Source organism: Carcharodon carcharias, chromosome 2 (assembly GCF_017639515.1).
Source record: "Carcharodon carcharias isolate sCarCar2 chromosome 2, sCarCar2.pri, whole genome shotgun sequence".
In the NCBI taxonomy this organism is placed as follows: Eukaryota; Metazoa; Chordata; class Chondrichthyes; order Lamniformes; family Lamnidae; genus Carcharodon; species Carcharodon carcharias.
In genome coordinates, this window is record NC_054468.1 from 44,539,214 (window position 1) to 44,611,302 (window position 72,089).

Genomic DNA, 72,089 nt, shown 5'->3' on the forward strand with positions numbered 1-72,089 from the left:
TTTTGTTTGAGTTTCTATCACATCAATTTTCTTTCTAGCAGATACAACATACAGAAAATATAAAAATTATCTATGATCCACCCACTTCATATTTTAATAAAGTTATTAAATCAGTAGCATTAATTGTATTGGTTGATCATTGTTAAAATCACTTGCTAATGGAGAAGTCTATTGAAATTCATGCTGGATGATTAATTAGCTACAATAATATTTATTGATTAGCAAGTGACTCTTGCAATCCTAGTGAAAAGGTTCAAAGGAATAGTGAAACAATGTAGCAACTAATCTGGTTTTGGATTCTGAATCTTTACCATTAGGAAGAATGCTAAATGAAAAGGTCTGAGTGTTCGATTCTAAAATGTGTGTGTAAGGTCTCTGGCAGAGAAACTAACTATCATTCACAGTTTTTGATCAGAAAGTTTAAGATGAACAATATGGGATCTATCATTCACTGAACTGTATAACTTGCAGGAATAACCAGGAAACCATAGAAGTGAGTTTGGCCCTTCCTGGAAGTTACTTCAAATAGACATAATAGTCTCAATTACTGATACTTGTCAATGGCATCCATCTTCTTGCAATTTAGATGCAAACTAATGTAATTAATTTCAATTTGTAATAAACTACCATATAATTCTATTCACTGAGGAGAAAATATACTTAACACCAGAATATATTAAAATAGCTTAAAAACTTATATTACCGGCTCTTCATAGCAAGTGCGCCAAGGTGCTTCAAGATCTACCTTAAAATTCACGATTAGGTGAACCTTTTTCTTTTCAGTAAGTGATTCATTATTGCCATAATTTGTTGTGTGGTGTGCAGAACACAAGCTAATCAGTAAAGGAGGTTTAGAGAGAAAAAAGATGAAATCATTCTTTCTTACTTGACAGCAAGACACAAGGTGCAGACATAGTTGTAAGATACACTGCTGTAATGAGTATGAGATATTGAAAGTAAAAATTAATATATGCCACTAAGTATGAAATGGATCTTCAACAGGAAGTAACCAATGGAAAAGGGGGTTGTGATACCAAAAACATTTCAGGGAGAACGGAAGCAGATCCCACTAGATGGTGCTCCATCTAGATGCCTTATTCCCACATTCCTTCCAGTCAATGGAAGGTAAAAAGAAAAAGGGGATCGTTATTGTTAACAACAAGAATAAGTTACATGAAAATTCCCTTATGACATTAAACATGACAGTAAAATTATAATAGTAAAATATATATGTGAAAATTTTGTTGCACACAATATGGATAGAATCATCTGCACACGCTACCAAATAAGATATAAATTGAAGATCTGGTAACTTTCAAATATAACAAAGTAGTCATGGGGAGGTCCTTCATTTTCTGTGGTTTTGACTTCTTGCTAGGAGATCTCAAAGAAAATAATGCAGAACAAAGATGAGAAAGCACAAGAAGAATGTGGACAACATCCTGGAAGCCAATGACATGACTAATAAGGGATTTAATTGTAAGTTTTGGAGGGAACACAACATTGTTTCATATGATGCCAAGCTTCAGACAATAAAGCACCATGGATGGCCATTGCAGGGAAATCTGTCAGTCAGGTTCTTTCATAACATAAACCATATTGCAGGTGGCTGGAAAAATCAGAATCAAGCATTTTTAAAAGCATCAAAATGAGCAGCATTTAATGTCTTTAAAGCTGCAACTTTTTGTTAAGTCTGAAACTTAATAATGCAAAATAGATGAGCAGGCCAATGGAGATGGATTGTGGTGTGAGTAAAATGGCTGTGTGTGTTTATGTAATAAATAGTAAAGCTCACAGGTATTTATGCCAGCCAACCACAGACCATAATATCACAGGACATCAAAACATTTTCCCTCCCTGTTCTCCTAAAAGAGCTGGCTCCATGCAGTAGTTTGGTTCCATGATTGTCTGTCATCTTCTGGCACTTCAGAGAAGTGGCCATTATTTATGTGCAATTCTTGACGGTGACTGCTGACAACATTTTTTTATTATTGGATGATTGACAGCCAAATCCAATCCTGTCCTCACTTTGTATCCACATTTCCGGTGGGGTTACTAGATAATGAACAAAAACCAAGAACCATGACTGAGCTTTCCCCTTCCTAACCCATGGCCACTGATACCAATCTTGATGCTTCAATTGTTGCCCCAGCTGAGATCAGGGGTCAGTTCATTCCTGGTTTGTGCAGTTCTCTTTGAGCTACTGGAGAGCAATTCAATTTATTTAAAAACAAAAGCACCTTCTATTTTAAAAAGCATATGGTGTTCATGGTGCTTTTTAGTTTTCAAACAGTCTAGCCAGTCTGCTCAAAAGCACTAAACTGTCAAGTCCAAAGTCAGGTGGGCGGTAACTGTAACTGATGTGACTTTTGAAATCATTCCAAATTAATGTCTGCCAAGAGAAACAATATAATCTCTTTGGGAATGTGCTGTATCAGGTATTGACATGCATCAGCCTTAATTGGGGGAGAGATTCATTCTTCTCAAGTACGATTCAAGAATGGTCCTCTGGTTTAAGAGGACAACTTGGAGCAGGATAGCTCTAAATAAGACATGAACAATCTGGGAAATTATTGCAAAGACATATGCCAGATCACATCATACAATACAAATCATTGGCCAGTAATGCAAGCCAGAATTTTCATATGCAAACAGTCACTCCTTCAGCATGTTCGCTTTACCCTACGCAATTTGTCTTTCCACCCTGATCTTCTGTCTGATTGGAAATGAGTAAATAGACTGGCTATTCTTCTGAGTTCATTTTCACATAAGAGAAAAAAATGGCCTCACGCCTCTGAGTCAGTCTTTTGTAAATAAACTACACCAAAAGCCGTTTGCAAAATTACCTTTTTCAAATCCAGTTTGTGACATTATATGACTGACATCAATGAATGATTCACTAAAGTTCTGATAAGGTCAATGTTTTAAGTGCAGAAATGGACAAATACTGCATATTAAACTATCAAATATTGCCCTGGTATGGACAAAATTTTTATCTGTATAAATGTGAGGTGTTCACATTTGGAATATAATCATTGCTACTTTCTCACAGGAGCCAATCACTGAGACCCACATTAACTCATTCAAACTGATTAGCTCCTGACTGGTAACTTGCAGAGTGCACTTAATAACATACAAAAAGAGGTGTGGTGACTTATTTGTTATCATACAACTGACTTTTGTCTCATATAGCTTCAGGCAAACTGGGTTGATTAAAGTTGCAAAGTGTTTTTAGTGAAACTAGCAGAGATCCACAAAACATTTGTGGTCAAATTAGTATCTTTATTGCAACAGTAATTCTTTAAATACAGGATTATTGATTATTCTTTAACAAAAAACTTTAACAGAATAAAAACTTCTCACTCAGGAAAAATCTACATAAACCTGCCCATGTGTAAAAACAGGTCGAGAAATACAAATACAAATTCTATCAAGAGTTTGGCCTTGTGACTTGTTTATACTCATTGAATATGTAAGCCTAACTGGGAGCAGTTTTCTCCTGAATTCTAGGAAGTAAGCTGCTGTCATTGGCCTACTCAGTCACCTCTCCCCACTTCTGCTGATTAATTTGCGTGGGTACCTGTCACTCACCTGAATAAAGGATCTCTTTCTTATCCTTCACTTGCCCACATGCTTGAGTGACTTTTGTAAGTTATTTTCCACCCTATTCTTCTAAGAGGAATTGCCAGCAAGGAAACAATGATAGGTCTGTGGGTAACATGGGGAATATGAAGGGTAAGACTCTCTCTAGTAAGGCTGCAATGAGGTCTGTTAATTGCAGCTGTGATAAAATACCATTTACTGCATTATTGTGATCTTTCCCAGACCTGCGAACCATACAGCCTTTCCGAGTGAAACTGTAAATTTATGCTGTAGGCCTGTACCACAAGGGCTGCATTCACCCCATAAGATTTTATGTCGGAACTTGGAGGGTGAAATTTGTCTTGGGTGCTGGGACAGATTGTATAGTAGCAAATTGACGGCCCATATACTTGACCTTGGTTTCTTACCCATTGACAAGTGGCCAATGCGATATTGCCTGGCTTGCATTATCACCCCCTCAATAACTGGCAAAGAATTGGCTGGCTTATTTCATCAGCCTGGACTTGATTAAAAGTCAGAGCTGAGAGACAAGTGCGCTAACCTGCTGTGTTACAGAAGTCCCATATAAATCTTTCTCTCAAGTCAAGTCTTTTGCTAAGGTACGCATCAATTTTTCAGACAAAGTCCATTTGCTGTGCAGAATAATGAATTCACAATCTTCTCACATTTGTCTGGACCTGGCTATTTTGGGCAGTTGTATGTAGGTCTAAAAAATTAATTAAAAAATTGAACTCCACAGCTGTTAATCAAGAAACGCTGTCTCGTTTTTATTCAATTCTTAGGTTCTCATATTGGTTTGAGCTATTGAATTCATGGGTAATGAACAAATATCCCACTGTGCACACTGCAGCTCTGTCTCCATTGTGTTATTGCATTCTGCTGATGGAGCCAAGGAAAAACAGCAATATTTAGAGAGGAAATCAAATGATCACATTCCATCGATCCTAGCAACTAACAATTTTGGGGATATGGAAACAAAGTCAAAGAAACACTTTTTTAGTTTTACTAATTACACTTACTTCACATTACAAGCTACTACTTTTAGAACATTCAATAATTTAGCCAGTTTGACCAAGTGCTATTGGTAAATAATTCTATTCAGAGAAGATGCAAAGACTGAGAAACAAATAAATTCCAAATCTCATTCTAATGTCCTTATTTAGTGCTTACCATAGATTGTGGCGTATAAATTAACCAGGCCGATAAGATGACTCCATTTCTCGGCACCAAAAACCATGCTTTTGCATATACTCAATATACACATCGACCTCCCTTTTCAGCTATGAAATGTTATACTTGCATTAGTAGTCAGCCTCAATTTTTCACCCCAGAAATGTTTATTTTTCTTACCTGTAAGTCAGCACATGGGATCATGCAGCCAATATGGATGGTGTTGCGAATAAGAAGCTGCGTTTAAGACACACCCACTCAGAGCAGACTGCGCAAGGCAAATACTGACAGTGCACTTGTCTCCAGCAAAAGGAATGAAGTACAAAGCTGCTTTCAAGCTAAAAGTTGTAACACTTGCTAACCCGTCAAATAACTGCTGCAGCGAGGGAATTCGGTGTTAGTGAAAAACTGGTGGGAGAAGAGAAGAAGAAGGAATACGCCCGAAAGAAGATGCACAAGACCAAATGCACTATGAGAACAAGAACCAGCCACTGGCCTGATTTTGAGAAGTATATATCAGAATAAATCCTTGAAAATCATCGGAAAGGCTCCGTCGTCACCGGAAATACATTACATTATACGCGCTTAAGTGGGTCAAATCAAACCCTGAGCTCAGCAAAGATTAGAGAGCAACAGCAAGTTGGCCTATTCACTTTATGGACAAAACAGTCCCAGTGTTGCAACAGAAGACCGAGATCACTCAAAGACTACCAAAAGACCTCAATACCAAAATGACCAATTTCCAGCAGTGAGGACCCATCAGTCACATCAGCAAGAATGGATGAAGTGCCCATGAATTTGGATATGCCCAGCAACAAAACTTTTCTTTCAATTCATTTATGGGATGTGGGCGTTGCTGGCTATGACAGCATATATTGCCCATCCCTAATAGCCCTTGAGAAGGCGGTGGTGAGATTCCTTCTTAAACCACTTTCTTGTGGTGCAGGTACACCTACAGTGCATTAGGGAAAGAGTTCCAGGATTTTGACCCAGCGACAGTGAAGGAGCGCGCGATATAGTCTCAAGTCAGGATGGTGAGTGGTTTGGAGGGGAACATGCAAATGGTGATGTTCCCATGTGTCTGCTGCCCTTGTTCTTCTAAATGGTAGTGGCCATGGGTTTGGAAGGTGCTGCCTAAGGAACCTTGGTGAGTTCCTGCAGTGTACCTTGTAGATTTGCTGCCACTGTTCGTCAGCAGTGAGGGAGTGAATGTTTGTGGAAGGGGTGCTAGACAAGCAGGCTGCTTTGTCTTGAATGGTGTCAAGCTTCTTGAGTGTTGTTGGACCTGCACTCATCCAGGCAAGTGGGGAGTATTCCATCACACTCCTGACTTGTGCCTTGTAGATGCTGGACAGGGTTTGGGGAGTCAGGATGTGAGCTATTCGTTGCAGAGTTCCTAGCCTCTGACCTGCTCTTGTAGCCATAGTATTTATATGGCTAGTCCAGTTGAGTTTCTGGTCAATGGTAACCCCCAAGATGTTGATATTGGAGATTCAGAGATGGTAATGCCATTGAATATCAAGGGACGATGATTAGATTGTCTCTTGCTGGATTAGATTGTCATTGCCTGGCACTTGTATGGAATGAATATTACTTGCCACTGGTCAGCCCAAGCCTGGATATTGTCCAGGTCTTGCTGCATTTGGACATGAACTGCTTTAGTATCAGGGGAGTTGTGAATGTTGATGAACATTGTGAAATCATCAGCGAACATACCCACTCCTGACCATATGATGGAAGGAAGGTCATTGATGAAGCAGCTGAAGATGGTCAGGCCTAGGACACTGCCCTGAGGAAAGCCTGCATTCTAAAAACCACAACCATCTTCCTTTCTGCTAGGTATGACTCCAAACAGTGGAGAGTTTTCCCCCTGATTCCCATTTACTCCAGTTTTTCTGGGGCTCCTTGTTGCCACACCCGGTCAAATGCTGCTTTGATGCCAAGGGCAGTCACTCTCACCTCACCTCTGGAGTTCAGCTCTTTTGTCCATGTTTGTCCCAAGGCTGTAATGAGGTCAGGAGCTGAGTCACCCTGGCAGAACCCAAACTGAGCGTCTTTGAGCAGGTTATTGCTAAGCAAGTGCCACTTGATAGCACTGTTGATGACCCTTTCCGTCACTTTACTGATGATCAAGAGCAGACTAATGGGGTGGTGATTGGCCGGGTTGGATTCGTCCTGCTTTTTGTGTATAGGACATACCTGGGCAATTTTCCACATTGCTGGGTAGATACCTGTGTTGTAGCTGTACTGGAACAGCTTGGCTAGGGGCATGGCAAATTCTGGAGTACAAGTCTTCAATACTATTGCCGGAATGGTGTCAGGGCTCATAGTCTTTGCTGTATCCAGTGCCTTCAGCCATTTCTTGAAATCAGGTAGAGTGAATCAAATTAACTGAAGACTGGCACCTGTGATGCTGGGGACCTCCACAGGAGGCAGAGATGGATCATCCACTTGGCACTCCTGGTTGAAGATTGTAGCAAATGCTTCAGCCTTATCTTTTGCACTGATGTGCTGGGCTCCTCCATCACAGGTTATTGAGTGTGAGGTCAAGTATGTTTGTCCCTCTTGTTGGTTCCCGCACCACCTGCCACAGGTCCACTCTAGCAGTTGTATCCTTTAGAACTCAGCCAGCTTGGTCTGTGGTGGTGCTACCGAACCACTCTTGATGATGGACATTGAATTTCCCCACCCAAGTACATTCTGTGCCCTTGCCACCCTCACTACTTTCACCAAGTGGTGCTCAACATGGAGGAGTACTGATTCATCAGCTGAGGGGGCGGACATCGGTATGTGGTAATCAGTATTGAGGGTCCTTGCCCATGTTTGATCTGATTCCATGAGGCTTCATGGGGTCCGGAGTTGATGTTGAGGACTCCCAGGGCAACTCCCTCCCAGCTGTGTACCAATATGCTGCCATCTCTGCTGGGTTTGTCCCATCAATGAGACAGGACATACCCAGGGATGGTGATAGCGGTGTCTGGGAAATTATCTGTAAGATATGATTCCGTGAGTATGACTATGTCAGGCTGTTGCTTGACTAGTCTGTGAGACAGCTCTCCCAATTTTGGCACAAGCCCCCTTATGTTAGCAAGGAGGAATTTGCAGTGCTGGATTCGCTTTCGTCATTTCCTGTGCCAAGGTCAATGCAGGGTGGTCTGTCAGCTTTCATTTCTTTTTCTTGACATTTTAGCAGCTGGATTCAACTGAGTGGCTTGCTAGGCCATTTAAAAAGGCATTTAGGACTCAACCACATTGTTGTGGTCTGGAGTGACATGTAGGCCAGACCAGGTAAGGATGGCAGATTTCAAATGCTGATTTCAGCATGGAGCTGCCTCAGGGAGATTAAGATCAAAATGAAACTTTGAATAAAAGAAGAAATAAAATTATTCAGACGAAAGATTGGGATGGTGCACGGTGACGTCGGGATGCACGCCAAACAGAAAATTCTGGCCCTAATGTTCAACCTCAAGACCTCCTAGTGAAGAAACCCTTAATACAATGCCTGAAAAGGATGAGCACTTGGAAAAAGTGATGAGGAAGTATGCAGAGGTTGAACTGCAAAGTGAAGGACTGCAGGAGGAAAAGGGAAAGATGAATGTTCCTTGTGTACAGGAGCAACAAAAAATAAGAAAACTTGCAGCTCCAATTCAACAGTCAGAATTAGAGTACCCTATCACTTTTGCAGCATACCCATTTGAAAGAGAAGATTTCTGAACAAGCCCTTATAACACTTACCTGGGCCAGGGGTGACTCACAAAAGGGTGGGGATGACCATCCGCTGAGGCCTCAAAAGACCTTGCTGCCCTGGGATCATTCCCAGTATATTTTAGATGATAGTTACATGTGTCAAATGAATATATCGGGCATAATCTTCCACTTCAGCAGGGGTATTATGCAATTGGTAGCAGATTGGCTGCCAGGGGCTATAAACTCCATCTGATTTTTCCTTCTGTTGACTCCAACAGCTGATATTCTCCTGTATATTTTATGGCCCTGCCTCAGCTGAAGGTTCTACCTAAGTGGCAAATGGTAAAATATAGGGAATTAGCAGAATGCAATCTTCGACATTTGGGCTGTAGTCTAGCAGAGTCAATTCCCCACCTTTTATAAAATCCAATGAATCCATTGTGATTTAATTCATTCCATCAGCCTACTTGATGAACAGTGAAGATGAAAATATTCCCCACTATCTAGAAAATGGATTATGTCCAGACATTGGATGTGGATGTAGGCCAGCATTTATTGCCCATCTCTAATTGCCCTTGAGAAGGTGGTGGTGAGCTGCCTTCTTGAACCGCTGCAATCCATGTAGTGTAGTTACGCCCACAATGCTGTTAGGGAGGGAGTTCCAGCATTTTGACCAAGTAACAGTGAAGGAAAGGTGATATATTTCCAAGTCAATATGCTGTGTGGCTTGGAGGGGAACCTCCAGGTGGTGGTGTTCCTGTGCATCTGCTGCCCTTGTCCTTCTAGATGGTAGCAGTCATGGGTTTGGAAGGTGCTGCCTAAAGAGCCTTGGTGAGTTGTTGCAGTGCATTCTTGTACATGGTGCACCCTGTTGCCACTGTGCGTTGGTGGTGGAGGGAGTGTATGTTTGTGGATGTGGTGCCAATTAAGTAGGCTGCTTTGTTCTGGGTGGTGTCAAGCTTCCTGAGTGTTGTTGGAGCTACACTCATCCAGCCAAGTGGAGAGCACTCCGTCACATTCCTGACTAGTGCCTTGTGGGTGGTGGATAGGCTTTGGGAAGTCAGGAGGTGAGTTACTCATTGCAGGATTCCTAGCCTCTGACCTGCTGTTTTAGCCACAGTTCTTATATGGCTAGTCCAGTTCAGTTTCTGGTCAATGGTAACCCCAGGATGTTGATAGAGGATTCAGTGAAGGTAATGCCATTGAAAGTCAAGGGACAACAGTTAGATTCTCTCTTGTTGGGAATTGTCATTGCCTGGTACTTGTGTGGTGCGCATGTTATTTACCACTTGTCAGCCCAAGCCTGGATATTGTTCAGACCTTGCTGCATTTGGACATGGACTTGCTTCAGTATTGGAGGAATTGTGAATGGTGCTGAACATTGTACAATCATCAGCGAACATCCCCATACCTAACCTTATGATGAAAGGAAGGTCATTGATGAAGCAGCTGAAGGTGTTTGGGCAGAGGGCACTACCCTGAGGAACTCCTGCAGTGATGTCTCGGAACTGAGATGATTGACTTCCAACAACCACAACCATCTTCCTTAGTGCTGGGTATGATTCCAACCAGTGGAGAGTTTTCCCCTGATTTCCATTGACTCCAGCTTTGTTAGGTCTCCTTGATCACACTCGGTCAAATGCTGCCTTGATGTCAAAGACAGTCACTTTCGCCTTATATCTGGATTTCAGCTCTTTTGTCCATGTTTGTACCAAGGTTGTAATGAGGTCAGAAGCTGAGTGATCCTGGCAGAACCCAAACTGGATCACCAACTCAGAACTTCTGGCTGATGATTGTTGCAGATGCTTCAGCCTTATCTTTTGCACTGATGTTCTGGGCTCTCTCATCATTGAGAATGGGGATATCTGTGCAGCCTCCTCTTCCAGTGAGTTGTTCAATTGTCCACCACCATTCATGACTGGATTTAGCAGGACTTCAGAGTTTACATCTGATCCATTGGTTGTGGGATCACTTAGCTCTGTCTATCACTTGCTGCTTATACAGTTTGGCACACAAGTAGTCCTGTGTTGCAGCTACACCAGGTTGACACCTCATTTTTAGGTGTGCCTGGTGCTGCTCCTGGCCTGTCATCCTGCACTCTTCATTGAACTAGGGTGATCCCCTGCCTTGTTGGTAATGGTAGAATGTGGGATATGCCAGGCCATGAGGTTACAGATTGTGGTTGAGTACAATTCTGCTGCTGCTGATGGCTTCAGTGCCTCATGGATGCCCAATCTTGAGTTGCTAGATCTGTTCAAAATCTATCCTAGTTAGCACAATGTTATTGCCACACAACATGATGTCTTTTGGAAATCCAGGTATGCTACATTTACTTGTCCTCCTTTATCTACCCTATTAGTTACATCCTTAAAAAACTGTAATAAATTTGTCAATCATGAATTCCCTTTCATAAAACCACGTTGAATTTGATTTTCTAAGTGCATTCTTAAAACTTCCTTAATAATAAACTGTCTCCCTCCTTTCTTGAATAGTGGTGTTACATTTGCTAACTTCCAATCTGCTGGGACCATTCCAGGACATGGGAATTTTGGAAAATCATAGCCAGCACATCCACTCTCCCTGCAGCTACCTCTTTTAGAAATCTAGGGTGTAGGCCACCAGGTCCTGGAGATTTGTCATATTTTAGTCTCTTAAGTTTCTTCAGTATTTTTTTCTGCTGATATTAATTACCTTAATTTCCTCATTCTTGTTAGCCCCTTTGTTTATTTATGTATATAATTCTAGCATGTAACTTGTCTTTTTCTGTGAAGACAGACACAAAATATATGTTCAATGTCTCTGCCATTTCCTCATTCCCTATAATAATTTCTCCTGTATATGTTTCTAAGTGACCAAGGTTTATTTTAGCTACTTGCTTCCTTTTCACTTATAAAAGCTCTTACAATCTGTTTTTATATTGCTGGCTAGTTTTATCTCTTATTCTATATTTTTTACCTTTTTATTACCTTTTTGGTGTCCCTTTGCTGATTTCTAAAACACTCACAATCCTTAGACATGGTACCATTCTTTGCAACATTACAAATCTTTTCTTTTAATTTAACTTTCCGCACCACTCTTTGAACCACATGTTTAATTCTCTAATCTACTTGACCCTATGCCAATTGACACGTGGCTCAGGTAACAATCCAGAGAACAATCCTTTGAAGCTCTGCATTTTAATTTGGACCCTAACTCCTCAAACTCTCAGTAACATCTTTCCTAGTTCTACCTGTTTTGTTGGTTGCTATACGGACCATGACAACTGGATCCTTCCCCTCCCATTCCATGTTCATCTCCAGCTGTGATGAGATGTCCTTAACACTGACACCAGCAGACAGCACAGCCTTTGGAACTCCCAGCTGCAGCTACAGTGAACAGTATCTATCTCCCTGACTATACCGACCCCTATCACTAGCACATTCCTTTTCACTCTCCCACTTGAATGGCACCCTGCACCATGATGCCATAGTCTGTTTACTCATCTACCCTGCAGTCCTTCTCCTCATCCACACAGGTAGCAAGCATCTCATACCCATTGGTTAAAATTAAGGGCTGGGACTCCTCCATCAATACCTATTGTATCCCCACATCTGCCTCATTCACAGTCACAAACTGTTGTCTCCGACCATTGACTAACTCTAAAGTTCTACCTAGCCTGAGGGGTGTGACTGCATCCTGGAACAAATCCAACCCGCTTTGATGATTGGCAATGTCTGCAACTCAAGCTCCAGCTCAGTAATTCCAAGCTGAGGTTTCTCAAGCTGCAGACTCTTACCACAGATACGGTTGTCCAGGACTGGAGACAAAAGATGAACACTCACCAGCTACTGGAGTCTGAAAAAAGGTATAAAAAGGAGCACTTCTTTCACCCTCTGCAACAAATGCCCACCTATACCAAATTCCCAACTTCGCATTCGTTCCTTGTCACGCTCATGCCTCATCTCACTCTGTGCTTCCCTTACTCGATACTCCAAACCTCCCCACTTGAGTTAAGTACCCAGGCCTCAAACATAGGCCAGCAAGTGTCTTTTGCACCATCGTCCACCAAAACCTATTATATTCAGAAACATTTTTAAGCAGACAAAAGTACTCTTAAAAATGAGAAAAAAGATCTATTTTAGGCTTAGTCATTGGAAAACAGTGCTCGAAATGTCATAAATATGCCATAATTTTAAAGGGGTCTTTAAAGAGATTTGGTAATAATATGTATGTACATAATAAAGAGAAAAAAGTCTCTTTAATGAGGATTGTGCCACTTATGTGGTTTAAGGAACTATACGGATCCCACAAAGAGAGTTGGGTATCAAATAATAGACAGGGTTTTCATCTATAATCTTTCTGGAAAGAAATGGGAATTCAGATGGAACATAACAGGGAACACAGCTCAAAATAAGGAATGTAACATTTTAAGTGAATGATAAGGTACAATAGAAACTGAAAGAAGTAGCTTGTCTGCTGCCTGAATGATGTTTTCCACATGACTTCAGCATTTGTTTAGAATGTAGACTCAAGGAGTCAATTAATAAAACTCCTAGGGTGCAAAAGAGGAACTAATAAAGTTCTGTTTAAAGAAATTTGTATGACCTTTCACCTCTTCAAAAAAGGCATTGAACGATGCAAGAAGCATTTAAAGTTTAAATAACACCAACAGCAGGAACAAAATTCACGCCTTACAAATGATAAGCTACTTTTTGAGGACCATAATGTAATTTTATCAATCTTGATTAAAACACTGTAGTATCTTCTTTTTATTTGTCAAAAATGATTTATTCTACAAAGCTGGGTGACATCTTCTATAATCAATGAACTTGTGTTTATTTGGGAGAACACAAAATTTGAGTTGATTATTATCAATGATTACAGATTTGGTTGTGTTATTTCAAATTCCCCATTGTAATCTATAACACAATGAATGGAATGTCTGAGCCTGAACCTGCTAATCTGTACTCATCATGAACAATTCTCTCTTTGTCAACCAAATGAGCCGATTGTCACACGGTTTCGTCTATTTTTTTTTTAAAGTCTCTGGATCACAAAAACTGGGTGCTGCGATGGTTTAGAAACATTCATCTTCCCATCTGACACTAATTGGCAATGCCACTCAAAGTGGATGATTAGCGTGGGAAAAAAAGTTCTTCACCAGTACCTAAGGGGTACTCTTCTGAAATTGGAATTGGGGCAGATTGTAAAGGCAGATTAGGGGGAGTCTTATTCTGCACCTGGCTGAACTGGGAGGACTAGATGCCAACATTGGGTTCTTGAAATGGGAGGTTCCCTTCCTCACCACTAACATTCCTCAGCTTAATGAGCACAAGAATGTAAAAAAAATGTTGGCTCACACACCATGATTTTTATTTAATGGGGGCGATGGGGGTCTCACCTGCCAGGTGGCGAGCCAGCAAGAGACCTGTTTCGTCTCTTTTCGGGAAGGCCTGCCATAATCAGGCACTTAACTGGGGACAGTGGCGGGCCTTCCATGGGATAAAGAACCCAAAGGGACAGACCTCCCGCCTCCTTAGAGCTACCAACTGACCAGAGGCTGCAGCTCTACTTTGCTCAGCAGCACCACTGGGAAGGCGGTGGCAGCTGCCAGTACTATCCATGAACGGCCAAGGATCACCACGGACCCAGGCACAGGTGGGTGATGGCAGGAATGGGGTCACGGGGAGACAGTGGAGGGGTTCAGCAGTTAGGCAGGGTTAGCTCTCGGGGGTCAAACCCCTTTCCAATGCCAGGTCCCTTGATCAGGCACTGAGTGCATGAGAATGAGGGAGCCCTCCCCATGTACCACCACCATCACTGCACCTCCCTTCACAGGGGAGGGTATTAAATTCTGCTCCCTGAGCTAAATTAAACTAATATCATAGAAATAAAATTGTATAAAAGTCAGGAAAGTTTTATTGCTGTCATGCTAATCCTCCAGTAAAAGCCAGAACTGTAATTTTGAAAAATCTATATGATACTTACCTGTATACACCTACTTCTTTGGCTGTCATGGTTTTCACAACCTTTTTTGATGTGACACAATATTAATCTTTAAAAACTTATTCTTAAAAACAGTCTTTCGAACACCAAAAATGAAAAAGAAATTAGTATTGTCACTTTATAAATATGATAATGTTAATCTTAAATGCTGAAAACACCACAAACCTGGAAAGCTTGTCACCAACCAAATAAATTTATCAGTGACCCAATCCCACAAAGGCAAGTTAATTCATCTGTACAAGTGTAAAGATTAAAAGTTCTTAAATGACTTAAGTAACGATAACTTCATATTGACAGTGCTGTCAGTAATACTACTGCTTTCAGTGTGGGCAGATCAACAATAGAGCTGTTGAGCCCATTCACACTACTTTTGGGAATGATGCATTGGATTTTGTGAGTTCTTTGCAGTCATTACTTATACACATATAATACGATATTATCATCAAGCATTGTACTGTGCATTGTGGGATGCAAATCTGCTTCAGAGCCACCTAATGCGGTTTCTGCACGGTGACTGTTAATGCTCCTCATCCAGTACAATGTGAAGAGTTTATCAGCAACAATTTTAAAGATAATCACACCAAACAAAATTAAACTCTCTCAATAAATGTTGCTAGAATCATTTGTGATTGGAAACTATGGAGCTTATTGGTGCAGTCAATTAACTCGGAGGGATTTCAGGAGCTGCCCTGGGATTAGAGATGAAGATAAGTAAGGGAAGCATAGCAATTACAACACAGAAACAGGCCATTTGGCCCAACCCTGCTGGTGTTTATCCTGTACATGAGCAGCAATCCTAATCACATGTGACTGCTCTGTTCCCATAACCTTCAATTCCTGTTTGTTTCATCCATCTGCCATAACTCTTCTAAGCTTAAGTGCCTTTATGTCACTTCTTCAGTTATTTACTTTGATAGTGCATTCCACAGTCTCACATCCCTTTGATTAAAAAAAATCCCCTACACTCTGTTTTAAATCTGTTTTCTTTCATCTCATTTCTCCATTGTCTTGCTCAGCACCCCTCAGTCACTGGAAACTATGGCCAGAATTTTCCAGCCCCTCATACCGGCGGGATCTTCAGTCCCGCAAATGTGAATGGAGATTTCAATGGCCTGCCAGCTCCACTGCGGGGAACCTGCCACTGGGTGGCGGGGGTCGTGGGGGGGGGGGGCTGGAAAATTATTTACTATTTACTTTATCCTACCCCCTTCATAATTTTTAACTCCTCCATCAAATCACCACTTAATCTCTCTATGCTCAAAATAGGGACAATTTTTGAGTTTTAAAATTTAGGGGGACAGTTTTAATCTAACCACCTACAAACTGATGGGATCTGCTGCAACATTGGTTTTATATCCTGCCCATTGTACTCCATCGAAGACAATGACAAATAATATTGGATGATGTGCAAATGTGGCATTCCACCCGATCCCATGGGTTTACTTTCCAGCAAGTCAGGTTAAGTTATGCACAAGGCGATAACCTGTTTTCATCTTTAAATCTAGAAGGTCATGAGTTCAAACCAGCACCTTCTGAGACTTGAGGATATAATCTCAGCTAACACACCAGTGCAGCACTGGGGGAGTGAAGTGAAGTGAAAGTCGCTGTAGTCCCAGAGGACCACAGGCTGCTCTCTCATTAGAGAGAGACGACTGGTGGTGAGTTTAACCTGAGGGTCACCACACCTCAGGCAAGGGGCGAAGTTGAGAAGGCGGGGCCTTCATGGATGACCTCAGCCAATACAGGAATTGAACCGGCACTGTTGCCGTCACCCTGCATCACAAACCAGCTATCCAGCCAACTGAGCTAAAAAGTGGTCTGCTCACAGATGCCTTTCAGCTGAAACATTAAACTGAGCTCCAATCTGTCTTTTTAGGTGGATGTAAAGGATTAAGTGGTACTTCACTTGAAGAAGAGCAAGGGTTGCTCTCTTGGTGTCCTGGCTAATTTTTATCCCTCAACCAACTTTACTAAAAGAGTTTAATTGGTTTTTTTCTCGGATCTGGCCTAAAGTGGCTGCCATTTTTCCCTTCATTAGAACAGTCACTATGCTTCAGATATACTTCAAATATACTATATTACCTGTGAATCTCTTTGAGACATTTTGACGTTGTAAAAGGCACAATATTAATGCAATGTTTTTCTTATATGATTCATACCACTTCATAGATATTCACATTTAACTCAGCTACCTGATATTTTTGTATTCCTAACTATACTTAGCAGTGCCTCTCACCTGTAGACTTATGAACATAGTACTTGAAAAAGGAATCTTTGTCATTTTAGGAATTCCATTCCCTTTTCTCAATTTACACCTTTTCTGTCCTAGTTCATGAGCACCTAATTAAAAACTCCCAGCACAATAATTTGGTTATTCCTACTAATCTGCCTATTCAGCCTACAGACTTCCTTTTCATTTTCCTTCTTACAATTAGGTGGCCTGTAGTACAATGCTATTAATGTAAAAAAAATTATCTTTGATGTTGAAGCATAATCTTTATTTTAAAAAAACATAATACTGTTGGTCTGGTTTCTGATCCCTCAACTTCTTTGTATAGCATTATGATGAAATTAGACTCAATATATTCCAGAGTACATAATAGAGACCAGTTAACAATTCACTGATTTGCAATTCAGTTGCTGACTTGCAGCTAGATGCTGACCAAACTGGCCAGCCAGCCTTGCTTGTTTCAGCAGTGTCCATGTCGGAAGTGAACCGAGGTGGTTATATTGCATTTTTTGGGAGTGGATTTGATCATATTTGAAGCACGCTCAATCTAGTGCAGCTTAGAAGTTTAACTACAGTTGGAGCAGCCATGCTTTCTTAATTTGCATTAATTTTTTAGAATGCATGGAAGTCACTACTGAATCCATTTCAGAGCCCAAGATGTACAAGGCCCTCCCTCAGTGACTCATGCATTTAAATGGACTACTTAGCGTAGTACTGAGCTATACAGAGGGGAAGGATTCCAGGTTCAATCCCAATTACCTTGGCATATCTGAGGAGTAAAGGAGGAACAAAAGCCTTAAAGCTGGGGTGGAGAACCTTTTTCTTATCAAGGGCCACTCACATAAACAAAACCAGTCGCAGGCTGTCAATATCTCGTCAATATGTCAATGATTCGAAGCGGCATAATATAACTGGAGTACTATAAAAATTCAAATTAGATAACACTAAATCACCCAAAAAATCCCAGAGTAGCACAGCTTCTGTGTCTCAATCAAAGTGCTTCTGAAATTCAGCTCAGCTCTTTGTTGCTTTCTTTTCCCATTCTCTTTCTCTCCTTTCCCACTCTGTCTGCCTGTCTCTCCTTTCCCATTTTGTCAGTATCTCTCTCTCTCTCTCTCTTTCTTTCCTTTCCCACTTTGTCCTGGGTGTCCTGCTCTCTTTCTCCCCCACCCTGTGTTACTTACAGTTTGCCACTCGATCAGCAGCTGGCAGCTTCCTGTCCCTACCCTGCACTGCTGCTCCCGCATCTCGGGCGTTGCTTTCTCCCAACAGCCTGGGCCCTGGGTGACTGTTTTTGACAGATTCTGAAATCTACCCACGGGCCAGATGAAAAAGTTCAATGGGATGGATCTGGCCCGTGGGCCGGAGGTTCCCCACCCGTCTTAAATTTTCATTGAGTTTTAACATGTAACTTATTCTGTTCTCATAGCCAACAACTACTTTGTGCAGAATCTCACCTGAATGGCAACCACTTCAGACTGAAGCGGAAAAAAAGCAAAAAACTGCGGATGCTGGAAATCCAAAACAAAAATAAAAATTCCTGGGAAAACTCAGCAGGTCTGGCAGCATTTGCGGAGAGGAACACAGTTAACGTTTCGAGTCCATATAACTCTTCAACAGAACTAAGTAAAAATAGAAAAGAGATGAAATATAAGCTGATTTAAGGGGGTGGGGGGGTGGTGGGTGGTAGAGCTGGGTAGAGGGCCAGTGATAGGTGGAGATAGCCAGATTGAAGTGAGTCTGAGACTGAAAATATAGATGATTTATATGATTGCACTTTTAGCATACTTTTACATTTTGTTTAAAATGTAAATATCAGTCTCTTCCAAGTTATACAATGCTACTGCTCCTTGCATTATCCTTAAACTACTAGAAACCTTCCTGGCCAAATGTGACATTAGTCCAACATGTTTTTTGCTTCTTCAAAAAGCAGAATTATGATGAAACACTAATCTGCTGAAAGCAAATTCTGCAGGTGCAGGTTGGGATGATAATGCAATTACTAACAGTTATAAATGATTCAAGTGGCTCCAGTGGTGGTCAGAATAAATATTGTTGAGGAACTGTGAAATGTTTGTGCAAAAAAAAACCTATAAATGAATAACTATCAACTGTCTGAGCTCAGCCAACATTTCCAAAGAATTAGCCTGTATCACTATATTCTGTTACCTCATTAAGAACATTTCAGGACAAAATAAATCTTCCAAGAAATTAGAATTTGCAATACTTCATTAATATTTAAAATACATATCAATTACTCTTTCATGTGACATTTTACAATCTCTGTATCACCCCTCCTATGGTGCTGGCTGGGAACTCTTATGGACGGATTAGTTAATTTCTCTGTAGGTTACGTTGTAATTTTGTCTCAGTTGATAAATAAACCTAGACATGTAAATGTCATTTCTAAAAGCCAATATTGACAGAAACCCCCTTGTCTATATCCTGTAACTTGGGCCTGTCTGAGAAAAGAGAAGATATTATCTTTGAACAGCAGGAGCCAACTCAGGGGGAGAAGGAACAATAGCAACCAGAGGTAGGTTATACTCCCACTGCTTACTGCAGACACAGCTCTCTCTTAATTCCCATCTCACAGAGTTAAACCAGCTTTGAAGTCATCAAGCTTTGGAATTTGACAACCAAATCACTTTAGCTCCACTAAATGATCACAACAGACTGCAGCCATCAGCACTTTGTTTGATGTTACGGTTTGTCCCAAATATCCAACTGCTTTAACCCCTATGGATTCTGAACCCTGAAGGTATGAAATTATTGAGAAAGGTACAACGAAACCAAAGGTCCTGCCTTCATTAGCATGGCTTTTAAAATTCTCATCTCTTCCATTTAAGCAGCCCAAGCTGTGTTAAATGTAAATGTGATTATATTATAGTGTCACGGTTGCATATTGAAAACCAATGGTGTTTAATGGATATTTAGAGCTGTTACCACTTGTTGTTTGGCTAACTGCAGAACCATTCAAAATGATTAAATATTAAATAATGATTGGTAAGTCAACATTTAAATTGATTTGACCCATTGTAAAAAAAATGGATTAATGCATTACAACAAGGATTATGCTTTGAAAATTTCAACATTAATGGCCGCAATTGCATTCCTGAGTAACTTATAGGAACACTTTAAAACAGGAGATTTCACCGACAGTCTGATTAGCAATTGAATTCAGGTAGATCTGATCCGTTCTGATAAAGGGTCATACAGACTCTAAATGTTAACTGTGTTCCTCTCCGCAAATGCTGTCGGACCTGCTGAGTTTTTCCAGCTATTTTTGTTTATGTTTCAGATTTCCAGCATCCACAGTATTTTGCTTTTATTTTGCTTTTACGCTTTGAAAATAATTCATTTGCTGCAAAGCACTTTGTGACATCCTGAGGTTGAGAAAGGCACTGCATAAATGCAAATTTTTCTTTTCAATTCTCTCAAGAAGGTAAACATTCATTTGACAGTCTTCCTACCTGAATTCAATTGCTAATCAGACTGTAGGTGAAATCTGCTGTTTTAAAGTGTTCCTATAAGTTACTCAGGGATGCGACTGCAGCCATTAATGTTGAAAGCAGCCAGACCAGGTAGAAATGGGCTGAAGGGAGAGGGGACCAATCTATACTGATCTTTTATCAGCAAAGGCCTGTTGAGTTTCATTCTGTGCAGTTCCTTAACACAGGACTCCATGCTCGACAGGCTGTTCTCAGGGATGCAGAGACAGGCAAATATCAGTTGCTGCTGGAGGACCATCAATTCAATGAAAGATGGTCTTTGGTCTGCCCGAAACTTGTTCGTCCCCAGCAGACCGGCACATTCCAGTATTACGTGCTGAGGAATGCAATAAGACTTGGGCAGCTGCCTCAAAGGCTCAATGGGGAAAGGTCATAGTCCAAGACCCTCCCGCCATCTACAACGAGGGGCTGGAACCCATGTAAATCCCCTTGGGCTATGTGCACCAGATATTGTTGAACATGAACTGTCGATTGCGAATCTATCTTGTAATTGTAAACGTACTGAGGTACCTCGGAGTGCCATGTTCTGTACTGAAAGCAATTGAACTGTATTGCACTTTGCATAACAGTTCAAATTTGGCATTGCATAATGTACTTGTCAAAGTTTTATGAATAAAGTATATTTTTGAAAAAGAAAATGCTGACACACTGATCAGGCCCCAAAACTATGAAAAGCTCTGCAACAGCAGATTGTGGCCCTGATCATTGCACTTTTAAAAACTATCTTTTTAACCACGACTTTCTCAAATTTTCTACTCCTCCTCAGTGTTAGGAACATATGAATTAGGAACAGGAGTAGGCCACTCGGCCCCTTGATCATGGCTGATCTGATTGTAACCTCAACCCCACATTTCTGCCTATCCTTTTACCCTCTTGTTAATCAAGAATCTATCTCTCTGCCTTAAAAATATTCAAAGACTCTGCTTCCACTGCCTTTTGAGGAAGAGAGTACCAAAGACTCACTATCCTCTGAGAGAAAAAATTTCTCCTCTTCTCTGTCTTAAATGAGCAACCTCTTATTTTTAAACAGTGATCCATAGTACTCCCACAAGTGGAAACATCCTCTCCACATCCACCCTGTCAAGACTCCTCAGGATCTTAAAGGTTTCAGTCAAGTACAATCTGCTTTATGAAATGCTTTGGCATTTTGTATTACATTAAAAGTAGCATATAAATGCAAGTTAATGTCATTACTGGCGTTGCCTGCCTAGATGTGAGATTGGTAATCTACATTGTTTGTTTATAAACAGACAGAAAAGAATGAACCAATAGTTGTAGTGAGCTCAGTAAGTGATCCAAGCTCCAGAACTCTAGTAGTTGCTTGAATGATATGCAAAGAACACACAGACCAGTTTGACAATGCTCTTATGAAGTGCCTTGAAGTGGTTTACAATATTAAAAGCATATGTTGCTGTTGGTTTCTATTTATGAAATATTCGTTTGTTATGGAGTTTTCATTGCATTTCAATATCCAGTAAATATACTACACAAATTAGAGCTAGGCCAGTCAGGTTTGAAATCAAGAAACATTTTTTCACACAAAGAGTAGTGGAAATGTGAAATTGTTCCCCTGCCTCCCCTCACCCACTCCCACCCTCCTCCCTCTTCCACTACCTCATACCCCAAAAGGTTGTGGATGCTGGATCAATTTTTTAAATTAATTCATGGGATGTGGGCTTTGCTGGCTGAGCCAGCATTTATTGCCCATCCATAATTGCCCTTGAGAAGGTGGTGGTGAGCTGCCTTCTTAAACCGCTGCAGTCCATGTGGTGTAGGTACACACACAGTGCTGTCAGGGAGAGAGTTCCAGGATTTTGACCCAGCGACAATGAAGGAAAGGTGATATATTTCCAAGTCAGGATGTTGAGTGACTTGGAGGGGAACTTCCAGGTGAGAATGTTTCCATTCATCTGCTGCCCTTGTCCTTCTAGATGGTAGTGGTCGTGGGTTTGGGAGGTGCTGTCGAAGGAGCCTTGGTGAATTCCTGCAGTGCATGTTGTAGATGGTACATACTGCTGCTACTGTGCGTCAGTGGTGGAGGGAGTGAATGTGGTGCCAATTCCACATGCCAACTGAAATTTTCAAAACTGTGGTTGACAACTTTTTGTTAGGTAAGTGTATTGAAAGTTAAGGGCCATGAAATTCAGTTCCGCAGCACTCCATCTCCCAATATTTCTCTTGATGTTTTGCCTCCAAAATTGCACAAACAGTGTATGCACACTTGTGGTGCTAGCCACATTGGCCATCATTTTGATGAGGGCATCAGCACCAGGAAGAAACTAGTGGAATTAGGTAAAGTCTGCAGATCCTGAAGTCAATCAGTGTATAAAACTGAGTTGCTATCAGTGCTGCCATATTGGAGCAGTGCTCCAGCTAATCTGTTAACCTTGTGTAGGTGAGCATGTGTTCAACAGCAGAAGGAACCCCTTCAGCACTAATTAAGGGAATCACTAATTATTTTCAGGTTAGTTGCTGACTGATTTCTACTGACTGTTGCTGCAATTGTTAAGTTTTTGGTGATTTCCAAAGTTGTTTAATGTAGCTGAAGGGAATTGTGTGGCACATGCTGTAGGACTTTGTCATAACTTCCAAGTTTTCTGTGCAATCTGCTTGCTCCAAGACATGGTTACAGGAGCATGCATCCACCTTGGAATATAGCATGATGAAGAGAATGAGTACAATGCAGGACTAACTGCTGGGAGAGGGAGGAGGAGGGGGAGAAGGGTTCTCAGCAGGAGGTCAGATCCATCCAGGGTGCTCAGAAAGCAATTCTCCTTGCTCAAACTTAACGAGGAACAGTGTATCAGACTGCTCTGTTTCACTTAATACTTTCTCACTAAAATTTGCCACTTTCTGCAGCCACTACCGCAGCCTCAGAGCAGGGTGAGAACTGCATTGCCAGAAATTATGAAGGTGACTGCAGCAATGAACGTTTATGTGTCTGACTCCTTCCAGGTTGAGGTAACTTCTCCTGGTTTGTCATCCATTGTGGTGTGTTGAAAGGGCAAGCGACAGGGAGATCTGGGTCATGCTTGTGGACAGACCGAAGGCTTCAACACTCCACCCTGCTCTCATGCTCACATGTCCATCCTTGGCCTGCTGCAATGTTCCAGTGAAGCTCAACGCAAACTGGAGGAACAGCACCTCATCTTCCAACTAGGCACTTTACAACCTTCTGGACTGAATATTGAGTTCAACAATTTTAGATCATGAACTCTCTCCTCCATCCCCATCCCCTCTCCAATCCCCCTTTTTTCCAATAATTTATATAGATTTTTCTTTTCCCACCTATTTCAATTATTTTTAAATGTATTTCCATCCATTGTTTTATCTCTACCTTTTAGCCTAGTTCGATCCCTTCCCCCCACCCCTCCCCCACTAGGGCTATCTGTACCTTGCTTGTCCTGCTTTCTACCCTTAATGTCACCTATTAGCACATTCCTTAGATAATATCACCACCTTCAACACCTCTTTGTCCTTTTGTCTATGACATCTTTTGGCAATGTCCGCCTATCACTGGCCCTCTATCCAGCTCTACTTGTCCCCAACCCCCTTAAACCAGCTTATATTTCACCTCTCTTCTATTTTTCCTTAGTTCTGTTGAAGAGTCATTTGGACTCGAAACGTTAACTGTATTCCTCTCCGCAGATGCTGTTAGACCTGCCAGGTATTTTTATTTTTGTTTCAGTATTTTTCTTTGCCATTACTGCCTGTCTGCTCTTCCATTTCTTCCTCCACTATTTGGCTGCATTGCTGTTCTTGGGTTTCTGAAAGATGAAAAGCACAAGCATAGGGTTGTGGTGAGAGAAGGTTGGAAGGAATGCAAGAGGCACCTACTTACACCATAAATCAGAAGGCAGTGTAGGATGATGGGGAGGTGGGATCTGAGAAAGAGGATTAGGTGTGAGGATACTAACCACTGTCAATGCCAATGCTAACCACTATCCACTTCAATGGAGTAAGGACATGCATTTACATCTGTCCCCTGCTGATTTGGTGCTGCTACTTCTGTTTATGTCCCATCTTGTCCTACAAGAAAGAGGGAGAGGTGTCAGTGAATGTGGTGCAATGTGCTTGGATGATATGGCTGTCATGGTTGAATAGCTGACAATATGTGTAGGTTATGAGATGTGGGTCTGAGGCTTGCTGCAGTGCTAAGTTTTTGAGGGCAAGGTGAAACTATGAAAGCTAGTTATGAGTTGTGATCGATAGAGATTGTTGGTAGGTGAGTGTGGAGGCCAAGGTGTTTCGGACAGTGTGTGAGACCAATGTTGGGGAGTTGCTGGATATGGCATTTGAAAATACATGCACTGACCTTGAACACTCGTATGAGGCCATTGAATTTCTTCTGACACTGCATCACCCATGTCCTTGAGCCTAGAGTCTTGGCATTGACTGCCACAGCTATCCTATTCCATTGCTTTCTGAGAGTTTGTCTGTAGAGCTTTCTAGCCCTGTGAAGATAGATGACATTTATCTTCTCAGCCTCCTTTATCAAGGCCACCAGTGCAATGTCAGAAAATCTTGGAAATAATGCTGTGCCATGTTGCGTCTTTCCCAGTTCAGAATCAGTTGTAGAATGGCTTGCAGAACCTGCTCCAGCCACAATGCATCTCGCCTTTAAGAGGTGCAGCCTGGCTTTATGTAGTGCAGGCTAACTTGAGCTCATTTCTCATGATTTTGTAAACCATGGTCAGGTGTACAATCATTCAACAGTGAGCCTACAGCACTGGCTGGATGCTACAATAATTTAAATTAGTAAGCAGCACAAAGTTTACAGATTGTCTGCATCGGAAGCAAGGGGTGCAGGGAAATACTGCATCACACCTGTTTTCAGGCCCAATTTCATGGGCATGGAGTTGAGGTGCAGATCAGGCATGATATAATAGAATGGTGGAGCAGGACTGAATGACCTATTTTTGTTTCTTGATCCAGATCTCAAGGGCAGAACTTTTCTCTCGGTGGGCAGGGGTGCGCCCGACCTGCTCGAGCGTGAAATAAAGTGTGTTGACATCGGCCGAGCGTCCTGACGTCAACGCGCACTCTCGCAATATTTTGCTCATTGGGTGTGCGCAGGAGACAAAGGCGCACTCATCATTAATTAAGAGGCCAGCTAAGGCCCTTGTTGGCAATTTTACTTAGCCCGTGTGATTTTTCGGCCATCACAAGGGCAAAACGTGCAGGTGGGCAGGCCACATTTTGCAAAAGCTTATCTATGGGCTAGATAAGAAGGATCAGAGGCATCGCTACTGTGAGTAATGAGGAGTTTTGAAGATCATGTATTACTGATTGATAATGTCAACTGGACAACTTCATCTTGCTTCAGAGCTTCATTCTGAGCATTTCTAGGCTTCATTCCAGGACTCATTGTTGTCTTCCAGGCTCCTGGAGGATTCAGACTGTGTGGGCCCTTCCAGGTATCAGACAGCCTTCCATAACCCTAGTAATGGGGATTGTGGTCTCCGCTGGGGGGCAGAAGGGAGAGGAGGCCTGGTGTCCCAATGCAGATTCATGGGGAGTGACCTATGGGAGGAGAGGCGTAGGCACAGTGGGGGCAGGGCAAGCAGGAAATCCAAGGTGGAAGGGGCCACAGAAGATGGCACCATCCCGCTGCCAGGGTTTACAGGCAGTGACGCAGCTACCTCAGTGTGTCCAAGGCGAAATGCCAAAGGAGGCTCTGCCTCTCCAGGGAGACCATCAACTCCAATTGTCAGAGGACCAGGTCTGAGATCAGCTCCCACTATGTGGGTGGACACCCCATGCCAGTGGCTCTGAAGGTCACAGCAGCCCTCAACTTCCATGCCTCCAGCTCTTTCTTGGGTTCAGTGGGAAATCTGTGTGGAGTCTCCCAATCAGCTGTTCACAGTTGCATCAAATTGGTGACAGACGCTCTGTTCAGGCAGATATTGGCATTCACTCATTTCCGCATGGACAAGGCCAGCCAAGCTGAGCGAGCCAGGGATTTTGCAGCGATTGCTGGCTTCCCCCACATCCAGGGTGCAATAGACTGCACACATGTGGCCATCAAGGTGTCAGCGGGTGAGCCTGGTGCCTTTGGCAACAGGAAGGGCTTCCACTCTATGAACGTGCAGATAGTGTGTGATCATAGGATGCAGATTCTGCAATCTGTACAAGGTACCCTGGCAGCTCCCATGATGCTTACATTCTCAGACACTCCCAGGTGCTGAGGCTCTTCTGTGCTCCAGCCCGGCTGGAAGAATGGCTGCTGGGGTGACAAGTGCTATCCCCTGAAAAGATGGCTCATGATGCCACTCCGCCATCCAAGAACAGAAGCTGAGCAGCGGCACAACAGGAGCCATGCTTCCACAAGGGCAGTAGTAGAGAGGACCATTGATGTTCTCAAGATGCGCTTCCGATGCCTGGACCGTTCAGGAGGTGCACTGCAATACCCCTCAAAGTGGGTGTCCCTCATAGTGGTGGCATGCTGCACTCTCCACAATCTGGTACTGGCAAGGGGGGACCCACTGGAGGAAGAAGATGTTGACGCAGCTGCACATGCAACATATGATGAGCCCAGTGGTGAATCCAATGGCGAGCACGGTGAGGAGAACACTGAGGGCCTGCAGGCAGACCTGGGTAACCTCCAGGGAGGCAGGGACACCCAGGATGCTTTGATCCAACTGTCCTTCAGCTACCAAATAAGAATCATCACAACATGCCAGGACTGCAGCCTCCCTACTCGATTCCAGAGGGGACCGTTTCCTTGGCCATCAGCATACACTCTGTGCCTGTGCAATAAAGTTTCAGCAGACACACGTCCATCATTACATAATGGCCTACCCTGCATCTACAGAACAAATGAAGCATACAGAGGCCAATAGCACAAAATAACATCTCGTTTAATGTAGCAAGTGACAGATTGCTCAATTAAACATTAACCGGTGTTGTTTGTCACAGCATTAAAAAACCCAAAGCGAAATGGGGGAACAAATAAGCCCATCTTGTGCTTAGGGTGCTTTAAATTTACGTTTGCGACTGCTACACCTAGGTGCTCCCCCCTCGCTGACAGCAGCATTGGAGACAGCTGCCGACTCTGCTGTCTTGTTGGCCCTGATGACCTTGGCAGTCATCCTCTAGCCCGTGGAGCCTGTGCTGGCCCCACCTGGGGGGAAGCGGCCAGTCATCGCAACCTCATCAGATCCCATGGTCACTGGCTAAGGGGCAGAGGAGCTGCTGCTGTCATCCAGAGCGCCCTGAAAGGAGCCCACAGAGATGACAGGCAGCTTGTGCACCAACGTGAGGTTGCTCCGGACCTCCCTGCTCACCATTGATGGACGGGCACCTAGCTGGGATACTAGGTGCCCCATCCATCTCCCACCCGAACACTGACCACCCGAGATCATTGCCTGTGTGTGGGCTTGCAGGTCTGATTGCATCCCCAGGGATGCCTGATTGTGTCCCTGGAGTAGCCTTTCCATGAGAGTTGTCACTCTCTCCATGGATGAGGCAGTGCACTCGGCCATGAGGGTCAATGCAATGGTCATGCTTCAAAATGGAGACCATGGCACACATACCCTCATGTATCCCCTCTGGACTTCCAGCATCTGCTGCCTAATGGATGATTCCAAATGTCCATCATCAGCCATCGACTGAGCGCTGTGCTGGTCTCCAGTAGTCCTCCGACTGCTGGCTCCCTGAACGTTCTCTGCCTCTGCCTGCACCTCAAGTGAATGTGAAATGCACTCACCAATGTGCACCGAGATTCTAGGCAGTGATCTAATGCCCACCAAGGTACTGGTATCTGTGCTGGGTGCCTGCTTGACAGAGTGTGTGTCACGCAGGTGCATGGGGAGCACGGTGATCCTCCAGGGTCAGGGGTGGTCCTTCAAGGTCCTCAGTGCGAGTGTCTGCTGGTGAGCCTAAAAGGGAGAAGAAGAACATGTCATTAGTGAAAGTCATCACACTATCACTCTACATGCCAGGCACCCTGCTGAGACAATGGAGAACTGCATCATTGTGCCCTCATCTTTCAATGATCAATGGGGACTCCAGGTTTGAGTCTTTCATCAATGAAGAGACTACAGTAGAATGGTTGCACTATCCGAAAATCTCACGTCTGTGCACTGCATTCTTACCTTCATCTGACGCCCCAACCTCACCATGGCCGGTTGATCGAGGTGCATGCCACCTCTCGAGCTCCAGGGCCTCCTGTGCATAGCGGGTGAGGATGAGGAGGTGTGGGGGTCCCCCGCCAGTCTGTGACCTCTCAGCATTGTTAAGGGATGCCTTCTGCTGAAAAGTTGGAGGAGCATTGAATGGCCTACTGTCTACCTGCAGTGCCATTGCAGCCTAGCCAACCCCACCTGAGGAGCGCTTCACATGCCACATCTGATTCATGGCCCTCAATCCACAAGGCACTCAGTCTAAGCAGCCAAGGCTCACCCCCTTGGCTAGCTCCAGCGTTATTGACAGGTGCCACTCAGACTCTAACATCCCTGGGGCCCATGGCGAGATGGCCAGCCTTTAACTGCTCTCCACACTGACCCATGCCAACACAGTACTTCCCCTTCCTGAGCGCAGCAGATCATTGAAGCGCTTCCGTCATTGCCCCCATGTGCGCCTCACCATGTCGTGGCTGCTCACCCGGGCTGCCACCTCCTCCCAGGCCTTCTTGGTGAGGTGCAGTGGCCTCCCCCTCTCATCTCTGGGGACAAGGGTGTCACTTCTGGCAGTCACCTCCTCCAGGAGGGCAGCTCGTTGGAGAAACGCGGGGTCGACTGCCCGGCCAACCTCACCTCACGCATGGATTCTCCTTCGCGGATTGCAGCCATGTCATTGCTGCTACTTCACCGCAGGCAGACTCCCTGGGGCTGCCTGCACCACTTTTGAATTGGCCACTGGGTCTCCATTGGACCCAGTGGACAACATGCCCCCACCCCTGCCCGCTCCTTCTGAGCTTCCCCAGCCGCCTCTCATGCTGGGCGGGCTTTAATTGGCCCACCGGCGTGAAATCGCCTTCCAGCCCCGATCGCGGGTGACAGTCAGCTTCCTGACCGCCCGCCCCCGCCGAGCCAGCCTGCCAAGGGCTAAATTCTGCCCCATGACTCCATTGCCCCATCCCAGTTTACTTCCCCGCCCATACACCATTTTCTGTAAAATTGTTGCTAAATGAGAAGCTGCTGAAATTTGGCACCAATCCACAAGACACATGAAAAATTGGGTCCCTGCTGATGCCAGAACAATATAATTTGAGCAATCAATTTCCAAGTGTACCCAATGAAAAAACGAAGTATTTACTCTAATCTGCACCCTGGCATGGCAAAAACATCCAAAACAATTTACATTAAAACTAAGAAAACCAATTTATAGGACTTTTTCAAAACCAGATTTAAGGTACCATTCATCACAATGGCTGGTTACTGCGGGTAAAAAGCATTGGCCAGTGTTATACCGATCTTATTAATAGATGAATAGCACTGAATCAGCTGATCATAGTGATTGAGTTAAATTTGAGCCCAGTGACTCTGGATGGGAAGTGCAGGATAAACCTCTGTTTGCATCTACTATCCTTTGTTTCCATTGGAAATTGCACAATGTGAAAGACATAGGAACATAAGGAAGAGGAGTAGGAGTTAGGCCCCTAGCCTGCTCTACCTTTCAATAAGGTCATGGCTGAACTTTTACATCAATTTTACTTTCCCACATATCTTCACTTCCCTTTATATCCTTTGTGCCAAAAATCAATCAGTCTTAGTCTTGTATATCCTCATTGACTGAGAATCCACAACCCTCTGTTGTGGCAAATTCCAAAGGATCAGAAACCTATGAGTGAAGAAATTTCTCCTCATCTCAGTCCCAAATGTTGAGCAAGAACAGGATTAGGCTTGGTTGGAATGTGCTCTGCTGTGAAATATCCAACAGCCACAACAACAAACAGATTTTAATTAAGTAGTTGAGGAAAGGTAGGCAAAATAAATTTCAACAAGTCTATGCAGTAATCCCAGCTGGAAAAACACACGTGTATGGACATAATGGAATGAGCTCCAATGCATCCCGTCACATATCTGGCAATGATAAAACAGCCAAATCTTCTGAGCTCATACTCTCAGTAGGAATTGCCACTGTTCATTTTAATAGACAAAAGATCCTGGGAATAGCACCTGCATTTTCTTCCTATAGATACAAGGAGAGGAAATGAGGGGAGGAATAAGGTGGTGGTGGGGCTGAGGGGGGTGGTGGTGGTGTGGTGAGTGGTGGTAGCGGGGGTGGGGAAGGAGACTGAAATGAATAAAACTGAATTGAACAAGAATGGGTATGTTGTGATTCTGTTGCTGAATGCCTGAGTTCCACATGGCACTTAAACAGTTTGGATGAGAACTAATGAAAACATTGAAATCCCTCTTAAGACAGGGCAATCCAAATGGCAGACCCTCAAAAACCAGATTCCGGTGGGAGTCAAATGTTGCGTGACCAGTTACAATGTCCAGTTAAAAATTTTTAAAACTCAGTTTTAATACAATTATGCCATATTCACTGTTATTTTATACGCCAGTCAATTTCACACCACTGATTATCTTTAGGATTTCTTAGGAAACCATTTTTCTCTTTAAAAGTAAGTCTGTATTCTGTGCACCATATGCAATGCAAACTGACATGCATTCCAACATCTGTTACTTCTAAATAGGAAACACTTTAGCTGAGAATTTCATGGTAAATTTCTTTCTATAATGCGGTGTGAATGTATGCTAGGAAGAAGATGAAAGCTATTTTATTTGATCTGAATTCTATTTATGTCCACCGAGGAAAATAGGATTTACCCAAAGAAGCTGAGGATGGGGGGGTGGGGGGGTGGGGGGCGGTGGGGGGCTAGGAAGTGGGGGGTTGGGTGGGGGTGGAGGTAGTGGCTGTGTGGGGGGAAGGTGGAGATAGTTCAGACAGGAAGGGAGATGAAAAGCTGAACTCAATTTACTAGTCAGAATCCTTAATGCTAAGTTAATAGATAGACAGGTTAAACAGAGGAAAAGTCCAATCAGGCCACAAGTTTATCACAGCAATTGAAGCCAGCTAGGAAAATGAGAGATAGAAAATCAAAAACACAAGCTGTCATTGCTTTATTTTCAGTCACAATTAAATTTGAAGAATTTTGATAAGTGACTAACTAACCATATTTCTAAGGCGTTAGTCCTCCCATGAAATTCAAATAGATAGATTTTCCTATCAACTTTCTGTCACCCATTTTATCATCGTACCAGCACTGTTTGACAAGTCAATGAAGTAATTACAAACTACCATTAGATACCACATTCAATGCCGATTTATTGAATTTCTGTATTTATTCAAAACATGTTTGTTCAGGACTTCCTGTTACCTTTACATGAATGACTGGGCAAAGGAAATCTTTTATTTTAAGGTTTTCTATAAGATTTTTTGGGGCCTTTGTGTAGTTTCAGTCTCTTTTCCATAGTCAAAATGATCAACTGGTAAAGTTTATGTTGCAACAGGAACTTTGGGAGCAATTTTAATCCTAAGAACAGGTGGATTGAATAAAGCGGGAGACAGACCTTGTTGAAATATCAAATGCAGTGCAGCCTACCTCCTACATGCCCAATTCTGTATTTAATGGAGGCACACTTGGCAGCGTGTAAGTAGCCTGCTTGCTGGAGATGGGTGGATCATTCGGACTGGTGGGTCAATAACTATTGCAGCCATTTACATCGTTAGCACATGGCAATGATGGGATTTTGAATTGATTTAAATGGACATTGGAATTTAATGGCTCAAGTGTGGACTTCCTGGGGAAGGGGGAACTCACCAGTGTAAAGGAGACAAGATTTAACAGCATTTCATGGAGAGTTTAACGTTCAGATTATCCAATAGCAAAGCTTACAGTTGCTTTGTCATTTCCCTTTTGCAAATGTTTTTCAGATTGAGTCCTTGAGAGCATAGAGTTTTTTTTCTGAAGTATGTCAAGTGTCAGGATGTGGGGGCAGGGGGTGGGAGGGTTGCCATGGATAATTTTGAATGGACATCAGATGAGGAGGACACTCACCATTCACAAAAGCAAAGTTGTGTTGTTGTGGTATCTATAGGTGCACAAAAGAGAAGCGCACAACACAGATATGGAGAACAGGTGAGATGAGATTAACAGAGGGCCTGAGGCCATAGAAGGCATTATCCATGTGAAAGGGTCAATTACCATGATTTACCTGAGGCTCAGTGTTTCTAAATCTCAGACTGGCAAGGCAGGTAGTTGGTGACATTTGCAGTCTCTTTCAAGAAGAGCTGTTCTCTGCTGGACCTGTTGCCCATCCCATGCATTGCCAGTCACTGTCAAAGTCAGGGCTGCTCTGCTTTAACTTTGCCTTTGAATAATTCCAGTGTGCCACCTGAGATATTTTGAATGTCTCTCAGTAGGCTGCATGTAAATGCATGTCAGGGATAGGTTACTTGCCAGGACTTATGTCAACTTCCCCTGTGACAATAATAGCCAGAAGGAGCTGGCAATTGCATTCACCTATCTAGCTGGCTTCCCACAGGTACAGGGTACCGTTGAATGCACACATGTGGCAATCTGAGGAGCACCAGATCAACCAGGACTTTTTCTCAACTGCAAGGGACTTAATTCAATCAAGGCACAGCTCATGTGCAACCACAGGAGGTGCATACAGATGCGTCCTTATTTACCATCATGTATACTACAGCAGTCCAACATTTCAGACCTGTTTGTACCAGAAAACAAACTTAAGGGGTGGCTTGTAGGAAATGAAGGATATCCCCTACAAACTCGGTGAAAGGACAAATTTGTAGGGCTACAGGGAAAAGGCAGGAGAGTGGCACTAAGTGAATTTCTCCTTCAGAGGGCCAATATTGGCATGACAGGCTGAATGACCTCCTTCTATGCTGTAAACATTCTATGCTTCTATGAGATGCTACAACACGACTGACATGGCCACCACTTGTGTCATTGAGCAAGCCATTGGCATGTTGAAGATGTGCTTCAGGTACCTAAATAGATTAGGAGGCACCTTTCAATACTCACCAGCAAGGTTGTCCAGAATAATAATGATATGCTGTATCCTACACAACATTGTGCAACAAAGGGATGAGAGGTGGAGGGGTTGATCAAGATGCTCATCAGGCATCAGTTGATTATGAGAAGATGAGGAGGAGGAGGAGGAATATGAAGATGAGGCACCCATTGCCTTATCCATCATGCACATTGCTGCCCAGGATGCCAGGAATGCCCAAATAGCTCAAAGATTAAGTTAGTCAGTATATAAAAAAAACACAATCAAAATCCTCTACCACCAATCACCCTCCCACAATCCCCATCCTCCACCATTGCACTAAACAGTTCTTTAACCAGCCATTGCACATCTTCCCATTGGGCACCGTCATGTCTTAACATTCATCATGAAGCAAGTGAAAGGGCAAATTGGTACTCAGGAAAAGATATTGAGGTGGTGCTAATCAATAACTTGTATGCATTGTTATTAAAAAAAAAGGAAACTTAGCAACAAAGCATTTTGTCAAACACCCATATGCTTAGTCTTGGTGAATTCCAACTTTTTCAACCTACATTTCCAACTATTTCTATATGGTGCTTCCCACGTGGCTTCAGTAGAGGTAAATATCCTTGACCTAACCGCTGAAATGCTTTTGATCTATGATGTCTGGATTTTGGGGCTCCTGAGAGCCCCATCAAAGATTGCTCCACCTGTGCATGGACAGACTCCAATATTGGGAGACAAGGCGGAATGTCGGGTACTGGCTGAAGCAGGGGCAATGAGTGAGTAGTGGGGTTCCCATTCACATCCCCTTTCACAATCATTCATCCCCTGAGACAATGCCACATCATTTCTATTACTCTCCTGAAGAGTAGCTTGATGAAAATCAGTGACCTATTGAAGTCACTATTCAAATGTTGCTCCTACACTAATATAAAGCACGCTCTCCACCCTATTTTTATATCCCTCCTCTGTCTCTAGTACGTTAAGTTAGTGATGCAACTGTGTATTTGCTATAGAAGGCATACAGATTTCCCCTGTCCTACAAGACATGATGTTTAAGTTTTAAATTGTAGGTAGATTATTCAATACAAACATACAGACATATGAACATGCAAACATAAGTATTAGGAGCAGGGATAGGCCAGTTGGCCAATTGAGCCTGCTTCGCCATTCAATAAGATCATGGCTGATCTGACTGTGGCCTTAACTCCAAATTCTGCCTACCCCCATAACCTTTGACTCCCTTGTTAGTCAAGAATCTATCTACCTATGCCTTAAAAATATTCATTGACCCTGCCTCTATTGGTCTCTGGGGAAGAGAGTTCCCAGACTCACAGCCCTCTGAGAGAAAAAAATTCTTCTCATCTCTGTCTTAAATGGGAGACCCCTTACTTTTAAACTGTGTCCTCTAGTTCTAGTCTTTCCTATAAGGGGAAATATCCTTTCAGCATCCACCCTGTCAAGTCCCCTCAGGATCTTATATGTTTCAATATGATTACCTCTCATTCTTCTAAACTCCAATTGTTCCATCCCAGCCTGTCCAACCTTGTGCAATAATTTGAATCCCCTTGGAATAAAAAGAAAGACTCAAATTTTCATAACTCTTTTCCTGACCTTAGCATGTCCCAAAGCCAATGACAGTTTGAAGCTGAGAACTCCTCAAATATTTTTCAAATAAGTGCCATTTGGGATCTTGTAAGGTCCACTTGAGAGTGCAGATGAGGCCTTGGTTTAAAAACTCATTTAAAGATGTCACCCAGCTGACAGGGCGGCACTCTGTCAATGCCGCACTAGAGAGTCAGCCTAGATTATATATTCAAATCTCCACTGTGAGGCTTAAATGCACAATCTTCTGATTCAGAAGCGAGAGTGCTACCACTGAGCCACAGCTGACACCTGAGATTTTCACTCATCTTTTATAATCCTGGATGATTAAAGCTAAATAGAACAAACCTCTTTATCCTACGCAAAGTATCTTTGTGCTAGTTTAAAACATTCCTTTCTAAGTGCATTCCATCTCAAATCTATTCCAGAAGAAGCCTCTGCTGATAATTTAATGATAAAAGCTGATATTATTTTGAGCTTGTTTTGGAATCTTTGTAATTAAAGTGTAATGACAAGAAATAACTTTATTAAGGTTTATAAACAACATTATGTAGGAGCATTAAGCAGTTCAGTCTCTACTATGGAACCTCACCTTGCATTCTTTGCCTAGAGCAGGATATCTTTGTCAGACATTGATAGTCAAGGGAATGTCTCTAGCATTGACAGTTGCTGAAGTAAATAAGCACCTGTAAATCTTTATATTGTATGATTACAGCATATGTCTCTTTATAGCATTGTATTTACATCTTAAGGTCCTGAAAAACCAACTTAACATGCGAAATAAATAGGTTTTTTATGACCTTACTGTCTTTAGTAAAGCAAATCCATGTCACATCTTGTCAATGTTTTCTAAATGTAATCATAAAGAGTGGAATTTCCTGACCTTTACTCCTGAGGAATGCCTAGTTTCCTGACTGTTACAATCAAGAAAGAAACAGAAGATATCTAGATAACTGGGTTTACATTGCCCTGGAATTGCCGAGATGTTCCTGAAGGGTGGGGAGGAATGATTGGGGGGTGGCTGGCTACAAAGTAGGATAGAGCTTGGCTTGCATCTAAAATACATACTGGACAGAACGTAATGAAGCAAGTGACAACAATGCCAGTTTCCCACCAGGTTTTCACAACACAAGAACATAAGAAGTAGGAGCAAACGTAGACCATATATGGCCCATTGAGCCTGCTCCATCATTCAATATGATCATGGCTGATCTTGGGCTTCAATTCCACTCCCCTGTTCGTTCCCCATATTGCTTGATTCCGTGAGAGACCAAAAACCTGTCTATTCCAGCCTTAAATGTATTCAACGATGGAGCATCCACAACCCTCTGGGGCAGAGAATTCCAAAGATTCACAACCCTTTGAGTGAAGTAATTTCTCCTCATCTCAGTCTTAAATGATCAGCTCCTTAGCCTGAGACTGTGCCCTCACATTCCTCGACCAGTGGATGCAGCCTCTCAACCTCTATCCAATCAAGCCTCTTCAGAATCTTAAACAAAACCAAAAATTGCTGGAAAAACTCAGCAGGTCTGACAGCATCTGTGGAGAGAAAGACAGAGTTAACATTTTGAGTCTGTATATCTCTTCTTCCTCTGAAGAATTTTTGTTTTTGTTTCAGATTTCCAGCACCCGCAGTATTTTGCTTTTATCTCTTCAGAATCTTGTATGTTTCAATGAGATTGCCTCTCAATTTTCTAAACTCAGGAGAAAATCTGACCCAACCTGCTCAGCAAATTTCTTGATGGTTGCTACATGGAAAGAGCATCAGAAAACATGGCACGGTGAACTGCCCCCAGATCATGGTGACTAGGAGATTGTGTGAGTCCAAATGCAAGCCAAAGAGTTGCAGATAAACCTTCTTTAGACCATTATTACCTGTGAAATAGTTTCTGGATGTTAGGATTTCACCCTCCTAGAGAAATTTCCTCCACTTGTGATAGGAAATAAGGCTATAAGTCAGTGGTGCACTATTTCAACTTAAAATGTGTCTTTATATCATTTGAAATATTTACCAAATTAATAGCCTGTGGACAGAATTAATGCTTTATTAATCAGAGAGGATAGCAAACAAAAAAGGAAACATTGGAAAAAACAAATTTTGGGGTATGTCATATTTAGATTCATTCACTCCAAACGTTTGTATTTCATGCTTTGGTGGCATGGTTAACATGTCAATGGGAATTCCCACAAGAACTGGAATTTAGATGTGCAGTGACTGCAATCTCTTCTAATTGTAACTCAGGTAGAAATAGTGCTGAGAATAGAGGAAAGAGAGGGGAATGAAGAGGGGAAGAAATGGATGGCAATCAAAAGGTGAATAAAGAAAGAATTGAAGGGAGAAGATAAAGTAATGCTAATTGGGAAGGGAAAGTGGAGGGAAGCTGAGAATCGTTTTTTGAGGTAGAAGAAGGGGAGCACAGCTTGAACTGAAGGGGGTGAGGAGTGCCAGCATGAGTTGAGAGTGACAATGAAGAGTGCAAGCATGAATGAGTAAGGGTAGGAAAGAAATAAAAGGTGACAGTTTGAATGGGGAAGGAAATAATCTGGGTAATATTCACTAATGCTCTTACAAAAATATATCCCTTCCAATTCAGCCTCAATTCAAAATGGCACTTTCCTACCTCTCCAACCTAGTTTTCCCATTGATGAATGGGGAAGGGATGGTGATGGAGACAAGTTGATAGACAAGGAATATCAACTTGAACTGGGTTGGTGGGAAAAGAGGAGCACCAGGTTTAATCGAGGCTGCCAAATGAAGTGGGAAGGTTTGAAAGAAGAGGTTTTTTTGGAAAAGGAGGAAAATGTACAGGGGGCTAAATCTTAATGGAATGAAAATCAGGTGGGTTTTCTAAGGGGCATCTAATCCACCCCACCACTATATTATATAGTTAATGAGGGCTAAAATCTACCACTGTATTTCTGTGAATGGGTGGAAGGGTAGAGTGCCTTGCAAATATTGAGGCCAGTGGGGCTGGATATGGGAGATTGGCTGTTGAGGCAATTTTTGGGGTAATAATGGTCTGATTGATTTGTTAAAAATCTAAATCACTTAGATTTTTATTTTTAGAAGATAAACAAGTCAATTTTAAAGCATACAAGCACTGAAAATTAACTAGAATGCATCATTTCCAATAATTCGTTTTTCGGGGGTTAATACCTCAAATGATATCACTAATTTGGTGTCTTCAGCATTTAGATTTACCTCTTCAGGCTGTTATGTTTTACTTTCCCCTTCAATAGACAATAGAAGCAACATTGGGTATATCACACGCTAAGTTACAAAGACTAAAACAATGAATTTTCACATTACATATATAAGTATGACCATTCTTGAGCTGTCAGCTTTTTGGGGCTATGTTAGCTGTTGGTCAGCTTTAGGTGGTTTTCTAGTTTGTAATGTACACAGGAGAAACACCAATACAGCACACTGACAGTAACATTGAAGGGGAGGTGGTGGTGTAGTGGTGTTGTCACTAACCAACAGCCTGACGTATTCATGCTCACGGAATCATACCTTACAGATCATGTTCCAGACACCACCATCACCACCACCGGCAGGACAGGCCCAGCAGAGCTGGCAGCACAGTGGTATACAGTCGGTGGGGAGTTGCCCTGGCAATCCTCAGCATCAACTCCGAACCCCATGAAGTCTCGTGGCATCAAGTCAAACATGGACAAGGAAACCACCTGTTGTTTACCAAGTACTTTCCCTCCTCAGCTGATGAATCAGTGCTCCTCCATCTTGAACAACACTTGGAGGAAGCACTGAGGGTGGCATGGACCCAGAGTATACTCTGGATGGGGGACTTCCATCACTAAGATTGGCGCGGTAGCACTACCACAGATCAAGTTGGCTGAGCCCTAAAGAACATAGCTGCTAGACTGGGTCTGCAGCAGGTGGTGAGGGAACCATAAAGAGGGAAAAACATACCTGACTTCATCCTCACCAACCTGCCTGCCACAGATGCATCTGTCTGTGACAGTGTCGATAGGAGTGGCCATCACACAGCCCTTGGGGAGATGAAGACCCTTCTTCACATTGAGTATACCTTCCATCATGCTGTGTGGCACTACCATCGTGCTAAATGGGATAGAATTCGAACAGATCTAGCAACTCAAGACTGGGCATCCATGAGGCGCTGTGGGCCATCAGCAGCAGCAGAATTCTACTCAACCATGATCTGTAACCTCCTGGCCCAGCATACCCCCCCATTCAACCATTACCACCAAGCCAGGGAATCAACCCTGGTACAATGAAGATTGCAGGAGGGTATGCCAGGAGCAGCATCAGACATACCTAAAAATGAGGTGTCAATTTGGTAAAGCTATGACACTGGATTACTTGCATGCCAAAGAGCATAAGGAGCAAGTGATAGGCAGAACTAAGCAACTCCACAACAAACTGATCAGTTGGAAGCTCTGCGGTCCTGCCACATCCAGTCATGAATGGTGGTGGACAATAAAAGAACCCACTGGAGGCAGAGGCTACACAAATATCCCCATCCTCAATGATGGAGGAGCCCAGCACATCAGTGCAAAAGATAAGGCTGAAGCATTCGCAGCAATCTTCAGCCAGAAGTGCTGAGTGGATGATCTATCTCAGCCTCCTCCAGAGATTCTCAGCATCACAGATGCCAGTCTTCAGCCAACCTGATTCACTCCACATGATATCAAGAAACGGCTGAAGGCACTGGATACTGCAAAGGCTATGGGCCCTGACAATATTCTGGCAATGGTTCTGATGACTTGTGCTCCAGAACTGCCGCGCCCCTAGACAAGCTGTTTCAGTACAGCTACAACACCGGCATCTCCCCGCTGTGTGGAAAATTACCCAGGTGTGCCCTGTAGACAAAAAGCAGGACAAATCCAACCCAGCCAATTACCACCCCATCAGTCTACTCTCGATCATCAGTGAAGTAATGGGAGGGGTCATCAGCAGTGCTATCAAACAGCACTTGCTTCGCATAGCCTTATCACTGATGCTCACTCTTGGTTCCACCAGGGCCACCCAGATTCTGACCTCATTACAGCCTTGGCTCAACCATGGACAAAAGAGCTGAACTCCAGAGGTGAGGTGAGAGTGACTGCCCTTGACAACAAGGCAGCATTTGACCAAGTGTGGCATCAAGGAGCCCTTGCAAAACTAGTGTCAATGGGAATCGGGGGAAATCTCTCCGCTGGTTGGAGTCATACCCAGCACAAAGGGAGATGATTGTGGTTGTTGGAGATCAATCATCTCAGTTCCAGGGCATCACTGCAAGAGTTCTTCAGGGTATTGTCTCTGGCCCAACCATCTTCAGCTGCTTCATCAATGATCTTCCATCATAAGGTTAGAAGTGGGGATGTTCACTGATGATTGCACAATTGTCAGCACCATTTGCAATTCCTCAGATACTGAAGCAGTCCATACCCAAATGCAGCAATGCCTGGACAATATCCAGGCTTGGGATGACAAGTGCCAAGTAATATTTGCACCACACAAGTGCCAGGCATTGACTATCTCCAACAAGAGATAATCTAACCATCTCCCCTTGACATTCAATGGCATTACCATCACTAAATCACCCACTATCAACATCCTGGGGATTACCATTGACCAGAAATTGAACTGGACTAGTCATATAAATATTGTGGCTATAAGACCAGGTCAGAGGCTAGGAATCCTGTGATAAGTAACTCACCTCGTGACTCTGCAACCCAATGCCTGTCCACCATCTACTTGGCACAAGTCAGGAATGCGATGGAATGCTCTCCACTTGCCTCAATGAGCTCCAACAACACTCAAGAAGCTTGACACCATCCAGGACAAGGCAGCCCTCTTTATTAGCACCCCTTCCACAAACATTTGCTCCCTCCACTACTGGCGAACAGTGGCAGCAGTGTGTACCATCCACAAGATCCACTGCAGAAACTCCCCAGGGTTTCTTAGGCAGCACCTTCCAAACCCATAGCCACTACCATCTAGAAGGACAAGGGCAGGGATGGGAACATCATCCCCTAGAAGATCCCCTCCAAGCCACTCACCATCCTGACTTGGAAATATATCGCCGTTCTTTCATTGTTGCAGGGTCAATATCCTGGAACTCCCTTCCTAATAGCACTGTGGGTGTAGCAACACCACATGGACTGCAGCAGTTCAAGAAGGCAGCTCACCACCACCTTCTCAAGGGCAATTAGGGATGGGCAATAAATGCTGGTCTAGCCAGTGATGCCCACATCCCATAAAAGTGAAAGAAAAATTTCACTTTGCAGCTTTCGCATAGTTCATTGTGGAATTTCCTGTCTAAGCCTTTACCTTTCAGCGCCCACTTCAGTAACACTTCCAGTAACCTTCCAGTCTTGCACATCAATCCCTCCCTCTCTTAGGTGGTTTGGCCAGTGTTACCAAAGGACTAGCAATTTTCGCCATATTAAAAGAAGACTGTGTGATACAGTTGAGTTAAGTTGCTGTCCTTTTACCTGCAGGCTGTTTTAGAAAGAAATACTTTGGCAAGTTTAGATATCATTAAACACAAACTTTGCACTCATGGTTATTAATCAAACAATAGGTGCACATTACGCCAAATATAGAAATTGCTGTGCAGATTCTAACTTGAAAAGACAGCCAAAGAAAATTAGAAAAATCTTCAAAGATCACATGTTTTGATCTGCAAAGATCTACTTTACATTGAAAACAATAGAAGGCATTTATAAGAATAATTCTGTAATATTTCTGCACTCAATTCGTTCTTAGCTATTCTTTAAGGGAATAGCATGAACACAGACAGAGGATACATCACAAGTTAATAGTGAAGATGGCACTGTCAATTCACAATGTTAATTATTGTCAAAGAACCATTTCTACCTAAACACTAATCACAGCAACAAATACAGATCAGGGAAATGATTAGCATAGAAACTGACAATCACCCTCTCCAATCACAACAGCTAATTTGAATAATTCTAGAATAATTACCCCACCTAGGAAGTAATTAATCACTGTACATGCAAAAGTCCTTATTGCGATGAGTCATTAATTTGCCTATTACCAGTTTGTATCTGTTTGCTTCTCATGGTTTGACTGAAAAAGTGCTCTGAGATTAATTTTTGCGATTGCATTTGGTACATTACGGAGTTCCATAAGAAAGGGATAATAGTCATCAAAATGAGTATAGGAAGTGAGATGGCAATTGAAGGACTTCACTTTGAGGGGAATGCTTCAAACACATCTGTAACGCTGTACCAGTCACTGACTGTTGTATAAGTCAAAGTTTCTGCTGTTTATTGAAGCAGCAGGATTCTTTTTTCCACATTCTCCAGCTCACCCAGTTTCAAGGTAATTTCCAAACTTGAAAATTAAATCAGAGAAAATGAAAGACTTCAAAGACCACTTGTTGCTGTGCAAAGGTCTGATTTACATTTAAAATAACAAAAGAAAGCTTATTACAATTATTTAAATAACTTTCAAACGAACATGATTGGAATAAAATGATCACATAAATTCTAGTAGAGCACTGTATACTACTCCATACTCAGTATTTGCACACAGTTCTTTAAAAGACAAACATTTGGATAACTACAATGATCTCTTAGAGCTTGATCCATTCTCAGCATCCCACCCCTTTGACTTATTTGTACAAATTGTGTTATTGAAGGTGTTTGCACTGTAGAATAATCCCATCAAATTTTAAAGTTTTTCATTTTGTTTTGTGGGGCAAAATATCCTAAGATGTTCCCAGAGTTCATGATTTTCCATTTAATTTTATTGTCTTGTAGGTGAATTATATTGGCCTGAATCTTCAGAGCAGTGGCAATATTTTGCATTTCTTCCAGGATGTAGCTGTCAAAGGATTGAGCAGTGCAGCTTCTCCCTGGGAAACTCCAGCTGAACAGAATAGAGTCAGAGGGAGAGAGGACGCATCCTCATTTTAAGGCACTAGTTGCCATATTCTTTCTGCTGAGTTTAAAGGTCCAGTCTTTGAGTGTGGGTTAGCGAATGGATGAGCGAAGGAGTGAGTGAATGTGTTAATGGGTGAGTGGGTGAGGTAGGAGGTGGGTGAATGGGGAAGTGGGTGAGTGGAGAGGTGGGTAGGTGAATAGATGGGTGAAGTGAGTAGGTGGGTGAGGTGGGTAGGTTGGGGAGTGGATGATTGGGTAGTCAGATGGTAGATGTAAGTTGACTCCAGTCGGAAGTAATCAGGGTAGGAAGGATAGTCGGGTGGTTGGGGGATAGTCACGTCCTATTGGGGGGGCAGTGGCGTGGTTGGGGGAGTAGTGGGGGCAGGTTGAGGGTAATCGGCTTGGGTTGGGTGGGTAGTTTAGTGGTTGGGGCAATTGTCAGGTGGGCAGGGTGAAGTCGGGTAATATGGGCCACTCAGCTAGTCGGAGGTGGGATAGTTATTGGGTCTTGGGGTGGTCAGGGGTCGGGGGTGTGGTGGAAGAAGTCAGTTGTGTAGTGACCCAGGTGTTAGCCCAGGTTTCAATCTGTCTAACATTTCCTTGGTAACTAAGTCTCCACGCAGGTTCCTGGGGAGCAGGGAAATTGCCCATTGGAAGTTTAAATTTGGCAGCATCGGCGGAGAAGAAAAGAGTTGACGTTTCGAGTCCTCATGACCCTTCGACAGAACTTGAGTTCGAGTCCAAGAAAGAGTTGAGTTTTTCTTGGACTCGAACTCAAGTTCTGTCGAAGGGTCATGAGGACTCGAAACGTCAACTCTTTTCTTCTCCGCCGATGCTGCCAGACCTGCTGAGTTTTTCCAGGTAATTCCGTTTTTGTTTTGGATTTCCAGCATCCGCAGTTTTTTTGTTTTTATCGGAAGTTTAAATTTCCCTGGTAATTCCCATTTAGGACCAAGTGTCACGACATGCATCTTCCATCATACATCCAGTTTCCAACTATCCGGAAACCAGAAGATTTGGGCCAGTGTACTTTAAGAAAAAACCTATATTCTATGGAGTTACTGGGAAACAATAACCATTATAATTTGTGTATCCACATTTTGGGAAAAGTGATATTCCTCTTTTTTATTGTAAACTCCCATGGAAGTGATGCAAACGATTTTGTGATGCAATAGATTGATATAATGTAACTTACATAATCTTGCCACAGTATTTGTCGAACACAGTATTTATTAAAAAAAGTGCTAGTTCACATTGTACTGGATCTTAGGAAACTGAGAAAGTCTTAAGAGAGACATTATATATATTTTTAACCCATCTTTCTATGTTCCCAGGTGGAGCTGACTCTTTGCTGGGAAATGATTTTACAGGTACCAACTGTTTTCTGCTGTGCCTCCCAAGCAGCCCATGTGTGAATAAGGACAGGTTACTTAATCATGGGGGCATCAAGGTTCGAGCCGAATCCTGTCTTTACCCAATGTCCTTAGAAATGTTTTTGTAGCAGACATGTAAACCATGCTGTTGTTCAGGTTCACTGAGGCCAATTGTAATGTCAGGGCTAATCTCTTTCAACTCAGTGCAGGCCAGAAATCAAGCCCAGTCTTTCTTGTCTATCTGGGTCAGATGCCGATTGTGTAAACCCACTGTACTATTGGGGGAGTTTTCTGAGTAATGTTTATAAAGGAAGCTAGAAATGGACTCCTTGGAACACGTAAAAATCCGTTTCACAACATCATGAAACCAGTTTGCGATTGCCCGCTCAGCCAATCAAAGATGAGCTGCTTTTCCTGCCATCAGAAATCGGGAATCTCATTGTAATACATCTACATATCATTATAAGGCCAGTCTGCTGGAATCATCCCCCCACTGGATCGTCCACCCATGACAGCATATTTGCACTCCAACATGTTTCACAACAGCATAAGGTGTACACTTGGCAGGCTACACTTTGAGGGTAACTTGGAGGTGAGTGCACAGTAAAGTTGTGCAGTGCTTGTGAGGGTTGCATGTTGGAATTCAAGGTTGAGACAACTTGTTGTGGGGGGGGTGCAAAGGCTGCCCTACGGTTGAAGGTAGTGCACAAGCACATGCGGGGTGTGGGGAGAGGAAAGTGGCCAGGCATTAGGGAAACCTTGTATAAAGTGACCATTCCTCTGGAGTTAAGACAATTCAGACACAGCCACATTGACATGCGTGGAGTTGGGTGTCTAGCTTATATGCCCACTCAAGCAATGCAGAGGCATGAAAGTTCCACCAAGTGCTCCAGAGCTTTTCACTCCTCGGGCACAGACTGCAAACTAATGAGCGTTTTAGTGGACTGCAGAGCAGTTGGACAACTGGGCACATTGTACAATCTCCTTGCTAAAGCTAGCCATGGAGCAGTCACTAGTGGAGTTGCACACAGCGCCTTGCAATGTCATCATCCCGGTTTGGGCCAGTCCTCCCCCATGGTTCAAGCTAACAGCGCGGCCTTGCAGTGTGGGTTAGGAGAATGCCTGTACCTGAGCTGAGAGCACAGTGTGCAGTCCAATGGGCAAGACTGCTGCCAATCAGTCAGCTGGAGCAGAGCGGAAGTGGATAAGGTTTCAGGCAACCATGGAGCGCACTAAACCCTGGCCATCCAAATGGTGGCCAGGGCTGTTGGGATGTGTTAAGGGACCTTCAGGCTTAATCAAGAGAAGTTCTTAGATGACACAAGCTAACCCACGCATTTCTCTCTTTCATCCTGCAGGAGGACTACATCAGGAGCACGGAACCTGGTGAACCAGCTGTATGCCTCATGGTGTACAGAGAGTGAAGATGATGAAGAAGAGAGCAACTGAGGCTCCTGGCTGTGCAAAGGGAGGAACAGCACCCTCAGGAAGAAGGGGTGGCTGGGGCTTACGCACAAGCCACCGAAAAGCCACAACAAGCCGTCGCTGTTCAGTGCTTAGCGACACTCAGGGTTTGTAGACACCGCCTTTCATTCCTGCAGATGAGCAAGAACCAGTGTCGCCAAAGACTGTGCATGTCTTGGCAACTGGGTTGGTCACATCTGCCAGCGGCTGCAGGATTTGGTGCCACAGAAATATGGAGGGCATCCACTGCCAGTGGCCATCAAAGTGACTGCGGTGCTCAATTTTTATGCCTGTGGCTCCTTTCAGGGATTCACAGGTGACCTCTGTGGCATATCACAAGCTTCCACCCACACATGCATCTATGAGGTCATGGATGCCATCTTCATGAGGGCACATAACTTCGAGCGTTTCGCCCAGGACCAGGAGAGCCAGGATGCAACAGCAATTGGATTTGCTCAGATCTCAGATTTCCCATAGGTGCAGAGTGTGATTGTCTGTACTCGCATGGCTCTCAGATCTCCATCGCAACAAGGGGTCAATTATGTCATCCACAAGGGCTTCCTTTCGCTGAATTTGCAGCTGGTGTGCAACCACTGCAAACGCATCTTGCAGGTCTGTGCACGGATTCCAGGGACTGTCCATGACTCCTACATTCTCAGTCGGTCACAGATCCCAGATATCTTCCAGGGTCTACAGATGCTACAGGGATGGATCCTCAGGGACAAGGGCTACCCACAGAGGACGTGGCTGATGATACCCGTGTGGCATGACGGGTATAACGAGATTCATACTGCAACTCGTAACTTGGTGGAGTAAACAATCTGGATCTGGAAAATGAGGCTCTGGTGCCTAGACCGGTCTGGTGGAGCCCTGCAATATAGTTCACAGAGGGCGTCAATCATCATCATCGTCTGCTGCGCCCTGTACAACCTGGCATTGCAACGGGTAGACGAGCTGGCTGAGGAGGAGATGGAGGAGCTGGAGATCTCCTCTGATGAGCGGGACACGATGGGGACGAGGGTGAGGAGATCCTTGAAGGCGATAATGATGGCAATGAGGCCCTCGCACTGGCCAGGTGAGGCAGGCTCCGTCGTAAGGCCCTCATAGCTGCTAGATTTGTGAAGGATGATGACGACATGCAATGAGGAGACACCATAGATCCTCACATTGCATCTGTGAACATTTGACTCCAGTCTGGCTGATGGCAGCGCAACCAGACTCTGTGATAATGTTTCTGTCATTGAGATGCAGTGGAGGCCCTAATAGTCGCCTGATTGGAGGAGGATGATGACAACATGTAGTGAAGAGACACCATAGATATTCACACAGCCTCTGAGAATGTCTGACTCCTGTCTGTCCAAGGGCAGCTTGCTTGTGCTCTGTGATCAGGGTCATATCATGCAGACACAGCCATGAAACTTTAGAAGCATCTGATCCTTTGTTGGCCTCAGCACCTGAGCCCTTCAGGAGCATAGCGTCACTGGTCACAGATACTGAAGGAATGGGGGCCAGCCCCGCCTTAAAGGTGCTGAGAGCACACAGAGAGAATGACAGAACCTGTGATGCCTACCCACGACATTCTGGCAGTAATGACAAGCACCATTTGAGGTGCAGGGATCAGTAATGTTCCCACGGAGTGTGAGGCCGGACCATCACTTTAGTCTGAAAGCTGCACAAATCACAGGTAAGAGCCCATGGACTGAGAAATCTGCCTTTATCTTGTGCAGAAAAGTTTTACATCTGAGTGACAGGAACATGCTCATCAGAACAAGGAGCCATAGGCAGGAAGACATTGTGAAAGTTTATTGACAATGGTGAACATTATGTACAAATGATTAGCACTCATGCACAGGCTGTGCAATTACACCCTCTTAACCTTCCTAACCCTGCTGCTACATCTTGGTGCTCCCCAGATATCCACGACAGAGGTGGAGGTAGCCTGATGGCTGCTAGACAGGGCATCTGTGAGGACCTTGATGGGCGCCCTCTGGAGGGCCAAAACCTGGAGGGCCCCTGCCTGCTTTTAGGGTCCTGCTGTGTGGCAGTGACACCCTCCTCAAGCTGTGTGGAGCTAGAGCTATTGGGGTCACGGGAGGAGGGGATTTGGATGGGCTGGACACTCCCAGAGTCACCTGGGTGGATGGCCCTGGGCGGGGGGGGGGGGGGCTTTGGGGTGGGGGGGTGGGGAGGTACACACCTGCTGACCCTCCTCCCTATGGGTGCCCAAGGCTGGCTGACTCCTTGAGGAGAAGGGGTAGCTGGAATGAGATCGAGCTGCCCCTCACCCCTCTCGCATACACACTGTTGGAGGGCAGCTATGGCATCAGTGATGGAGTTCAGCCCACGCAGCAGTGCAGGAGAGATGTCCTGGGCCAAGGTCTTCATGGTGCCATCCTAGCAGTGTTGATTCTGGTGCACTGGCATGCTGGTGCTATCACCTTAGCCTGAAGGAGGACGGACTTTCCATTGTGCCTTGCAATCTGAGGAGTGTAGCAAACATCCCTTCCTAATGGACCCAAGCTTGCCTTTGCAGCTCCAGCAACTGTGACATGACCGAGTCCAGAGGCTCGGCATCTGACTCGGACTCAGCAAATTTCTGGGCTCCAGCAGTCCTCCGAACAGTGGGGACCTGGGAAATCTCTGCCGCTGCTTGCAATGTGCTCACCAGGTTGTGACCCCGAGGCTACTCTAAAGCTAGGCCCACCGAGATGTGTGTTTCTGCGCTGGAAGATGGTATGGGACGGAACTTGAAGGAGGGTGCCTTCAGATTCCTCTTCAGAGGTTTCTTTGGGGCTTGATTGGAGGCCCTGTGTCATGGACTCTGTCAGCTGTTTGGCAGATGTGCCTGCGAAAGCAAGGAGAGAGAATTAATGCATGGCAGTGGCCTGTGAAACAGGACACATCACTCACAGCATGGTTGTCTGATGGATGTTGCACTGCTGGATTCTCACTTGGTCGAGCACGCTGACCTTGCCGTCAGCACAAGACCAGTCCAGATCCTCATGGACAGCTGGATAGCTCTTAGAGGACCTTGATTTCAGGCATTCCCCCACCAGTCTGCAGCCTCTCCCTGTTGTTGTGTGCCAGCTTGTCCTTCAGGAATAAAGATGGAGAAAGTGTAAGCAGGATGACTGCCAGGCCAGATGATAAATATGCCCAGCATGTGTGGCTGCTGAGTGGTCCCATGGATGGGGTGAGGACAATGCAGGTGTGTGTGAGAGAGTGAATGGTGATGGCCCTTGAACTGGCAGTGAATGAGGGCCCTATGGATGTATGCTCAGTTTGTGAGTGCGTGAGATGAGAGTGATGAGAAGAATGGCTTACCCTGGCGGAACGGAGGAGATCATTCATCCTCTTTCAGCACTTGGTGGCTGTCCTCTCTTGCAGGGCATTGGCACTGATCACCGTTGCCAGTGCCTCCCCAGCCAGATTGATGATGTTGCTGCCTATCCTGCGGCCAGAGCGGGGTTAGAGAACATCACGGCGGGTGTCCACTACATCCAAAAGGCACTCGAGGCTGGAGGCTGCAGTCTTTTTGCATTTTGGGGCCATGTCTTCCATGCAGCAGACCTGGGTGGGAAGCACTGAGGGGTATGTGCGTGGCTACACTTTAACTATGGCACCCAGCGCGATGAGCTGGTGAGATGATTGTGTGGCGGACAAATGAGAGCCTGCCCGCCATCAAAATGGTGTGTTTCCCGGGAATACATAATTAACGCAGCAGGATTGGGATGATACAAAGTGAAAAGAAGCCATTGTGGCCAGCGGGTAAAATGTCGTTATCTCCACCCGCTACCGCACTTAGTAATAATATGGGACAATTCCACCCATTATCTTTGGTTTCTGCCACAAACTCAGTTCCCTAGCCATCGACTCCATCCCTCTCCCTTGCAACTGTCTGAGGCTAATCCAGACCATTCATATCCTAGGTATTGTGTTAAACACTGAGATGAACTTCTGACCACATATCAGTGCCATCACCAAGACTGCCTATTTCTACCTCCATGACATCATTTACCTCATCTGCTGCTGCTGAAAGATCCTACTTAAAACCTATTTCTTTAGTGCCTTAGTTACTTCTTGACCTGACTATTCCAATGCTCTTCACATGGCCTCCCATCTTCAACCCTCTATAAACTTGAGTTTATCCAAAACTGTTGCCCGTATTCAAACTTGCACCAAATCTCTTTTTTTCTTACATGGGATGTGGGCATCACTGGCAAGGCTAGCATTTTTGCCCATTACCCTTGTGCTTGTGACCAACATTGGCTCCTGCTCCGGTTCCAGCTCAATTTTAAAATCCTCAACCTTGTTTCATGTCCCTCCATGACTTTTCCCCTTGCCTATCTCTGAAACCTCCTCCAGCCTTCCAGCCCTCAAGCATCCCTGCGTACCTCCAATTCTGGCCTCTTGTGCAACCACTATTTTAATAATTCCGCCATTGATGGCCATGTTTTCAGTTGTCTAGGGTGTAAACTCTGTAATTCCCTCCTAAAGCTCCTTACATCTCTCTCCTCCTTTAAGGTACTCCTTAAAACTTGTTTCATTGACCAAGCTTTTGACCATTTGTCCTAAAATCTCCTTATGTCTCTTGGTGTCAAATTTTGTTTGATAAAGCTCCTGTGAAGTGCCTTGGGACATTTTACTATGCTAAAGGTCATGTATAAATACAAGCTTTTGTTTGATGCATATGATACATTCTTACCAATATTTTAGGGAGCTTTGGAACACAGAGCAAAGAGGAGAGAGCAAAAAACCAGTAAATGTTTTCATGACAGTTCACTGTCACCATTTGCAGAATGACGTGTTATCCATTCTTCAATCTTGTAAAACTGTATCCACTACATTGAGTTGTCATCATTTTCATTACCATAGATCAGTATCTTTCAAAAGGTTCTGTACTACAATGGCCTTTTATGCTGCCTCTTAAGAATGATCACTACAGTTTAAAATTAACCCGTCTTACTGTCCATCAGCATTATTTCTCGGAGTCTCAATTTTTTTTCAAATTACTTGACCTGAGAAACCAGGCAGCAAAGTGTGAAGTAGTCGAAGTAGTTCTGGAGCTCTGTGGGTCACCCCTGCTGCATGAAAGATTGCCGCACTTCCCCCGAAGGCAATCAGTAAACACCATTCCTGCGGCAGGCAGCAGCTGTTAACAGTTCACAATGAGATCCATCAGTGGCACAGCTGGGCCGGAGGGAGCTGGCTCCATGCCTGAGGGGGCTCAATTGGACCCCTGTCTACTTCAATCCTTTCCTGTAGGAATTGCAGCTTTACAGGCCTCTGTCAGACATCCAGTGATGTCTCATTCACAGATTCAGACCACTGCAAACAGGGGTTACTTGGTGACTCAGACAATTCCAGCACCATGTCTACAGCTTTTGAGGTCAGTGCTGGCTTTCTTAATTTGCCATCACTCATGTGATACAGGACACAAGCTTTTAAGGAATTTATACAACCACGATGGAATGCTTAGAGCAAAGTTCATAATAAATGGTCTCTCAAACCTTTCTTTGAATCTTCTTTGAATCTAACAATTGCCAGGAATATATTCTCTGTGGTCATCTCAATGCAATACTAGAAATGTGTTATTTTAATAGTTTCATTTTTAAAAATCGCCTTGTTTCCAATCTTTAAACTTTATTAATACTTGCGAATTCATGCCATACATTCCTTTTTGAAAAATTCTCAGTGCTTAGCAAGATGATAAATAATGTACAATTAGGATGGATGCCTGTTGGGTGCCTACAGATCCTTGATTGAGTAGCCCCTGTGGTGTTTCCGTCACAATTAACAAACTGTAAAACAGACAGGAATTTGACTGGAAAATTATTTAATAATTGACTGGGTGTAGATCATTTCTAAATTTCTGCAATCATTGTCTTGTTTGCTTTGATTATTTCTCCTTAATCAGGTTGAATGTCTATTTTTTCTTTACTGTTTCCTGTTTTAATAAGCTCTCATTTATCAATCACTCTATTTTTTTAGTGAAACCATCATAGGTTTAATTCTATGAACTCCAATGTAATTTGCCTGTGGAAGTTGAACTGGCAAGTCCAGAGTTAATTAGGACTGGTTCATTAGCCAGGAAGAAACCAAGTCCTATTCAATTAGCAGATGGTTGAATTTTACTGAAATGCTTAACAGGAAAAGTTAACATTTCCTATACAATCACATAGGAGTTGAATAATTGAATTTTCAGCTTCCTTTCCCTGTATCAAAGTACATCAAAAATGAATGAGATTTACTGCAATGTATTAGACAACTATCCCAGTCAAACTGAAGACAGTACAGCCTCTTAGCTTCATATGTTCAGAATGTTTTATGCTGTATTTATACCAGTTATGGATATTGTGATAATCTGAGGTGTAATACACCTTTAAGAGAATGTGAGCAGATCGACCATGTGACTGTAAGACCCAATAGCTGTGTAGCACAGGCTACCATGTTAATGTTAGTCCAGAATAGGGTCTGGTTGGAGATGTATGCATTATGTTAATACTCTGTTGTTTGTGTAAATAAATAGTGTGTGCTTCATTTAATATTGGTCTCTGTCTGCAGTATATTGTAATCGACTCACCTCCTGACAGTTAAGTGTGCAACAGGTTCACGAGCATAGTGACCCCGTAGTAGAACACAACAGGTGTAAATTCAGTACAGAATTCATAGTATAGCAAAGGTATATGATGTTATAATACAGGTAAAACCTAATTTAAACTTGCCTAAATTGACTGTAAGTTCAGTTCTAGGATGAAAAATTTTACTCCTAAAACTGCTGGAGCCAGAGCAATGGAATTTGGAGTTGCTGAAAACGATGGGCTAACTGCTCCGGGGGCACCGTGTTGGTAAGGATGTAGCCTGGACATGCTGTGCATGCACTGAAAGTTTTCACATCGAGTAGACTGTGATGCCAAACAGCCTCTCAGGCTTTGGACTGTGCGGATTCAGTGATCGCCCTCTGTTAAATATGCGTTCAGCTGCACAAGCACCCCCCCACCCACTAGTGCTAGGCATCCAACTTGTAGTTGGGGTGCTTTTAAATTATTTTTGTTCTTGAGAAGTTTGTGGAAGTAAGTACTGTGCAGTGTTCTTTGTGGAGTTTAGGTGACTGGCTATTGAAGGGAGTGTTGCTGTCCCCTTACAGGGAGATCAGAGGAGTTTTCTGTCTAGTGTGCAGTAATAGGGGGTCATAGTTGCTGTCTTAATTGACCTACAACATATCAGGGGCATGGAACAGAAGCTGCAGAAAGGGGAAGCTGTACGCAGAAGGAAGAGCGCTCTCAACAGAATGTCCTACCAAGGCTATTTAGGGAGCAATTCTCCTACCTCCATCTCAGCCAGGAGCAATGCCTGAGGCACCTGAGATTCACCAAGGAGGTGGTCACTGAACTGTGTCACCTCCTTCAACAGGACCCAGAGCCGTACAACAGAGTAAGGATGGCACTGCCAGTGGCCATTAAGATCACCATCACATCAACTTCTGTAAAATCGGATCTTTCCAGACAAAGCAAGCTACATAGCCAACATTTCAAAGTTCACCATTCGCAGTGCAGCAGTGAGGTGATTGAGGCCCTATATGCAGGAGAAGGGACTTCATTGTGTTCTTTCTTACCACTGCTTTGCCAGGATGGCGGCATTCCCAATGGTGCAAGGTGCCATCAATTGCATGCCCATGGCTCTGTGGGTTCACATGTAAACGTAGAGATTTTTAGGAACTGTAAGGACAAGCACTCAATTAACATGCAGCTGGTGTGCATCCATGCCTATAACATCATATTGAGGAATATTGATGGTAGCAACCACAATGCCTTCAACCTGAGGCTGTCAGCCATTCCCACTGTTTTTGTCCCACCATGAATAACTGCAGGCTGGGTGCTTGGAGACAAGGGATATGCCTACTATGGAGGCTGATGACTCTCCTCCACTATCTGACCACGCAAGGACAATGTGCCTGTAACAAGAGCCATGCAGCCAGTAGAAACATAGTTGAGCACAACATTGGTGTCATTAAGCAAAGTGCGGCAGCCTGGATCACTCAAAAAGAGCCTTCCAGTACTCAACAGAGTCGGTGTCCAAGTTTGTGGTGGTCTGCTCCATCCTCCACAACCTAGCTATCATGAGGACACAGCCCATTCCAATCGCTATCTGAAGGTTACCTCGGGAGGGGAAGGAGGAGGAGGAGGAAGAGAAGGAGGATGAATAGTTGGAGGAAAAAGCAGAGAGGAGGCATCCAGGACCCCTTTGTTCTAGCCAGGCATTCCATGAGTAGCTACTAAGATTCTGTTTCCCCGAAAACCTCCTCCAATCATTACCATTGCTCCACAATTTCCTACCTTGTAGGCCATCTGTTAGGTCCCATCACAGTGTTCCTTTGTTCAAAATCCTAAAATACAAGCTTTCAACAAAAACATTTTCCATTACAATTTTATCCAGCAAAACATCCAATAATAAATACAAAACTATGCTATTCTCCCTTGCGTATCTCTTTCTCAAGAGTTTTGAAGAATGAGAGGTGATCTCATTGAAACCTACAAAATACCTGAAGGAATAGACAGGGTAGATGCAGGTAAGATGTTTCCTCTGTTTGGGGAGTTTAGAGCCAGGGAATACAATTTCAAAATAAGGGGGTAGCCCTTAGGAGATGAGGAGAAATTTCTTTACTCAGAAGGTTGTGAATCTTTGGAATTCTCTAACCCAGAGGGCTGTGGAAGCTTAGTCATTGACTATGTTGAAGGTAGAACTGATAGATTTCTGATTAACAATAGCGTAAAGGGTTATGGGGATAGTGCAGGTAAAAGTCATTGAAGTGTTCAATCAGCCATGATTGTATTGAATGGCAGAGCAGGCTCAATGGGCTGAATGGCTGTCTCCTGTTCCTATGTTCCTTACAGCCAGTCTTGGAGGGGCCTTTCCCTGTCCTAGTTTTCCTACATGCTACTACTCCAGTGACCACAGTGGAAGGGTGCTAACTTTCACTGGGAGAGATTGCAGATGGCCTTGCAAGACAACTCAAGCGGCTCTGGACCTTGAGTGCCCCATTTCGAATTGCACACCTTGGCATGGGCATCAGCAGTCTGGGTTGGCTAGCTGACAGGCATCAGCAAGGGTACTGGCAGAATGGCAATGGTGGGATGAAGAATGCTGTCATCCTGAGAGAGAACAGCAGGTTCATGCATCACAGAGCTACTGCCATTTTCCTGGGGTGGTGTCTCAGCAATCCTGGTAATCTGTTGGAGAACAGATTCATGGACTGCTGTAAGAGCCTGCAAGCCCCTTTGAGCATTGGTATCCACAGCTATGATGACAGAACTCTGAGCCTGTGTGGCAGCAAGAGTGGATCTAATAGTACAGCATCTTGTGGTTGCTTCCATTGGCTGGCTTCTGCCCATGCTGCAGTGGAAGTGAGACAGTGGTCAGCTGATGTGCACCATGGTGGGACTGCAAGCACTGGCATACAACTGGCCACCATTTGCACACTGAAAGGATGGGCCCTAAACTCTGTTGAATACCCTGTGCCAAATTGGAATCAAACACCTCCATGCTCCTTGACAGTAACAGGAGGGTGTCTGGCAGGCTTGCAAATTCCCCAAACATCGTGGTGTGCATGTTCATCAGCAATTTTCTGTTGGCGGTATTATCAAAGTCCTTAACTGACCTCCGGCCACAGAACCCACCTGCACCATCACCATCCGGGGAGCTGGCACATGTGCTGCCCTTTCACCAACTTGGCTGCAGTTCATTTGTGTCCAGTGGCTCACCATATGCAGATCCCGACCATATATTACTTTCTAAAGCTTGCATTGCGCCAGTATCTGAGATGACAGGTCAAGTCATATTCTTCTTCCTCAGATATCTGTAGCAACTCATTCTGATCTTCATAAGGCTGCCATGGCTGTCCAGGGTGCTGCTCATGGGTATCTGAAAGCATAAATGTAGAAAGAAAGAATTGGAGCAAGGGAATTGGGGTGGAGCATTTAGCAACAGGCCCATGGTCACACCATCTGCTGCTTTCGCTTCATTCCAGATAGCAGAATGGTGTTGAGGTGGGATCTGAGAAGGTGCATAAGGCGGGAACTGTACCTATGATGTAGAGCACCATCTCTTCCAGAGGGCTCAAGTGATGCAGGCATGCTGCACCACTCTGGTTCTGATCTGCTTTCTCCTGTTATGGATCACTTTGTCTTGCAAGAGAGGCAAAATATCAATGATTGTATTCCGTTGATCTGCTTGTCGTAGATGGATAGCTGGGCGTCCGTGGAAGGAGCAAGAGGTGGGTGTGAGTCTGGCAGCAAGGTAACGTGTGTGAGGGTCAAGTGGAGCATGTGAATGCCAGTTCTGTGTCCTGATTGGTAAGTTTGCTGATGGCGAATGATAGAAATGTGGTGTATTGAATAATGTGAGAGATTGGTGGTGTGGTGGGTATGAGATGGCATTTGAGGATATATTCACTTACTTTGACCGCCTGTATTTGGCAATTTAATTTTTTGTGACATTGCTGCCAGGTCCTTGGGGCCAAACTCTGGGAATTGACTTACCTGGTCAGATGCTCCCATTCCCTTTTCAAAGTTTGTCTTGAGACCATCCTAGCTGGCCCCCTGTGGAAACATTGGCCGGAAACTTCTGTCCCCGTTGGCTTCGGGCATCATGGTGGGCATGAGCGGACAATATGATGAGAAGGCTAAAAATTGGTTTCACTCTGTTGTGAAACCAGTTTGTAATAGTCTGCTCCACCTGTCAATGCCGGGCCATGTTTCCCGCTGCCGCACATCAGGAACGTCATTTTAATATACCTGCATCTAATTATAAGCCCTGCTCGCCAGAATCACCTCCCCCCCCACCATGTCAAATTTACCACCCAAATCGGCGGGACACCACACTGACCCAGAACATGTCTTGACAGGTGTGAAGTGCAGAAGTCGAGAATTACCGCCAGAGCCGTGCTCACATCATGGACATCTGAGGATCAGAGGATGCTGGAGCCCTGCAGCTACCGGACTCTGAAGGAACACATGCAATGCGTGCTTGGTGGATTCTGATGAACACAGCTCCACCGCAAAGCAGCTCATGGAAGGTGGGAGGTCTCCGTTGATTTCTGGGTTTTGCTTCGGGTCATCAGTGCCTTGGCGATGTGCTGCTATGGGTGATCGATGAGGAGGGGGAGAGGAAGGCACAGCTGTGTGTAGAAGAGAAATGTGCACCAGGATGGGGGGCTGGGTGTGAGGGGATGGGAGATGAAGGCTTAGGTTTGACTGGGAGAGAAAGGGGTGCCGGATTGGCCGGGGTGGGGAAGGGGGGGAGGGGGGGTGGGTGTGGAGGTGGAGTGGTGAGGTTGGGAGGGGGGAAATCAAATATGTCAGGAGGTGAGGTTGGGAGGGGGGAATGAAGGCATCGGGGGGGGTAAGGTTGGGAGAGGGGGGAGGGAGTACGGGGAGGAGGGTAAAACGGGAGAATGCAGCAACTGGGGAGGTAGGTGTTAGGGGAGAAAGGTGCGAGAGACCGGATTTGGATGGGGGGAAGGAGTTTGCAGGGGCCAGGACTTGGCGGGGAGGAAAGAGTTTGGAGGGGGAAAGAAGTGCAGGGGGAGGAAGGAGTCCAGATGGAGGAAGCTGTTCAGAGGGGGGCAGAAAAGAGTCCCAGGGAGGGAGAGGGTAAGTATAGAGGAGAGAATAAGGGGGTTGTCCAGGTGATTGTACAAAGGAGGTGTCTGTGGAGTCGATGAAGTGAACTGAGGTTGGACATGGTAGGAGGGAATGGTGAGTATGAGAGAGGGCAGAGTGAGCCAGTAGGGTGGAAGGGTGAGGGTGTGACAACAGCAGTAGAAGGGATGGTAAGGGTGGTTGGTGGGGACTCGGAGGCAGACACGGACCCTGAGGGTGGGAAGGAGGTCGTGAAGGTCAATGTGGATGGGGGTGGGATTCTCGGGAAGATAGGGAATGTGCACGTTCACCTGGACATCCTGAGGTCATTAGACATCTTGTGGCATTGTTGCCAGGTTCTCAAGTTTAGATTCTGGGAATCAGTCTCTCTGCTCCCACCCCCCTTCTGTGGATGGTCCTCTTAAGAGCCTCATGGCACCACCTATTCACAGGCCCACCCCCGTGGAACAAATCCATTTCTCCTCTGCCCACCGGATCCTCTGATGCTTTCAGCACGACATCCATCACTCTGGAAAGCTCTGTCTGCTCTGGTGTTCAATTTGCAATAATTTGCATTGCAGTAATATTTTTCTGCAGCTATCTTTTAAGGAACTTTTAAGGCCTTTAAGGAGAGCAGGCTGGCTGTACCACATGATCAGCAAGCAACACTGCTGGGGTCCCCTGCTGTTCACAGGTGCAAACAGAGAAGCAGCGCTGGATCCACTTGGGCCAACACTTTAATCATGCAGATGAATTGAATATATGCATGGTCCCCATTCTGTGTGTAAAAATTCAGGACAATGCAATTTTTAGCCCTTAATGTTTGGTTGACAGAGGACATCATTGTTTGGCAATGGTAGCAGGGCAAGTCGAGAGGCTGATCAAAAGGCATAGGTAATCCTTCGCTTCATCAGTAGAGACATGGGGAAACAATTCATTCATGTTTGCAAGCACAAGTCAATTCCCTGAGGTCAGGCAGTGCCGCAGGCTGCTACCTGAATGGCCCACTTGGCATTCCTCTCTGATATCAATGAAAAAATTTCCACAGGCTGCACAGGGCAGTACTGCAGACCCTGGGAAATGGATGTAAGAATGTATAATGTGGCTAAAAGCAATGGCGTGTGAATTAATTTTTCCTCCATGGAGAATAGAAGCATAGGTGTTGAGATAAATCTTTTTATAATGTTACAATCCCTGCAGAGGCAGATTACTTTTTTAAAAAAATTTGAATTCCAGTGACCAACTAAAAAGATCACACAAGAAGATTCCGAGCTTTAAGACTTTTAATAAACAAAATAAAAGCAACATTGTCAAAACACTATTTAGTAGGGAACTTATACTCTAAACTACAGGAAAGATCCTCCTTTTAACTTTAAAAATGACTGAAAATCCCCTCCACAGTTATATTTTTCTCTAACTCTTAAGTGGACACTTCATTCTCCAGGAACCATCCAAAGCTATTCTCAGCTCCCAATGGCTTGCCTTCTTTCCCTTTTTTCAGGTGGATAATTTATAATCCCTGAACTGACTTTCATGGTGAGGGACAAATTTGCCTCTAGCCAAGCCAAATGCATCTTCCAATCTAATTTATATCCTCACAAACTTGGTCTCTTCAATCTGAGCACATGCTCCCGCCCAAGTTTTGTGAGGTGACTGACAGGGCCAGCATTTTCTCTGCTTAAGGTGCAGGCTTATTGCATCTATCTTTTTGCTCTCTCTCTCTCTCTGTCTGCCCCCAGATTCTTGCAAACCAACCATGCCTATGGGTTTCAGGGATATCTTAAGAAAACCCTCTATGCCAATAGCTTCCTATGGACCATTACCCTCTTAAAGCCCATCTCCATGACAACATGAATCACATGGGCCTTGTATTTAAGTAGAAAAACGAATTAGTTATCCGCTAGACCCTCAACTCCATTCTACCTAGGAATTAAATAAACAGTTTAAAGTATAGCCCTTTATAAAACCTAACATTCCTAATACTTTCCTGTGACTTGGAGACTGGTAGTCTAGCCACTATCAGTACATCTGCCCTGGTTTTTGTTTACAGCTGTGAATATCTCGTACCTTCTTCCTAGTAAGACCACCTAGACCCCCCTTTTCTTTTAATAACCAAGTCACCCAAACTTGTTGTCGGGTAGAATTCAGAACATGATCTCCTTCATTCCTCCATTTTACCCTGGATTAAAGAGACAGTCCTAAAACATAACAATCTTTCAAACTACATAATTGTAACAATAAAGCACTGGAGTATTGTGTGTAATTCTGGGCACACATTTTATTAAAGATATCAAGGCCACACAGGGTGGAGGAGAGATTCATTAGAATATTACCTGGAATGAAAGACTTCAGTTATGTGTAGAGACCAGAGAAACTGGGATTCTCCTTAGAGCAGAGAAGTTTAGGTAGAGGTTTGGGATAGATATTGGGTTTGAAGGTGGGGCGGGTGGGGGGGGCACTTGTAAAATACAGCACATGGCTTGCCTGCCACTACCCACCCACCCCTGACCTGTCTCCCATTTTATGGGAGAACTAATTGCAACTTAAATGCCTCATCCCTCCCTATCACTATCTTATGAGTGGCAGAGGGAGACCTACACTAAGCAGGTAGCCCAGCTGCTGAAGCTGCACAGGCTGGTGTTAGGCAAGGTGGGGGTGCCTCCCTTTGAGGTTCCCTGTGCCCATCGGAGGCTTCCTCCCCCAAGGTCATATCCCCTTAAACCCTCCCCCGCAGCCTCTGAAACCCAGCCACTTAACCCCCTCAATCCACTTGCTAGGGCTTGCCAGCCAGACCGCGCCAAACCCAAAATGTAACTTCAGCCTGCTTCATCTTGGGTTCAGGATCTAGATGGGGTTTCTTTAGGGTGTGCCTGTTATGTTAAGAATGTTACCGTAGACTCTTACTGTAAAAACCATTCTTTTTTATTTACAGACCTATGTACATCTCGGTATTCTACACAAGGTTGTACTTCTATTCTCACAAGACCTCACTCTCTTTGTCATGAGATATCGTAAGATAGTTACATCATAGTTATGCCAAAAGTTACATTAGTATCAGGTGCTTTTGATGTTAACCCTTTAATCTACATCTCCTCCCAAGTCTTTATCCCAATTATATACATTGTCCTACATCTTCCCCCTAAAGTCTCTCTGAGGTGCCTTGACCAAGCTCCCTGATCTAGTCCTGATTTCATTTTGAAGTTGAGGACAAACTGCACTCTTGCATTGTTCAATAACAGTGTCTTCCACCTGGGTGGTTGTAGATTTTCTACTTGTTTCTGGTTCCTTGCCTCCAACTGGATCTAAATTGTATGTCCAAGGTTCCGTTGGTTTCCTTCCCAATGATATCAAGGCTCTTCAGTCCCTTCTGATATTTCCCTGGTCCATCTCAATTCTATAAGGTCTTGGCTATGGGGCTCTTTCTGTTACAGTGCCTTCTTTCTGTTGATCTCATATCCACACTCTCTCCCCGGGCTATAGTACTTTCAAGCCTTGTGCTCTGTGCCTGAAGTTGAAATGATGAGCTCAACTGTCCTTTTGTTGTTCCTCATGCTTCCAAACTTTCTCACGATCATCTGAGGTAACGTTAGGTTGTTGTGTTTGTTGTAGAGCGGGAAGTTGTGTTTGCAGCCGTCTTCCCACAAATAGTTCTGATGGCGCGAACCAGCTTTTTAGCAGCGAGGTGCTATAGTTAAGAAGGGCTAAGTTAATGCCTTTGTTCTTTTTCATCAATTCCTTGATTGTTTGAACTCCTTTTTGTTTCTCCATTTTACTGAGGATAGGCAAACTAGTCACATGCATGAAACCATATTCCTGCACAAAGTTATGAAACTGTCTGACACCACAACGTCCAAGGTGCCATATGTTATGAAGATTCTTCTTAGTGATGTAATGACTGCCTCCACCATGGTGCTATGCAATTTCCTCACTTCAAAGCATCTAGAGTAGTCGTCAATGACAATGATGAAAACTTGGCCTTTTGACTCAAATAAATCCATTCCCAGGCGCTGCCATGACCTTGCAGGAAAAGTGAAGGGTGCCAGTGGTCCGCTCTGCTGTTGGCCATTCACTGCTCACTTGAGGGGATTTGTGATTAATTCTTCAATGAAGTGACTCATGCCTGGCCACCAGGCTGACTGCTAGGTTCTTGCTTGGCATGTTGCTATTCCCAAATGACATGGATGGATTTTGTGGAGAATGTCGAGTCAAAATGTTTTAGGGATGACTAGTCTGTCATTAAAAACTAAGAAATCATCAATGACTGTGAGATGTTTTCTCTGTTCCAAGTATTAGCTAAGTATTGGGTTGTTAGGAGTATAGTACAGCCATTCATTCTGGAAAACTCTTATTTTGATGTACTTGTCATCCTGCTGTTATGCTTGCTTAATTTCTTGTCATCTCTTCTTAATGGCTGGTAAATATTTCATTATGAGCAAAGTATATGCTTCCACTTCCTCAATAAAATTTAAATCTTCCATTTTAATTCCTTCAACAAGTATTCTTGATAATGCACCTGCTGTTATCTGGTACATTCCTTGAACGTACTCAGTAACCGAATTGTATCTCATAAGGGTCAGCCTACAACATTGAATTCTAGGTGGCATTTTTGCGATTTCCTTTAGGTTAAGAAGATCAACCAAAGGTTTGTTGTGATCAGTTTCAATTTTAAATCTTAATCCCATGACATAAGCAAAGAACTCCTCACAGGCCTATGTGGCTGCTAATGCTCCTTTCTTAATGGTTGCATACCTCCTCGTTGTGTCCACGAGCGATTCGGTGCATAATAAACTGGTCTTCTTTGTCCATCTTTTTGAACTTGAAACAGCACTGTGACCATGCCTGTAGATGATGAGTCTGTTGCTATAATTGTTGGCAACTCTGGATTGTATTGCGCAGGAATTTCTGGTGAAATTAGGAGATTTTTGATCATGATCAAAAGCATTTTGCTGGTCCATCTTCCAACACCACTGTTGACTTTGTCCCAACAGCTGTTGTAACCACTAGTGGATTTCTACCAAGTTTGGGAGGAACTTGCCTACTTGATTGACCATCCCGAGGAATCTTTGTAATTCTGTGATGTTTTTAGGCTGCGGGAAATCTCTAATAACCTTGGTTTTCTGCGGGTTGGCCACAATTCCTGAAATTTTCACAATGTGGCCCAAAAATTTTATCATAGGGTTTGCAAATTTGCATTTCTCGTCTAATGTCAAACCTGCTTCTTGTAGGGCTTTACTCTCACTCAACGATCATGTTCTTCCCGCGATGAACCACGTACGAGAATGTCGTCCATATGGCATACTACTTCCATGGTCTGAGATATTAGCTGAGATTTTCCGTGCATTCTGGCGTTGGGCATGTTCAGTGGCGTGAGCAGACAATACGGCGCGATTGGTTTCACACCATCATGAAACCAGTTCGCAATCATTCGCTCATCCCACCGATGGCAGGTCACGCTTCCTGCCATTGGACGCCGGGAACCTAATTTTAATACATTTGCATATCATTATTAGGCCAGCTCGCCAGAATCATCCCCCCCTGACTGGATCGTCCGTCCACATTGGTGGGAAAGCACGCTGATATGTTTCAAAACAGCATATAAAAGGCATGCACTTGGCGGGCTGCACTTTGAGGGGAACTCTGAGGTGAGTGCAACATAACGTTCTGCAGCACTTGCCAGGGTCGCCTGTCGGAATTCAAGCTTGAGGAGCGTTTGTAGGGTTGATGGGGGGTGGTTAAGGGCAGCCCTGCTGTTGAGGTGAGTTGAGGGGTGGGCGTTGGCAAGCACTGCCTTGCAGTTGTGGTGACTTGTTGGGGGAGGAGCAGGGTGAAGGGCAGCCCTGCTGTTGAATATAGTGCACAAGCATTCGGGGTAGGGATGGTGAGGGAAGCGGCGATGCATTAGGGAAACCAGTATAAAGTTGACCATTCGCCTGCAACATGAGACAGTTCAAGCACAGCCATTGATATGATTGGAGTTGGGCTTCCAGCTTATCTTCCCACTCAAGCAATGCAGAGGAGTCAAAGTGTCACCAGGTGCTCCAAAGCTTTTCATCCGCCCAGCACAGACTGCAAACTAATGAGCATTTTAGTGGACTGCAGAACAGTTGGACAACTGCCCACGTTGTACAATCTCCTTGCTAACGTTGGCCATGGAGCAGTCACTGTTGGAGGCGCTCACAGCCCCTTGCAATGTCAGCATCTTGGTTTGGACCAGTCTCCCCCATGGTTCAAGCTAACAGTGCAGCTTTGCAGTGTGGGTTAGGAGAATGCCTGCACCTGAGCTGAGAGCACAATATGCAGCCCAATGGGCAAGGCTGCCGTCAGTCGATCAGGAGGAGTGGGGCAGAGGTGGGTGGGGTTTCGGAAGCCATGCAGTGCACTAAACTCTAGCCATCCAAATGGTGGACAGCACACTACAGGAAATGTTAACATGTCAAACCTAACCAGGACAGGTTCTCAGTATGCCTATGCTAACCATGTCTCTTTCATTCTGCAGGAGGAGTACATCAGGATCATGGAGACTGGTGAACTAGCTGAATGCTTGATGGCCTAGAGAGAGTGAAGACAATGGAGGAGAGAGCAACTGAGGCTGCAAGCTGCGCAGGGCAGCAGCAGCAACCTCAGGAAGAAGGAGCGGCTGGGATTCCCACACACACTGTCGAAGAGCCACAGTGAGCCGTCACAAGCAGCACCTAACTACAGCAGGATGTGGCACCACGGGGACATGAAGGGCATCCACTGCCAGTCGCTGTGAAAGTGACCATGGCACTTAGCTTCTACGCCGGTGGTTACTTTCAGGGCTCCACAGGTGACATCTGTGGGATCTCACAAGCCTCCATCCACAAATGCATCCATGAGGCCACAGATGCCATCTTTGTGGGGGCACACAACTTTGTGCATTTCGCCCAGGACCAGGACAGCCAAGATCCAAGATCAATTGAATTTTCCCAGATCTCAGGTTTCCCACAGGTGCAGGGTGTGATCGACTGCACTCATGTGGTGCTCAGATCTCCATTGCAACACATGGTGAACTACAAAAACTGCAATGGGTTCCTCTCACTGAATGTGCAACTGGTGTACAACCAACAGAAATGCATCCTGCAGGTATGCGCACAGTTTCCAGGGGGTGTGCACAAATCCTACATCCTCAGTCGCTCACAGATCCCTGACTCCTTGAAGGGTCCACAGAGGCTGCAGGGATGGCTCCTTGGGGACAGGGGCTACCCACAGAGGACGTGGCTGATGACACCCATGTGGGGGCCTCAGACTGCAGCAGAGTGACGCTATAATGAGGATCATGCTGCAGCTCCCACGACTTGGTGGAGCAGACCAACGGGATGTTGAAAATGAGTTTCCGGTGTCTGGACTGGTCTGGTGAGCCCTGCAATACAGTCCACAGAGAGTGTCAAACTTCGGCGTCGTCTGCTATGCCCTTTACAACCTGGAGCTGCAACAGGGAGACAAGCTGGCTGAGAGGAGATGGAGAAGTTGGAGGTCACCTCCGATGAGGAGGACATCAACAGGGATGAAGGTGAGGAGGAGGTCATCGAAGGCAATGATGACAGCGATAAGGCTCTCTCACTGGCTAGATGAGGCAAGTGCGCTCCGGAGGCCCTCACAGCTGCTAGATTTGTGGAGGACGATGACAACATTCAGTGAGGTGACCCCATAGATCCTCACATTGCACCTGTGAATGTTTGACTCCAGTCTGCCTATGGCAGCGCGAGTAACCTCTGTGAGAATGCTCCTGTCATGGAGATGCAATGGAGGCCCTAATAGTTGCTCGATTGCAGGAGGATGATGACAACACACAGTAAGGACACTGCGTAGATCTTCACACAGCCTCTGAGAATGTCTGATTCCTGTCTGGCCAAGGGCAGCTCACTTGCGCTCTTTGATCAGGGTCATATCATAGAGACGCAGCCATGAAACTTCAGAAGCATCTGATCCTTTGCCCGCCTTCAGCACCTGAGCCCTTCAGGAGCTGGAGCACAGCATCAATGGTCACAGATGCTTAAGAGATGGGAGCCAGCCCCACCTTAAATGTGCTGAGAGCACACAGGGATAATGATGGAACTCTGTGACGCCTGTCCGCTACATTCTGGCAGCAATGACAAGCACCATCGAGGTGCAGGCATCAGTAATGTGTCCAGGGAATGTGAGGTCGGACCATCACTTTGGCTTGAAGGCTGCACAGAGCACAGGGAAGAGGTCCTGGACTGAGCTACCTGCCTTCAACTTGTGCAGAAAGGTTTCACATTTGAGTGATACTAACAGTGCTCATCAGAACAAGGAGCCATAGGCAGGGAGATATTCTTGGGAGTATATTGACAATAATGAATAGTACATACAAGTGACCAACACCCATGCCCAGGCTGTGTTACCAATTATTCTTAACTTTCCTAATCCTGCTGCTATGCCTTGGTGTTCCCTGGACATCCACAGCAGGAAAGGAGGCAGCCTGCTGACTGCAAAACCCGGGTCTGAAATAACCTTGATGGGCGTCCTCTGGAGGACTGAGACTTGGAGGGCCCTGGCCTGCTCTCGGGGTCCTGTTGTGTCTTAGTGGCGCCTGCCTCGGCCTGTGGAGCTGGAGCTGCTAAGGTCACAGGAAGAGGGGATTCGGATGGGCCAGACAATGGGCCAGAGTCACCTGGATGATTAGGCCCTGGGGGGTGCACCTGCTGATCCTCCTACCTCTGGGTGCCCGAGGGAGCCAGGCTGACTCCTTGAGAAGGGGTTGCTGGAGTGAGATAGAGCTGCCCGGCACCCATCTCACGTACACACTGTTGGAGGACAACTATGGCATCAGCAATGGAGTTCAGCCTGCACAACAGTGCAGGACCAATGTCCTGGACCAAGGTCTCCATGTCAGCCGCAGTGTTGACCATTGCAATGCTGGTACTATCACCTCAGCCTGAGTGTGGACGGACTCCTCCATTGTGCCCTGAAATCTGAGGAGTGCACCATGTGTTGCATCCCTTCCTCATGTTCTCTAGCTTGTCTTTGCAACTCAAGCAACTGTGACATGACCAAGTCCAGAGGCTCGTCATCTGACTCGGACTCAGCAAATATCTGGCCTCCACCAGTCCTCCAAGTGCTGGATGCCCGAGAAGGTCCTGCTGCCACCGGCTATAGATCAGACAGTGCGACGTGCTCACCAGGTTGTAATCCCGGTGCTATTCTAAAGCTAGGTCCCAAAGAGTTTTTTTTAATTTTTTAATTCATTCCGGGATGTGGGTTTCGCTGGGCCAGCATTTATTGCCCTTCCCTAGTTGCCCTTGAGAAGGTGGTGGTGAGCTGCCTTCTGCAACCACTGCAGTGCATGTGGTGTAGGTACACCCACAGTGCTGTTAGGAAGGGAGTTCCAGGATTTTGACCCAGCGACAATGAAGGAACAGCGATATATTTCCAAGTCAGGATGATGAGTGACTTGGAGGAGAACTTCCAGGTGGTGGTGTTTCCATCTGTCTGCTGCCCTTCTCCTTCTAGATGGTAGTGGTCGTGGGTTTGGATGGTGCTGTCGAAGGAGCCTTGGTGAATTCCTGCAGTACATCTTGTAGATACAACACACTGCTGCTACTGTGCGTCAGTGGTAGAGAGAGTGAGTATTTGTGGATGTGGTGCCAATCAAGCGGGCTGCTTTGCCCGGCATGGTGTCAAGCTTTCTTGAGTATTCGGGGAGCTGCATTCATCCAGCAAGCGGGGAGTACTCCATCGCATTCCTGACTTGTGTCTTGTAGATTGTGAGCAGGGTTTGGGGAGTCAAGAGGTGAGTTACTCATAGAACGATTCCTAGCCTCCAGGTATGTGTTTCTGCTCTGGTGGAGGGTGTGGGTGAGCGCTGTGATCGGACTTCAGGGAGGGTGCCTCTAGATTTCTCTTCAGCGGTTTCTTCGGGGATTGATTGGAGGCCCTGGGTCATGGACCCCATCGGCTGTTTCCCAGATATGCCTGCAAAAGCAAGGAGAGATAATTAGTGCATGGCAGTGGCCTGTGAAACAGGACACCTCACTCACACCATGGTTTTCTGATGGATGTTGCAGTGCTAGACCCTCACTAGGTAGAGCAGCACCGACCTCACCATCAGCACAGGACCGGTCTAGATCCTCGTCTGGCAGCTGGATGGCTCTGTTTTCAACGTCCACGAGGACCTTGATTTCAGGCATTCCGCTACTCGGCTAAGATCTCTCTCTTGTTGTGTGCCAGCTTGTCCTGCATTAATAGAGATGGAGAGAGTGTAAGCAGTAAGAAGGCCAGATTTTAAGTATGCCTGGCATGTGTGAGTGGTGAGTGGTCCCATGGACAGGATGAGGACAATGACAGTGAGTGTGAGAGAGTGAATGGTGATGTCCCTTGAACTGGCAGTGAGTGAAGGTCCTATGGATGTGTGATGGGTTTTTGAATGTGTGAGTTGAGAGTGATGAGAAGGATGGCAGAAAGGAGGAGATCATTCATCCTTTTATGGCACTGGGCGGCTGTCCCCTTTTGCAGGCCGTTGGCGCTGACCATCACTGCCACTGCCTCCCAAGCCTGATCCTGATTGGTCATGCTGCTGCCCATCCTGCAGCCAGAGCGGGGGTAGGGGACATCATTGTGGGACTGCACGGCACCCAAAAGGCGTTCCAGTGACGCATCACTGAACCTGGGGTCTGCAGGTTTTTTGCCTTTCATGGGCATCTACCCTGCAGCGGCAGTGGGCTGGAAGCACTGAGATGTGTGCTGGACTTTAAATATGGAACCTGGCATGATGAAGCGGCGGGGTGATGGCGGGCGGGCGAATGAGAGCCCACCCGGCATGGAAACAGCGTGTTTCTCGGAAATGCACAAATAATGTGAAGGGTTTGGGACAATAAGTCGTGAAAGCCCTCCATCAGGGCCACGGGTAAAATGTCATTTTACCCGTCTGCTACCGCACTTATTACAAATCTGGGATGATTCCACCACTGTTCTTTGGAATAGCTCAGGTGCATAAGCAATTCGGCATGGTAACCTGTTAAAACCAAAAATGACCAAATGTGATAAAAGTAATTCGCAATCTGAATTCTTTGTCCAAAGGCACCTGCCAAAAGTCACTGTTAGCATCCAATTTTCTGAAGTGGTGCTTTTTGCTAATCCAGTCAAAATTTCATCTGCTGATGCCATCAGGTGGATCTCGTGCTCTACTGACTTTTTTAATTGAGTCCAGTCTACGCAGATTCTAAATTGAACCATTAGACTTTGGTATTGTGACCATTCCAAAGTACCACTTCATTGGTATAGTTAGTGGAGAGAAAACCTCTTGTTGGACATGTGTTGGATTTCCCTCCTGACTTTGTCTAAGAGTGGGTAAGGGACCTTCCTCGCTGTGAAAAGACAAATATGCTTAGCTTCCACCCTTAGGGTTGAAGTGATATTCTTTTTTCAGTTTTCCTAAGCCTAAAAATAAGAGATGGAAATTTATTCTTTAGTACCTCACTAGACAGCTCGTTAACCCTTGTAAATGAGCTTCAGCTGCAAACATGCTTTTCTACTCAGCAATGATGACTTTGATTTTTTATCACAGGCAGGGGTTCCACAACTTTCATATTCTTGTATCTCAATCTTGCCAGGTGTTTGCCTTTTACTCTTAGTGTTGTCCCTCCTGGACCTTGCAACTGGATGGAGGATGGCTGAATGTGATATTTTTAAACCACTTAACCTCGTTATATAACACTGAAACACCTGCATCAATATTTAGCTTGAATTCTGCGGGGTGACCATCAACTTTGAACTTATTGTTCCAGTAATTACTTTCTGTTTCATTAATTTATCCTAAGAAGGCTATTTGTTTTTTGCTGCGGCTCTTCCACTCACTGGATTTTATTTGGTTTCATTGTTTTCTCTTTCTTACTATGAGCTATAAGAACTTTGGATCTGCAGGCTATTTTAAAATGTCCTAACTTCCCACAGTTGTGGCACTCATCTCCTGCTGCTGGGCATTCCTGCTGCACCGAGAACATCTCAAGATGGTAGTTGGTGTGCTTTTACCGGCTTTGTGGGCTTTTGCTTCACTGCGCTTTCTCTTTATGTCCGACATATTGAAAGGTTTCACTCATTTTTTCCCAAGGGACATCACTTTCATGAACAACCATTCTGTTTTCCTTCCTAAGCTCAGTCTGTCACACTATTTGTACTGCCTTTTTGAGAGTTAAATCTTCCCTTGTTTGCAAAAGATCTGACAGGGGTTCATCTTAGATACCAACTGCTGCACAATTGGGTATTAATTCGTTTCTAAGGATCCCATAATTGCAATTATCTTTGAGTCTATCCAGGTCATTTACAAATGAATCCATGGATTCACCCACTTCTTGCCTCCTAAATCAAATTTTTTGAATACTGAGGTATGAATCGAGTGCCTGGAGGACCTCCTCATCTGAGCTACTGGCCTTGTCTTACTAGCTATTAGCTACAATGCCTTGTCTTACAATAACATTGTCTGCTATGACCCCTACTGTGTAAAGTACTGACCTGATCAATCTGGCCCTTCTTATGCAAACCTGCAGCTGTTCTGTATCTGGAGAATCTCTTCCTCCAATTGTCCCAGTGTTGAGCCTGTTGTGAGCCTTCAGTGCTTTGGAACAGTTCAGGGATTGGCAATGGGGTATGGGAAGTGTGCGGGAGTACGGTGTTGAGATAGAGGATCCGCCATGATCATATCAAATGGCAGAGCAGGCTCGAAAGGCCAAATGACCTACTCCTGCTCTTATTTTCTATGTTTCTATGTTTCTACGCTTACTCTAAGCTCCGGATCTGTTGCTGCTCCAGTAGTTTGACTTGTAGATTGTGATCTGTACTCGCTGGTGTCCGGGCCCTGGGTCTCTGTGTCTGCTTACATCTGCAGCACTCATGGTGCTCCATTCTCAGGTGAGTCTTCAATCTTTTTTCTCCTTGTGCTTTTCCCAAGGATTTGTAGGTCTTTCACTTCAGCCATCTTCTCTCAGAGTTTTTTTTGGATATCTCTGCTCTGTCTGGTGCTGCTGAACATGAAGAGTTGACAGAAACAGTCAGCTGCCACCATGTTTCGTCTTGGGTTCGGGGTCCATCTGTGGTTTCTTTAGGGTTTGCCTGTTTACCCTAAGAATGCTTTCATAGACTGTTATTTGTAAAAAAAAATTCTTATTTATTTACAGATCTATGTACATCTCATGTGTTTGTACCTCTGCTTCCCACCAGATTTCAGTCTCTTAGGCATATGTTGTTGCATCACAGTTACAGCATTAGTTACATCAGTATCGGATGCTCCTAATGTTAACCCTTTACACTACACAGCCTGACCTCCATTAGCTCTTGTTCTTTGAGGACAGATATAATTCCAGCAGTGGCCACAGCTCGAACTTGGTACTACTGGGACTACAGAACTGCCATCCATCTGACTGGTGGGACTTCCTCCCTAGATGTGGGGCAACTGGTATTGGCAGGGATGCATTCCCTGCTGACACCTCGAGGGAAAAATCATAAAAATCATTTTATGCCGGAATGGGGAAGCAGTGTTGGCATCCCTGCCAGAAGAGGTTTAGCATGATGAGTTTAGGGTTTTTTTTTTAACATGTTCCTTGGTGTGGTGGAGGGCGGGGGGGAAGGTGGTTGTGGGGGGGGCGGGGGGGGCGGGGGGGGGGGTGTGGTTGGGAGGAGGGGTGGTGGGGGTGGGGGAGAAGGTGGTAGGTTGGGTGCAGGAGAAATAGGAATGCTCCTCTAGACCCCACAAGTAAACCTTGGATCTACCATGCCCCAGGTGTAGTATTGAAGATTGCATTGTTCATTTTGCCCACTTAAGACTACCATACACATATATGAGCAGAGGGAGTCTAGAAGGAGAATAAAGGAATCCATGTTTTAACAGTAGTTCTGCTCCTTACTGAATCTTGCTGAATCTTAGTGTTTCTTGCTAAGAACTTCAGACTTTCTCCCCTGACTGGAATACCCCACTCCTTGAGTACTCACCTTTTGCTATTGACCATACTCTTACTTCCCTTGTGGCAGCCTGATGTTGCCAGAGTTTAACAGCTCGGCAGTTGCTTCCCAGTCAGTTTGGTAAGGAACTACACAAATGGTATGATAATGAGGACAGAGTGTTAAAATTGGCTGAGCCAAATTGCTGCCACTCCTACACAGGCACACCACTTAATTTGCCATATTCCCTCCTGAGAATTAAAATCAAGTGCCTTGCTTAGCCTGTTGTTGTTTTGCTAATTATGAAAAACAAATATTGGGCCTGGTTCACCTGACACCAGTAGCATACATCTAAAATACAGAATACAAGAGGGGTGTTTGGTAGTACAGAACCTGAGCATTGTTGAAAAAAGAGACATGTCTAAGCTCTTAAGACCATAAGACATAGGAGCAGAACTGGGCTATTCGCCCCACTGAGTCTGCTCTGCCACTCAATGAGATCATGGCTGATCTGATAATCCTCAACTCCAGTTTCCTGCCTTTTCCCTATAACCCTTGATTCCCTTACTGATTAAAAATCTGTCTATCTCAACCTGCATATACGTAATGACCCAGCCTCTACAGCCCTCTATAGTAAAGAGTTACACAGATTCACCACCCTCTGAGAGAAGAAATTCCTCCTCATCTCTGTCTTAAATGGGCGACCCCTTACTCTGAGATTATGCCCTCTGCTCCTAGATTCTCCCAGAAGGGGAAGCAGCCTCTCAGCATCTACCCTATCAAGCCTCCTAAGAATCTTATATGTTTCAATAAGGTCGCCTCTCATCCTTCTAAACTCCAATGAGTACAGATCCAACCTACTCAACCTCTCCTCAGAAGAAAATCCCTCCATACCTGTCTTACACTGATCAGGACATTTCACAAGAATACCAATATAAGGGGGAATACAACAATTTGTACTGTATGTGAAGAAATTGCTGATTGGTTGGCAAGTGGACTCTGATTGGTAAAGGTGTTGCCATGGTGAATGCACCAATGGAGGTGACTGACAGTTAACTGCC